Source organism: Diadema antillarum, unplaced genomic scaffold, assembly GCF_040938485.1.
Source record: "Diadema antillarum isolate AM-2024a unplaced genomic scaffold, OU_Dant_1.0 scf00000043, whole genome shotgun sequence".
In the NCBI taxonomy this organism is placed as follows: domain Eukaryota; kingdom Metazoa; phylum Echinodermata; class Echinoidea; order Diadematoida; family Diadematidae; genus Diadema; species Diadema antillarum.
In genome coordinates this window covers 858659-930747 of record NW_027270932.1, presented here as the reverse complement: position 1 = coordinate 930747, position 72089 = coordinate 858659, and the positions used below count along the sequence as shown (strand labels likewise).

The following is a 72089-nucleotide window of genomic DNA, read 5'->3' as shown; positions in this document are numbered from 1 at the left end:
GTACAGTACTGAACGGAGAAGTGTACACGTGCATGCCACATTCATGTTGGGATCAGAGTCAATATTTTCACTTTTTGTCACATGAATTTGCAAATAGCACCCACTTGAAAATTCATGAAACTAAAAACATTGCACAATATTCGGTGTATACATACAAATATTTGCCTCAACACACGTGGGCTTTCACGTAGTGTGAAAACCAATACATCTCGAGCATACATGTATCATCAACCAGAGCAACACCACAACACTAGCAATTCCATTTTATATTAACATGCAGCATTTTAGCTACATCAGTCATTCACTGATTTGGTCACTTTTGTCTTAGTCAGAGCTAGGTTAAGTTTAAGAATGACTCAAACACAGTAATCAATGACGGTGTGCTGTTTAAAGGTGGTCAGTCATATTACCTGAAGGAATCAGACGAACGTTGCAGTCCCCTTTGCAGCCTACTCCACGTGAGACCACGGGCTAGCCAACAGCAATCATGCATAGACCTGTGAAGATATAACAGATGGGAATCGAGAGACAGGATGTTATGACATGACTACCAAAAAAATAAAATCAAATAAAGGGGGGGGGGGGCGGTCGGGCAAAAGTGTGGGTCATGTGACCCTTGCTATTTGACGTATTTACTGTGCAAATAATCTTTTTTGACTTTGATTCATGTCCTTCATCTGTTTGGATATCATAAAAATGTCTTATTAAAGCATGTGGTTTGAAGGGCAAATCACACATGCATACTCTCAAAAAAAATCATCAAAAACAAAACCCTGAAAGTTTCCAGGGTCAACAAACTCAGATTTACATGAAGAGTGCATTTTTGCCTACGTCAATTTAATGAATATGTGCATGAAAACAAGAAACTTGTTTACAAACTGTGTGCTTGTCACAGCAAATGAGCCCTTCCTTTTACAAACAGGTCAGGTGGTATGAAGCCACACATCAACTTACTTACATGAAACAACTCTCACTGTAAAAAGGGGAAAAAAAGAATTGTAATGCGACAAACACTTTCCACATTGTCACCAGTAGCCAGAAGGGCTTCATATTTCTTTGATGATTTTTTTTTTTTTTTTTTTTTTTTTTTTTTTTTTTTTTTTTTTGTACAACACAGTGGAGTGTAGAGGGACACAGGTCTCCCAGCTCAGAGAGCTAACCAACCCTTTGGGTAAAAGTGATGCTGCATAATGAGAAATGTTTGTGTGCATTTTAATTTTGCAAATTTCGCAAGACCGAAGATTTGTGAAATTAAAACGCACGCAAAAGTTATCATCTACGCTACATGCATTGAATGGTAGTGGCAATTCGCGAAAAATTTCATGCTGCGAATACAGCTTGTTTTACCGTCTGTCCCAGGTAAAAGGGTACATTTCATGAATGTTGGATTGTTTTTTGTTTCCAATGTGCATTATCCCAAATACAATACAATCTTTGAGAACACTTTTAAAATGAGAGATCATACCTTTGCCACAAAACTACTTCAAAGCAGTAATATATCAAATTTTTGCCAAAATCATAATTTTGAGGGTGACGTATGTAACACTGGACAAAAATCTATGCACTAGAATATGAAGATCAAAAAATACATAAATATACATTGTATGTAATTGTGATGCCAGATTGTTTGTATCGTCATGATTATTGTACAATTGTAATGTCAATGGGAACAAAATTTCTATGTCCCATCATAGACCAATAAAGATGAATCTGAACCTGAATCTGAATACATGTTCATTTAACTCAATAGCCTAATAATGATTTGAAGAGATAAATTACCCCCCCCCAAAATTCTCATTTTAGCAAAAATTATAATCCCTTCTTTAAAGCAATGTTGGGGCAACATTATCTCTAAAGTGTGAAAACTTGACCAAAGAAAATGGGATTCCATCCCGATGACATCCCATTTGCTTTGCTCAATTTTCATTAATGAATTATATTCATTTCTGGTCAGTTTCCCTTTGTTTGAGTTTATCTCATTGAAGTGTTCTCAAAGATTGTATTGTGTTGGTGGGTAATGCATATTGGAAACAGAATATAACATGACATCCCTCAAACATACCATTTTCCTGTGGAAATGCTCAAGTGCATGTACATGTTCCCATTAAACTACATTTTTGTGTGTTGACTTTGGAATATAAAACCATTATATTATTAAATACCACAGTATGTTACGCTCAATGTTCTCATTGGCAAAACAAAACAATATATTACAAAAGATACTAGGGTATTTTAATTGGAGCCATTCTAATTCATAAAATACTGTGGTGTTTCCTCCATGTAGCCATGTGACTCACACTCAAAGGTCACATTGCATATTTCATGAGAAGTTTGATTACCATCCTAAATAACATTATTTTGTGATGTATTTTGCTGGATCTTTGCATTCAGGTTATGAAATACTTGTATTATATATGTACAGTAGAGCTCTTCATATTTCATCAACAATATGAACACACCTTATGTCTTTTAATAAAACAGTGTGGAATGTTTTATGACAACCCTCAAAATAGTTTAGGATGTCAGAACAACCGTTAATCAACAGGTAAATAGTTAAGGGATGGATATTGAGTGTTATCACTTCCAGCATCATTGTACAGCATGTGAGCCGACGATTAATAGTACAAAAGTTGTATGTCAGAGAAATGAACACAGGCAGCGAACACAGATTATCTCGGTAAAAGTAGGCTTTGTATATATGTTGTCAAAACGTGTCAAGAATATCTATACATCACAAATCATAGATGTCAGTATCACATAATCGACAATGGAACAAATGAAAATCACAATATGGGAAAAATGCACACACAACCACAAGGTACAGTATTACTTGCTATCGATGTGTATGGTCAGTGACATGTAATTACTGGCCAAGCAGACACATACCCTGGGAGGGTATACAGTGTAACAGCTACAAGTACAAATTTATTTAAGACTTTTTGAGTGGTGGCTAAACATATATGAGCATATGCATATTTTCTATGAATTTCTTTCTCTCCCCAGATCATGTGGAGCCCTCATTTCTTCATAATTTATGTCAGCATCATTTCTCTCATGCTTGCATCACAGCGAGGGCGATTTTTTTTTTTCCTTCGACGTGCGACTCATAATAATCTATTCTCGTTGGCATTGATCACCAATCAATGGCCCCATGTCACCGCTGACATCACTGCTGGAGTCATCCCTCCTCAATGGCTTCAGGGATGCGGTCGCCATGGCGACCGGTGAGGCTTGAATGGGCAGTGAGTCATCATTTGCGCACGGTGACAAAAGAGAGCACGCCGTAACAGACCGGCAATGTTGACAGCAAGGTCCATTGAGACAACGAGAGAATGAGAGGGAGATGGAGGATCACAAAAGAAGAGTGAGAGAGAGACAGACAGAACGAGAGAGGGAGAAAAAGAGAAAGGGAGAGAGGAACCCAAAGCATATTTCCTTGCACCTCATTCATGTCTCCTTTTCTTGTGCAGATGTACAATGTACATCACTTATGACGGCATCGCTACCACACGACAGCACGCACACTTTACGTAATACAAGGTTTCAGCAACATTCAGGTAGGATGCACTTTTGGTGCATATGTGCAATAGGGAAAAAAGAGACAAAACAGAAAACATATAAAAGCACCGGCGATTTTATTGCTCAAAACCGTAAGAACTGATGATCATGACGCACATCGACTTGAATATTGCGTTAATGCTGTGGAATACAAGCATGAGATTCACGTCTTAGCGCTGGCAAAAGACAGAATGTAGACCCCTGGGAGAGCATCATCTTGGACAACAAAATCATTTAATACGGTACAGTAATGATAGCAAATCTCTGACAGTGAGAGGAAAAAAATCTGAAATTCTTCCATCGAGATGCTTTCATTGCAACTGATTGACAAATTGCCCTACATCGACGTAAATAAGCACTGAATTGATCAGTGTTTTAGTAGTAGCCATGATAAAAAATCACGGGCGTACATACTCGAGCAGGATTCGAACCTACGACCTCCTGATCACCGGACAGGTGTCATCTCCACTAGACCACCGAGCATCCCATGATATGGAAACCACATCATGGGAAAAATTGTCGATGACACTTGGAGCAGAGGCTCAAACCTTGAATCCAACATGAACACGCAATCACATACGTGATGGGGCATCGCAGATTCTTACTTGCCCAAAAGGCCCCACGGGAAAGGATCACATACTATACGCCCCTTCACATCACTTGCCCTGACCGTAAGTTTCAGTTGGCCTGGGCGGGCTAATGGGTTTATAGCACCCTCCATGGAAGTATCAAGATTGCTCCTTTGAAGAGAAAGTTGAACTCTTTTAAGTTTTTGTTTGCCAATCCCTACTAGGTTATAATGATCTTGTGTGAACCATGATATTATACACTTTCACATACATGTACATGCATAAACTTTCACTTTTCTTTATCCCCTCCCCCCCCCCCCCTTTTTTTTTTTTTTTTTTTTTTGGTGGGGGAAGGGGATAGTAAAATGCAAATGAAAGACATATAGGCAGCTTGACAAGTTACTGTAAAACCTAAAATATTCGCGGCAATTTTTTTTTTTGCAAATTGGGACTAAAAACTGCCTTTTTTGGCCACAGCATATTTTTGCGAATTGCCACGGGCATTGAATGCATAATTCTTACGTTCTTGTACAACATGCACTTTTGCATGTGTTAATTTTGCGAATCATGGCTCTCACAAAATTTGAAAAATTAAAATGCATGTGAGAATGTCCAGTTTTACAGTATACCTACAGTATGTGCATATATGATGGGCACATGGAGGGTTATTCAGCCTCAATCAGTGACTTGGAAATATCATCATGGGCCAAATAAAAATACATAAATAAGTGAATAAGGAGAAGTATTTCATGATGTCTATGCCATATGACTCGGACCCTATTTTATCACCTGAACAAGACGAGATTTCTTGGCTTGCCCATGATCGTAATTTTGATATCATGTTCATTTTTGTCTTCTTTTCACTTCAGACAGTAACAGATTTCCAGCTTACAAATAATCCTCTATTGCAGTTTCATATCTAATGTAATTTGCAAAAACTCCCTAAAATGAAACCTGAACAAGTTGACTTCAATGAGTTATCTCAATTCAAATGTTGTATTAAAAGAAGAAAATGATAGTAATATTTGTCACGTGAGAGGTTCATATCGCAGCCACAATTCTTGCCCACAACTCACCAGATAAATCAACTTTATACAGCTAGCACTGACAGTAATTCCACTCCTAAAGAAAAAAAAACAACAACATTGGCCTCAATCAAGTCTAGCTATCACAGACAGAAAACAGCATGAATCTGACATGGACAAGGAGCCAAATGCGCTGTGCATTTCTATGTGAAAGCAATTTAATGTACACTGTTATCTTCCTGCCCTATCCCAGTCCACTGTCAAAACAACCACAACACAATCCTATATCCCCTGCCCAATCCCATCCTGTTCCACATCCCCTAGAAAATTCAAATGAAATAAAACAAAACAAAACAAATCAAAACAACAAAAGTGGGGATATGAACCTCGGACCATGTTTTGTATCCCGCCCGGACACACAGTGATACCATCTGCAATACAATTATGAACTTCATTACATTGGTCACCTTCTGACATACAATGATGTCTGGTATGTGTCCACCACCAACACATCAACAAGACAGGCTCAGGGAAAACTACAATGACCGCTGCACTATGTTTTGATGATGCAAACTGCATTGTGGGAAGTACCCCCAGCACACAGCGGACATGATTGACAGCCTGCTATTGATCTCTCACTCTCACATCCGACTATTTCCACTCCCCGCCATCTGGCATACATCCGACTCATCGTGGCTTCGTCGAATCCTTTACCATGTGACTCACGGCAGCCTGTTTGGCACAATGATTCAACATCAATCACTGTGTAAACATGGGGTAAATTTTTTTTGGAAGGGGGCACATTCACAGTTGAGGTGGACAGACGTAATTAGGTCTATGCAAGGTTGACCAGATTTCACCTTTCGAAAGTCAGTGATGTCTCGTCAGTTTTAAAAGCCGAGAGTTTCGATGGCAACAGCACCCACATTTCGACTAAATATGTATGTAGTAAAACGTTCCCTTCGATATGCATACCATGAGTCAAAATATTTGTTTTGTCTTCAAAGATTTTTGTTTTGTATTGTTGCATTCTATTGAAAATGTGACTTCAAGTGTTCTAGATCCCCTTTTAAGAAGTACATGTTTGTTCCATTTCACCAGTTGCCCATATCAGCATAATCATGACACCATGGACATGCATGTTAACCCATTGAGGACGAGTTCCGAGTATACTCGAGCAGGTGTCAATGGGAAATGCATGTTGTAGCAAAATCAGTCCGTCCTCAACAGGTTAAATGTAAGGGCGAATTATAAAATGGGCTTTAGAATCTCTGTAATCTGATAGGTCAATTGTCATGCATTGAATTTTACTGATCCACACTGCCATGCGTCCGGTAAAAACCTACTGCATGGCCATGCATCCGGTAAAATCCGAACGCATGGCTCAAGTCTTGCACAGTGTTGTAGGTGTACCGGATGCATGATGGGGAAAATGGTTGTATTTCATGAATTCATGGGGCCATTTTATAACACAAATGATGCACAGGCCTATTTTGTGGATCAATGAGAATTGGATGTTCTCGTTTAACTTTGGAACAGTCTAAAACTCACTCGCTAAGCTCGTGGGTTTAAACAGTTCGCGCATCCAATTCTCACCGATCCACTCTGTCCTGTGTATCCTTTGTATACTATCATAAACCCATACAGTACTTTGTCCCCCTATTAAAGCACAGACATCTGGAAACTAACTGTCAATGAAGAAAGATTACCTCATCCCCTTTATAAATCCCTATTGTGACACCATGGCCTTCCTACTGGACTGAGGAACACTAAGTCCATTCACACACAATGAGAAGAGCATGTCAAATTGTGTTTCAAATCATGCTTTTCTTTTGCCCTCTGGGTCACACGAGCAAGAAAAACTTGTGATCCAACTTGTGATCCAACTTGTGATCCAAATCCCACCGAAGGTAAATCACGACTCAAATCGCACCGGTTGCACCAAGGCCAAACTGCACATGCGCTAGTCTCGGGAGTTTGAATGGACTTTGTCCCAACTGTCCCATGCACCTTTTAATAATATACACTATGGAGTATCAACAAAATGGTATGATTTCGCACCATATACAATCGCGATTATTTACACACACAAAAAAAAAGCATGACTGTTTCAGAAAACAGCAAACTTTATTAAAGTTGTGTGTGGATAACGATTTGAATCTCGCTAATAGTCACGATTATTATGTCCACACATATAAAAAAACTGATTTTGTATCGTGATTGAAATCATGACTATTGGAGGCTGTGTGAATGGGCCTACTGTTACACCTGAGTGGGCCTGGTAACTTTTCATCTAGGTTATAATTCGGATCAATAAGCCAGTTCGTAGTTAGCTCATGTGTACGTTGGTACAAATGACCTTTCTATTTTCTTAGTTGGTTAGGCACTTCACTCATATTCAAATCAACATAATGCGTGCCGGTAAGTTTGCCCGGCATAACAATTTATGGAATTTTTGTTAAACAAAAAATGATCTTGCATAGCGAGACAAGGTGACCAGAATGGCCGTCAAACAACCCTTGGGGGAAGCATCCATTTCTTTGTTTTGTATTGAATGCATTAAAACATGTTTATATTCGTATTGCCAAATACCAGGTTTGCAGTCAGGTGGATGTAATGGCAAGTATCATGTACAAGGATTGCATAAATAATCACTATATGGCAGATGCTTATCTCCGTGAATTTAAAAACCATCATGCGTTTTGGTACCAATGACCTTTTTCTGCTCATGCGCAAAGTAGAACTACGAACTGGCTTATTGCTGTATGCTGATGAAAAATCTTGGCAAGTTATCCGAAGTGCCTGGGTCCAATAAGAGTTTAGTTCTACATGTTGTGCTCTGTGATCATACGGTAGCTTCATAGCTTTCAAAGGGTGGTAACTCTCCTGATACTGTAAACCTAAATCATATAGTAAAACTAAACCTGTTTTTTCCTCGCCCAATTTCCAAAAATGTATCGTATGTTCCACTACTCGTGCAAGTCATTAGATAATTGAAAATGTATTGTACTGTATGTTAAAAAAAAATGATTTAGCAGCACAAGAGAAGAATACAGCTGCTTATTTCTTATACTAATCTTATTGTAAACGTGGGCCTGATATCAAATGAAATTCAAATAAAGAATATCGTAAAATAAAAATTCATACTTAAAAGAGCCTTTAAAGTAAGAACTTCAAACGTGCAAAACTTCAGATAAAAATGGAAGTCAGTGTGGCTGAAGTGAATTACGCAATGAGTCTCAAAAAACCACCTTTTTGTGGTTTGTGCTAACATACCGGTATCTCTTAGTATAACTTGTATTTCTCTTTTAACTGCCCATTGTCAGTGTTTCACAAGGTGAGTGTCTTTCATTACAAAACCCTTACGTTTAATTGCTTTTTTTTTTCATATTGCAGGATTTCAAAAGCCCCCTTACTTCTCTTTTGTTAATGCAATTCTTAAATTGGCAACAAACTTTAAAGATTAAAGTTCCTCTTGCTCTCTCAAATTGAGTCAATTTTGTAAATTTGTTTCTGATTTTGGGCAGATTTAACTAATTAACCTCCTCTATTAGAGTGCCAGTAATTATAATGCAGTGAAATTCAGAGACTGCATGAACAGGGTGCTACATAACTTTTTTTTTTTTTAACCATTTGCCTGGTCGAGCAGGCAGATTTCTATATTGTTGCAGAATACTTGTCCAACTGCCCAAAAAGAAAGTCTAAAAATATCAGAAAATGATATAGAAAATCACTTGTAAGTCAAAAGCTTCATAACATTCAATCATTTGAATAAATAACACATGTTGATTCATACGCTTGAACAAACTGGATTAACAAACTGGTTAGATTGAGTGTAGGTGTTGCATTGCATTGGGGCTTCAGTGATGGAAAGTTGCTGAAATAAGATTTAAGTGTGTAGCATCACTAAACAGTCATTATCTTTGGGCTTCTGTATGGTTGACTTTGTGAGCTTGAAGGGGTTAAAAGTGAAGAAAAAGGGTGGCTTCAGAACTTTTTAGTTGCCCAATTCGGCCATGCATTTTTTTTTCTCATTGTTCCAAAACATTTGCTACACCTGTAGCACTTTGCATACATGTACATATACAAATTTACAGATGGCAAGATGATAATTTCTTCACCAAAATTTTCCCAGGGCTTGATGGGTTCAGAATTTAGTAAGTACATTGTATGTAAGGGTCACAAGGATTTAGCTGATTTTCTCTTGCTCAATTCTGCTGTTCAACTTCAAAGCCCATTAGGGTATATTGCTGGAGTCCAAACTGCTACACAATGATTGTTATCTTTGCCCTTTTGCAATGTGTGTCCAGTCTATGGGGACAATTGCTAAATCACAGTGATGTCAATATTGGCTGGCACTTAAGGCCCTGATAGCACACACTTGTCGCCTGGAATTGAATAAAATTAATGATTGGGTTAACACAATTGAGGGCTGTTTAACAGGACTCAAAGTAATCTAAATTGGTGGGCAGCTAAACCGCAGTGCACATTTATGCCCAGATTATCACAAGTAGACAAACACTACTCAATTTGGTGGTCACTGTTCTTATTTCGGCATTGGGGTCAAAGCAGAGATATCAAATAAAATGAGTGACAACAGTCAGGACACATTTATTTGCATAAATCTACTTTTTTTTTTTGTAAGACTCCACACCACTCTCATGCTCCTGAAAAAACTCCTGAAAAGTGTTTACAGAATTCACCACATAATCTAACAAGGTGAAGAGCTAATATGACTTTCTTTTTTCAATCAGACAAACATTATTTCATCTACTTATAACTAAGTGCTTTATCAGTTTTTTCCTTCTTTAGTGTGTATGCAAGGGTGCTATATAAGATATAGGGTACATGTATATCCCCCTATGTTCCCCACCAGAAGTAAATAATATCTCAGATTATAATGTGTATGAAGTACATAACTTTCCTCAAAACAGGATTTTTTAGCACCTGTTTATAAATTTTGAGGGCTTTTCTCAACTAAAATTCAAAAGGTCAGTAGAGGGCATAGATTTTTAACCAGTACCATGAAAGAGCGGACCGTACATACAGTGTATCTTTCTGAACATAAGATGCGAAGAGTCCAGCATCGTATTCTCACTTGGCTTGCATTAGATTAGGCCAGGACTTGAGATATGTCCATGACTGCTTTTCCCAGCTACACAAACCTGAATACAGTTTCATGAAGAAGATGATGGTAGCAGAGGACTACACACAAATACCTGAAGAGGATGGCAAGTTTTCTGTTTAGGTATTGTTATCTTTAAAATGGAGAGTGGCTGTATTAACCTATTAGTACTACTTAACATGAATCAATGCCATGAATCAGTATGTATGACCACATGGGCGTCACCAGGGGGGGTGCGTTGGGTGCGAACGCACCCCCCTTCAGATCCTTAAAAAAAAAAAAAAAAAAAAAAAAAAAAAAGTCTGCGAGCGACCTCAACGCCGGACGCTAAATAACTATTCTTTTCTATTTCTTTTTTTTTACATTTTGCACCAGGGACACACACACACACACACACACACACACACACACACACACACACACACACACACACACACACACACACACACACACACACACACACACAAAATCGTCGGCAAAAACAATTCGCACCCCTGGTTCTGGCAGCACTGATTTTATACATATCTATTAGTATCCTACAGTGTTTACTATTCATCGACCGTACTGTACATCCGTACGATACGGAGCATTTATACACGTTTGCATGTACGTGTGCTACTTACAAATAAATTTATGTAGAGACTATTTACGTTACTTCTGACCAATCCATATTGCCAGCCCAAGAGCGAGCCTTAGCCTCATTAAAAAAAGAAATGAAAAAAAGAAATGGAGGGGCAAGCATATCATTTTGCCCCCCCCCCCTCCATAATTCCAGAGACGAGAAGATTTTCTTATCTTTTTTTGACAGAAAAACAAAAAGTTACCCCCATAAAAATATTGGAGGGGCAAGCATATTTTAATTTTGCCCCCCCCCCCCATAACTAATAATTCCCGAAATGAGAAGATTTTCTTGGTTTTGAAAGAAAACAAAAATGTTGCCCCCATTAAAATATTGGAAGGCAAGCGCACCATTTACCCCACCCCACATAATCATAATTCCCGCGATGAAAAGATTTTCTTGCTTTTTTGGTAGAATTCAAGAAATCTGTCCAATCACTGGGGGGGGGGGGGGGGGGGGGGTGCGCCCCCCTCCCAATCCGCTGGTAACAAAAAGACTTACCGAAATAGTAGTTCAAGTGTTAGTAAACTGCTTTTGAATGAAAGAGTGATCAAGAAATAAGATATTTTTGTATGATTTCTTTTAACCATAATTAAATAGGTATATAGTGTGAAACATTGTTCAAAAAGCCCGGACCCGACAAAAGATTAAGATTCAGCGTGATTCCTGGTTGGCATTCTGCATATAAGCAAAATGTGCGCAGTGTACTCAGTAAATCCGAACGAAGAGTCGCTACAATGTTGCGCAATGTGATGTAGAATGTACACCTTTGTACCTTACGCTTCGTTATATCAAAGCTAGATCATTGATTTTGCAGTGTTGCTTTACATACTAGTCTATATAAAAATGTCTTGCATTGCCAATAAAAAGACTTGACCTGGGCTAATTCCTAACTTTTCCAAGTATATAATACACACACATAAACAAACACGCACAATTAGTTTAGGGGATGCTCTAAAGTGCAGATTTTGAACATCCTTTCCCCGCTTGGTCACTTCGACGCCACCTCGCTGGTCATACCTCCCCCAGTCATGAACATAAACCCACACTCTTGACTACCAGTGGCGGATCCAGGGGGAGGGGCGCACCGGGCGCCCCCCCCCCCTTCCTTAATTTCCAAAGCGAAAAAAAAAATGTAGCTTCAAACGGCAGTTTTTGGACAGTAAAATGTCAAAATTTTCAAGCTCGCTTGCTCCTCTCGCTCGCATTTAGTCGTAATGCCATTATCCTGAAGTTGCTGCCAGTAATTGCCGGCAGTTGCGCCTGGTGCGCCCCCCTTAATATCCAAAGCGAAAAAATATAGCTACAAACGGCAGTTAGGGGACTGTAAATTGTCAAAATTTTCAAGCTCGCTCGCTCCGTTCCCTTGCATTTAATCTTTATGCCATTCTTCTGATGTTGCTGCCAGTAATTGCCTGCAGTTGCGCCCGGTGCGCCCCCCTCCCTTAATTTCCAAAGCGAAAAAATATGGCTAAGAACGGCAGTTTTGGGAGTGTAAAATGTAAAATTTTCAAGCTCGCTCTCTTCGCTCGCTCGCATTTAATCGTTATGCAATTCACCTGATGTTGCTGCCAGTAATTGCCAGCAGTTGCGCCCGGTGCCCCTCCCCCCTTAATTTCCAAAGCGAAAAAATATGGCTGAGAACGGCAGTTTTTGGACTGTAAAATGTAAAATTTTCAAGCTCGCTCTCTTCGCTCGCTCGCATTTAATCGTTATGCAATTCACCTGATGTTGCTGCCAGTAATTGCCAGCAGTTGCGCCCGGTGCCCCTCCCCCTTAATTTCCAAAGCGAAAAAATATGGCTAAGAACGGCAGTTTTTGGACTGTAAAATGTAAAATTTTCAAGCTCGCTCGTTCCGCTCGCTCGAATGTAATCATTATGCTCTCCTGATATTGCCTGCCAGTATTTGCCCGCAGTTGCGCCCATGCGCCATCTTAAATTCTAAAGCGAAGAAACATAGCTACAAACGGCAGTTTGTTTTTTTACTGTAAAATGTCAATATTTTCAAGCTCGCTCGCTCGCTCGCTCGCTTTTAATTGTTACGCAATTCTCCTGATGTTGCTGCCAGTAATTGCTGGCAGTTGCGCCCAGTGAGCCCCCCCCCCCTCCTTTATTTCCAAAGCGACAAAATATGGCTCCAAATGGCAGTTTTTGGACTGTGAAATGTCAAAATTTTCAAGCTCGCTCTCTTCGCTCACTCGCATTTAATTGTTATGCCATTCACCTGATGTTGCTGCTAGTAATTGCCAGCAGTTGCGCCCGGTGCACCCCCCTTAATTTCCAAACAAAAAAAATATGGCTACAAACGGCAGTTTTTGGACTGTAAAATGTCAAAATTTTCAAGCTCGCTTGCTCGCTCGCTCGCATTTAATTGTTGTGCAATTCTCCTGATGTTGCTGCCAGTAATTACCGGCAGTTGCGCCCGTTGCACCCCCACCCCTCCTTTATTTCCAAAGCGAAAAAATATGGCTCCAAATGGCAGTTTTTGGACTGTAAAATGTCAAAATTTTCAAGCTCGCTCTCTTCGCTCGCTCGCATTTAATTGTTATGCCATTCACCTGATGTTGCTGCCAGTAATTGTCAGCAGTTGCGCTCAGTGCGCCCCCCTTAATTTCCAAAGCAAAAAAATATGGCTACAAACGGCAGTTTTTGGACTGTAAAATGTCAAAATTTTCAAGCTCGCTCGCTCGCTCGCATTTAATTGTTATGCAATTCTCCTGATGTTGCTGCCAGTAATTACCGGCAGTTGCACCCGTTGCACCCCCACCCCTCCTTTATTTCCAAAGCGAAAAAATATGGCTCCAAATGGCAGTTTTTGGACTGTAAAATGTCAAAATTTCCAAGCTCGCTCTCTTCGCTCGCTCGCATTTAATTATTATGCCATTCACCTGATGTTTCTGCCAGTAATTGCCAGCAGTTGCGCCCGGTGCGCCCCCCCCCTTAATTTACAAAGCAAAAAAATATGGCTACAAACGGCAGTTTTCGGACTGCAAAATGTCAACATTTTCAAGCTCGCTTGCTCCGCTCACTCGCATGTAGTCGTTATGCCATTCTCCTGATATCGCTGCCAGTAATTTGTCGTTTCACACCGTCATTCCATAATCCATTTATAGGGGGTACAACCCCCTCCGGCACTTCCGCACCCTTGCTCGCTCCCTCGCATACTAACCCCACCCCACCCCCACCCACCCTCAAGATGAAATCCTAGCTACGCCGGTGCCCTTTCCCCGCTTGGTTTCCCTCAAAAAACAGTAAAAGTCTAGGGATTGAGAGCTTCCTATATTCCAAATGTCTGTCCAAAAAATCTCGTAAACATTTAGTGTCAAAACGCACCCCCCTTGAAAAAAAGCTGGTGACGCCCCTGGACCATACAAGTATATCTATATTATTACAAGCACAAAATGGTTGAAGGTCAAAAAGAAGTATTTTTGATGATTTTTATAGAGCAGCAGCTCGAGGTTCTCAGATATACGAGTTCAAGAGTTCAAGTTTCCTCTTCCTTAGTTAGTTCCTTTTCAATGTTTTTCCTTGGTATCACTGCCAAAACTTGCTTCCGAAACTCCTTGAATTTGAAGAACTGTCTCACCGATTCCCACGCTGTGACAGAAATCTTTTTCATCTAAGGCCAAGTAAAAAAAGAAACCAGTTTCTCGTCCTCGCGCGCATCGATTTTGGCCGCCGCATCGATTTTTTTACTATTTACTATTTTCAAAATGGCGCTGAAAATACCAAGAAATTCATAATTCTCGTCCCAGCCCGCTCCCCGCCCGCATCGATTTTCAGTTGCCGCATCGACTTTTTTGATATTTACTATTTTTTCGGCCGCCGAAAAAAAAAAAAAGATCGACAATTCACCTACCAATCGTGACGTCTCATTTCTAATTTTTACGCCTTGCGTCCTCTACTTAGCTGTAGACTGTAGTACAGCTGTAGCTTCTGTGTGTAGTGCGTATGTAATAACGCATGCATTTCACACTGCGAGCTCGGCCGATCGGCAAGAAGGAATGACCCACAAAGCAGTCGAACTGCACTGTAGTTGGATGGGCGGCGCGGCGGACCGGCCTACTGGGCTGTGATGTACAGCGCACTCGGTACGTCGTGAACGCGATAGCGGCAACATTTTTGCGAACAATCGCTGTTATTCCACGCATATTTCGCGCGTTGTTCGTATTTTTCCCCGTTTCTGATATTTTAAGCGGATGAATTGTACTGTACAAATGCTTGTGAGGATTGTACGGTATCGAGTTTGTATACATTTTCATGTCATTGTGACTATGTGCATGTGTGTGCAGTGTCGGAAGGTACGGTGCCAGCAGGGAGGTCCACACCTCCCTGGTGCCAGTGCAGTGGCCGTGCCGCACCGTATATCGGCAAAGTGTGCGTGTTTTGTAGCTGTCCAGGGTCTCCATCCCCTGGTCTGTCACGGCGATACATTCTATTTTGCAGAGAAAATGAATGCGCTTTTCCAGCAAATGTAGAATTATTAAATGGGTGTATCTACAAAATAAATAACTTTTCCACGGATTCTGGTTTGTCTCGTATTTCTGCGGGATACTTTTCTTCACGATGTAAATTCACGGACACAGCCGTGAGTGGTATCATCTGTAGTGTGTACTGTTATACAATCATTCATCATCCAAATAATGAGTGATTATCAAATGTCTTTTTAGAACATGAAGAAACATCTTTAAACGTTTAATGCTAGAATGCCATATCAGTATCATTTTGACATCCATCTGCAATTGTACAAGCCAGTTTCCAGTTGAATGTGCTACAATTGTACTGTGAAGAACTGCAGATATGAGACCAGCTGTGTGGACACAAAAAGTCACAAACACCAATAAATAAAGCTAGTGTTTTGAATATCATGGAATTTATTTCAGTCGTACATTTGTTGAAAGACATGTTTTATACCTGTTTCAATTAATAGCACAATACATCAGAATTGCAAGTACACTGGTATCAGAAAAGCCATTACAACACTAAATACCAGTATTAAGATGGTCATTTTCCCTTGACATCTGTAGTGGAAAGAAAAAGCAAATGTATTTCTGCATGCATGAAGTTTCATTTCAAGTATGGCACATATATCTATTTGTTTGAAAATGCACAGAGTGCAGGCAAGACGTACACTTGGGACCTGGTCTCATAACACAGCTACCAGAGTGATGTTTCATTTCATAAATTGAATATAGGAAATTGTAAAGCCCTCTCTCGTTACCTTTCTCAGAATTACCGGACGAGAAACACATATTACTTTCATTTTGACGATCCTTGAAAAAATAGTAAGATATCAAATAGTAAGGACCTCCCTCATCGCCTTGCTCAAAAAACCCGGACGAGAAACTACTTTCTTTTTTTACTTGGCCTAATAATTTTTTTTTTTTTTTTTAATGGGAAAACAAAAGTACAATAGCTACGTGTAGAACCAAACATTTGAGAATTTTATACAGAATTTAAACAAACAAATATTATTATTACTAGACTTGCCGAGCGATCTATGATTCCAGTATGAAGGTACCGGTAACTATAAATATATATAGACAGAAAGATCCGTCTGTCCGGAGGAGTCTTTTATTTTTTTGACGTTATCTCTCTCCTACGGTCCGTGAAGCCAGACGCAGTCTCCGCAGAACATATACCCGACGACCAGATACAGACTGATCTTTTGGTCAACTAATGTTATAATTTACTGAATTAACAAACCAGCATAAATGATCATGAAAAAACAAGACAGGATCCAGCACTAATCAACAATGCACTAAAATGAAAATATACCATTAACAGGCAAAGTCTTTAATATTATAACAGTTCTAAACCATTATTGATGCATTGCCTTTGAAATGTACAATTGCACAGTCAAAAACAAACAAGGTAATGTCAAGTAGAATGTAGGCCTAAGATTATAACTAATATTTATTATAAATTGGCGATGCCACATTTTGGCATGAGCATGACCGTCACTAACAGTTACACTATTAACAGCCTCAGTGTAGCTGTATGGTGTGGTTGATGGTCAATCTATTATTGGCAAATTTCGCCTGTTATCAACAGTAAGAGTTACCAAATGAGAGTACAAAGTCTAGTATCTATCGTTCCATATTGCTACCCGTTGATCAGGCCATTGCTTTCGCCAGCGATATGGCAGCTAGGCACGCGTACATAATTTGTAGAGTTGCCGGTACGAGTATTTTGCCCGTACATGGGCCTGTCGCGTTCGAGCTAAAAACCCTTCAGCACAACGCTCCCTGGCCTTGGATCGTAACAAAGAACCCGGCGATATACTCACGAAATAATGGTACAAACAGATGAATTTTAGGCCAAGAATACCTTCAGGTCACGGCGCAGTTTGGTGATCGTTCTCTAAACACAATGGCCAGTTCATGCAGAGTTCAGAATATGGCTGCAGTGTAAAATACGGCATTTGATGACTCAAATCGGGACCGCAGGACCGAAAAAGGTGTAATATCAGGTCAGGGGTCACGCCTCGTTGGTTGGGGAGAGCTCGAGAACCACATTTTTGTGTTTCTTTGTTCTCGGGCGCCGATTGGTGCATATCTTATGCAAATCAGCCAGCTGGCAAACTTCTCGACACAGTGGGCCAATCACGATCGTCCAACAACGTCGACGTTCTTAAAAGTATTTAATATTAATGAGATATTGATTGCGGACCCGCTGGGTAGCCTTGCAGCGTTAATAATAGCGATAAAAACAAGCGCTTCGGTAAATAATTACGTTGACTCACATTTTCGTCTTTTTTTTTTCACTGCATACGACAAAGACTATTGAGTGTTTACACTTCTTCTTTCATATATGAAAACCTTCATAAAATTTAGAAAAAACATCATATTTTTGTCAGCTTGTTCCTTAATCAGTTTTTTTTTTTTTTTTTGCTGCATGCAAGCATAACATCTTCATAAGCACATTTACGATAAGATAAGCACATTATGCACATAATGCATAATATTAAGCATAGAAAAATAAAGAGGAAAAAATGTAGAATATAAAAAGATACTAGACATTCAGAAAAAAAAAAAATCCAGGAAATCACGATCCAAACCAATTAAGTGGGAGAATGATTATGATACAATTTAGGCGATTACATAGAAAACCCATCAGAATATTTTCAATATTATGGATTTATTCTTTGTCAATGAGTCATTCCAAGATTATCATTGTTGTTAGGCCTACCTTTAACAATCATTATCAATAATATCTTATCATCACTTCATCTGATTTCATTTACGTGATTTTGATGGTAGAAAGCACAAAAGTCATATAAATTGTGATACATCATTATGAAAGTCATATTATGTCGGGGAAACTGATTATTTGGGTTTTGACAGATATGAATTCACCAGTAATTACAAAGTACAAAAAAAAAAATGTTATGGTTACATCACCAAAGTCGGCTTGCTGTATGCCAGTTTTTCTTCCCTTTATGATTGTTGACTTTCTATGTAACATGATGACACCAATAACTACGATAAAGGAAGAGTTTGTTCACAAAGACCGATAAGTCCATATTTGCCAAATGGAGGTATTTGCGATTAAAGATCAAGAAAAATAAAGAGAATAATAAGAAAAATTGTGCTTCTTTTGACCATAACTTCAAAAATGTGCCTTTATATGTTGTGACTAATATATCATTTAAAAGGCATTATTTTGTACTTTATGACAGAGACCATACTTCAAAATCTTCAAAAATGGACTTATCGGTTTTTGCGAACAACCTCTTCAGATAAATGCCATTTTCCAAAAAACAAAGAATGAAGTAAAGTCATCATCAAACATAGGAAAATCTTTTCTTTTTAATCATACTGCACTTGGTACATAACAAGAAAATATTTTGAAGACATTTTAAAAATGAAGAGTTTGTTTGCAAAAACCGATAAGTCCATATTTGCCAAATGGAGATATTTGTGATTAAAGGTCAAGAAAAATGAGAATAATAAAGAGAAAAAAGAGAATAATAAGAAAATTTTTGCTTCTATTGACCATAACTTCAAAAATGTACGTTTATATGTAGTGACCAGTATATCATTTAAAAAGTATTATTTTGTACTTTATGACAGAGAACGTACTTCAAAATCTTCAAAAATGGACTTATTGGTTTTTGCAAACAAACTCTTCAAATCATCACAAAATATTTTATTCATTTTCTCTTTTTTTTCAGCAACTTCAATCTCAAACATCTAAAGTTGATAAGATTCACATATTTTCCTGTTCATTTGATTTTTTTTTCACTCGCTTTTATTCCCACTATTAGTGTAAAGCACCAAACTATAACAATATTTTATTCATTAAAAAAAGGAAACTAACTTTCACAGCTCTAGGATCATGAAGCAACTGCTTCACAATGTCTGTATAGCTGAAAAAAAGATTTCCTATTCCCATTCTATGCCAAATGTTATTCCACATGAACTATTGTCAAAAATATACAATTTCAATCTAGTTTCATCATTTATCTCTTACATCTATTCTTAGTATTGTTTAGGTAGCTCGAAGTCTCTTTGATTGCGGGGGGGGGGGGTTAAATAGTCTGTCGACTCTTGACAGCGTAAATTATCGCATCCAAATTTTTGTAACCCAATGAGGACTTTGAAGATTATGTATATAGCGCCCTCACATGACAAATACATTATAATCTCCACCTAATAAATTGTGCATGTCAATCAACGAAGAAACCGTTCCCTATGGGGATTTCAGAATTGAGTATGGAGTGGGTTAAAGGACAAGTTTAGTTCACCTTCATAGACATGTGGGTTGAGTGAATGCAGCAATATTGAACACATCAATGAGAGTTTGAGGAAAATTGGACAATCGGTTCAAAAGTTGTGAATTTTTTAACTTTCTGCTCAGTTCTGCTGGATGAGAAGACTATATTGACTATAGCTTTTGATGTCACATGTGTACAACAACATAATGAAAGAATAAAGAAAATTCAACATATTTTAACTTTTCTTGCATAACAAAAGAACACTAGACTTCTCTCTTTCAGAAGGCAGGGGGAATGATATTACCCTTAATATACGTAAGTAACAAGTCAAAAAAATGTGCAGTTTATTCAAAAAGTAAAGTTTTGTGAAATTCTCTTTTAATTTTCCTTATATCGTTGTGCGCATGTGACATCATACACTGTAGTAGTCTTCTCATCCAGGAGGGACTGCGCAGAAACTTTAAAAATTCATAACTTTGGAACGGATTGTGGGATTTTCCCCAAACTCTCACTGATGTGTTCCACTAATATTGCTGCATTCACTCAATCCACATGTATATGAAGAGTTTGTTTGCAAAAACCGATAAGTCCATATTTGGCAAATGGAGATATTTGCGATTAAAGGTCAAGAAAAATAAAGAGAATAATATAAGAAAATTTTTGCTTCTTTTGACCATAACTTCAAAAATATGCCTTTATATGTAGTGACCAATAAAAGGTATTATTTTGTCAAAAATGGACTTATCGGTTTTTGCGAACAAACTCTTCAAATGAAGGTGTACTTGTTTGTGTCACAACTTATCTGAATGATGTCAGGCCTAGTTAGACAAATGGATCCCTGCTATGAAAAGACATGTCAAGACAGCTATCTCAAGAAAATCTATTTCCCTCTTGGAGAAGAGATTAATAACAAACCATCATTCTAACTTGTTTATAGTCTACACCACTGCAGTGGCGGATCCAGAGGGGGGCGCAACCGGCGCACGCCCCCCCATATTTTTCGTAAAAAAACAAAAGAAATAAAAAGAAAAACAATGAAATGAAACCCGGAAGTGGCACCAGAAATATTAGTCACGCCCCCCCCCCCCTTTACAGAATTCCTGGATCCGCCCCTGCCACTGGGCAGCAAATAATGCACCTTTCACTGTTAGAAATGAAAACCAATTCACTGTACAAGTGTGTTATGTTTTGATGTTCTCATCCGCTGCATAGGGATTTGATCTGCATAGGGATATTATTTTGATCAATTTACTCAGTACTTGCTGGAGTAATTCCATCACGTATTCTTGAAGAGTTTGTTTGCAAAAACCGAAAAACCGATCATCTTGATGTCAGTTGACATCGGTTCGTTTATTGTGTTTTATATTGATGTTTTGTGTATTTTCTGAGGGTCCCATATCGTACAAGCTTTGCTTCTTAGTGGGACCCTCCACTTCCATCCTCATCCTTAGTTGACTTGTATTATACGCTTTATGTATTTAACAAAGATGTAATCGCATCTACTTCTCATTTTCATAATTTTCTTATGTACCTTTTCAAATTTTGTTCTGTATCACAAATATCCCGTGCATATGCAATGTACATAATTTCTTTGTTTATTTTGATGGAGGTGAAAATAAAGTTGAATTGAATTGAAAAGTCCATTTTTGAAGATTTTGAAGTACGGTCTCTGTCATAAAGTACAAAATGATACCTTTTAAATGATATATTGGTCACTACATATAAAGGTACATATTTGAAGTTATGGTCAAAAAAAGCAAAATTTTTCTTATTATTCTCTTTATTTTTCTTGACTTTTAATCGCAAATATCTCCATTTGGCCAATATGGACTTATTGGTTTTTGCAAACAAACTCTTCACTTTCTTTGTAGAACTAATTTTCTTTTAAACTGCGAGAAAAGAAATCCCATCTTCCTCCCCCTCCCCACCTCTCCTTGCTCTGTAAAAACGAAATCATTCTCATCCAAGTGAGTTCGTTGTTTACATGGCAACAGGTGTCAATATACCTAAAGGAGTCCCTTTTATTCTTTTTCTTGTTGTCTTTATTTCGATCTTACTTTGAACAATGGCGACCACACATTTGGTCCTTGAGATGTCTTCTCTTTTTGATGTCGAAAGTATCCCCAGCCTACCACCGCCTGTGAGTCACTCCTTACTAGTTTTATAAAAATTGTGTGGTCATCCTGAGCCGTTACTACTGTTTATTTGACTGTGATGTGTCCTTCGGCTGAAAATGGCTTGGTGTAGGCGTTTATCAGTGACAAGTCATGTCACAACTATGCGACTTTCTGGTGGTTTACAAACAAAACATGTCAATTATCCCAATGAATCAAATTTAGCCAAGTTCAGAGCGGGTTGCACCCGCTCTGGCCAAGTTCAGAGCGGGTTGATAGATAGAGTTGCGACACTGGGGTACAAAGGTCACGTCAAATAGTTCCCCCTGGTCGTCGATGTCGACGAATTATTTCTACAGGGTTTTCACATAGGCGCGCAGTACCCGGACCCAGCGGCAGTGTGAGATACCGTTGTTGCTTGCGACGGGAGTGTGACTTGTTGAGAAAAATGTCGTGTTTTTACGGCAATCATGTAAACTTAATGAAGTAGAGAAAGGAGTACTTGCCTGTCGAAGTCAAGGAAACGGTTGGAAACAACCAGTAAGGATGAAATATTTTCAAAGTGGTTTTAACGCTCCTGGATGATGTTGATGGGCGAACGTCAAAATGTAAGGACGGAAATATCATGTAGTCCCACTCCTTTACAATTGTTGTTGTAATTCAAAATCCCGGGTTGTGGGTCTTTATTGTTGTTATGACGACGAGGGGAAGCTATTTTGAACTCTCGCGCAAAACCCATGCGCGGAGCGCGTAACTCTACTTTGCGCGAGCCACGGAGCAAAATAACAATGAATGCATTGTTTGCGTCATAATAGGGTACGCGGTTTTCTAAGGTCTTATCGACATCATACGACCAGGGGGAACTATTTTGAGGGATTGACCAATCAGCGCGAACTTCCGGTGTCGCAACTCTATCTATCAACACGCTCTGGCCAAGTTCAGAGCGAGTTGATAGATAGAGTTGCGACACCGGAAGTTCGCGCTGATTGGTCAGTCCCTCAAAATAGTTCCCCCTGGTCGTATGATGTCGATAAGACCTTGGAAAACCGCGTACCCTATTATGACGCAAACAATGCATTCATTGTTATTTTGCTCCGTGGTTCGCGCAAAGTAGAGTTACGCGCTCCGCGCATGGGTTTTGCGCGAGAGTGCAAAATAGCTTCTCCTCGTCGTCATAACAACAATAAAGACCCACAACCCGGGATTTTGAATTACAACAACAATTGTAAAGGAATGGGACTACATGATATTTCCGTCCTTACATTTTGACGTTCGCCCATCAACATCATCCAGGAGCGTTAAAACAACTCTGAAAATATTTCATCCCTTCCGGTTGTTTCCATCCGTTTCCTTGACTTCAACAGTAAGTACTCCTTTCTCTACTTCATTAAGTTTATATGATTGCCGTAAAAACAGGACATTTTTTCTCAATAAGTCACACTCCCGTCGCAAGCAACAATAGTATCTCACACTGCCGCTGGGTCCGGGTACTGCGCGCCTATGTGAAAACCCTGTAGAAATAATTCGTCGACGTCGACGACCAGGGGGAACTATTTGACATGACCTTTGTACCCAAGTGTCGCAACTCTATCTATCAACCCGCTCTGGCCAAGTTACTCTAACGCCATCTAGCGGCAAAAACATGGACAAGAGCACCGTCCTTTCACGACACGCCAGGGATTGAAACCATTGCGGTGCGGCTGTAGCGTTCTTTGAATGGTATTGGATGTGTGTGCGATACACTTCACTACCCCGATTTTGCCGTGTGTATCACGTCGTGTACCGTGCCGTGTGTACGGTGTGTGGAGTCAAATTAGTTTACGTTTGGTGATGATGTAGGATAGGAGGATCGGAGGGAATGGCAATATCATACTGTGGATGCTGAGAGTCTGAGCTTCTTTTTCTCGTGAACATGGCGGCACCAAATGCAGAAATCGTCGAAACCAGCAACCCAGGTGTTAAAGAAGGTACGAATTATGTAATTTGTAGGATGAGAGAGAATGAACTAGCCCGAGTGAGCCGTAAAACGGTCAACATGGTCAATGTAGAAGATCGGTAGGGCGTTGTTATGACGAGCGAACGCCAGAACTAATTTGGTCCAACAGCTGAGGGGATGGGTATGGGATGGGATAGGAGAAAAGCGGCGACGCACAGCTCTGCTTTTCCTTCAAATAGGCCCTCCACCAGTATCGTAGTGTCGTACAAAACAAGAATAGCAATATGTCTACGTATTTTCTTGTTAAGTTCGCAAGCGGCAATCATATAGGAGTGGGCTAAATCGTGATATCGGTCCCCTTTTGTTCTGCGTGTGCGCCTGAAGTTCAATATGTGCAAAGCGGGAGGTTGAAAGCAGCCACCAAGAGTACAGACTATCCCTCTTTTACAAAGCTCTACATCAGGAAGCTGCTGTCACCATACCCCCATATGTGAAACATGCATCCAGACCCTTGAGAGAGGACACTGAACGCTTCATTCCGCTGCAATGCAGAACAAAAGCATACCTATACAGCTTCCTTCCAAACACTATTAATAAAGGACTGGAATCATTTAACCCTGGAATTAAAAATGCAAACTCCTCATCGGTTTTTTAAATCCAAACTGAAAAGTATTTGATACTCGAATAAAACAATACGCTGCGCAGCAGCCGCAACCAACTCTGGACGTGTCGTTAGTGCTGTCATCGGCGATGTCCGGATTCCGATTCAGAGATTCAGAAAAGTTGCAAGACCGGCTATGATGAAATGAATGGCGGTGAATGGAGTGGCTGGACTATTTCACGATATATAATGCCAGAGACTCCAACTCTCCCGTTTTCGACGGGAGATCTCCCGCCGAAAACCCATTTTTGCAAAATCTCCCGTTCTCCCGCTGGAGATTTGGTTTCTCCCGCCCTGGCTCTGTGTCTCCCGGTTGAAAGGATTTCTTACTTATTGCTATCGTAATGCAGCTGTCATTTGTATGACGCACCTCTTGACCCCCGGGAAAGGTGCGTCATGGTCGCGTCAAGTACCACCAATTTGATGACGCGTGGTACCGTCATGGGAGCAAAATGTCCGTCACAATACTGACCCAATATGTGCGTCATAGTCGGTCATTTAACCAGAGTGTGTCAAAAGGTTCGTTAATGGGACCGTCATGTAATTTTGCGAGGCTTCTTGCATGGTATCCCTCCGTAACAGAATAAAACAAACTCGCGATCGCGAGCCGGCCGAATTCAGCGGCTCCTGAAAACGCGAAAATGACACAATTTTCATTCAGTTTTATTATAACATACTGATACTCACTTCATTCTCGTATGTCTTCTTTTTCTATCTGATGTCAGACTAAAGGTCTTTTCAGAAGGTTTGAGCACAAATTTGCTCAAAAAACCACACTACCAAACACGATTTGTGATTAAAATCATCACATACAGCCCGCGGCATCGCGAAGCTCGCTATGATACGAAGAAATCATTACGTCTTTCACTTGAGGAAAAACATACAAAACAAACAAACAAAAAACACGTACGAACGAATGTTGATAGCCAAAACTTTGATAAGTAATAAGCAGTTATGATGAGCGTGAACTGAAATTAATTGTCATGATTTTGCTGTCTAACCAGGTGATGACTGCATCTCATTGAACCTACTCGTAGTGAATTTCTCTGGGCATACGAGACCTTTTTATTTCTGTGATTGCATTTTTAATTGACTGATTAATCGATCCTTTTTGTTTTTAGTGTTCAGGGAACATAAGATATTCGATCAAGTACACTATATTCGACTGTTTGATGTTTCCTACTATGCGCCAAAAGAAAGGCTATAGAATCATGATATCTTTGCAATGATTCCTTTAATTCTACTAATGAGCTGGTTCTTCGATGGATATTTCCAGGATATTTACACGCTGTTTATTCCAGTGCGCGCATTCTTTCGTCTGGCACGCACCTGGGTGTGGCACCTGCTTTTGTGGAAATTTCCTCAAGGGGAGAGAGGTGGGGTGTCAAGTTTCTTCGAGACGAAGAGACTGCATGTAACACAATCTCTTCGCTCTGATTTATTGTCATTCGTGCTTTCCCCTTATTCTTTGCTGATGTTGAACATTTAGATTTAACTTTACGAAGGTTGGTAGCACGTGGTTCTTTTTTGTAGTGAGGTGTATGTAATTTCTTTTTTTTTATCATTCTTGGGAGGGAAAAGAAGAGTAAGGGGGAAAGAAGAATAAGAGGGAAAGTGAAATAAAACAAACGGCACACCGTACGCTCAGCATTCACAGTAAGCCGTCTTTTTCCACCAGCATAGTTATCATCATCACCATCAGACATCACTCACACAATTTTAGCCTTTTCCTATCAACATTAAGAAACACGCATACAATGTAGTCCCTCGAGACAAACACCTAGGAAAATAAATAACAAATACAAAGTATCAACACCTCCCAACAACACAAATACCGGTACATGTATTTAGAAAGACAACTCACAGCACACTGAAGCGGCTGGTATCAAACTTCGTCGCTTCGGTTCGAAAAAGTGATTGCAGCAAGCGGAAAAATCGCCGTTACGAAACTAGCAGTGCGAGACACTTGAAAGAATTACGTAAAATACTTCAAAGTACAAAGGGAACGGATAAAGTGATATAAAATGGAAGAAATCGTACCAAACAAGGTGTGAGAAACGACAGTGGAGAACGGTAATTTTAGTGTAGTAAATTTAATTAGGCCCTAGCAAAAGTTGGCAGCACCGAAAGCTACGCGAAAATAAATACAGCTGTATAGACATTGGAAACTCGGTATTGCGACGAGATCCTTAGGATCAAGTCAATAAACGATACAAAACAAAGGAAATCAATTCATTTTGACCGGAAAATAGTTTGTTATAAGTATTCTGTTATATGAGATCTCTTTTGATAGGCCTAGAAATAGGCCTATGATTTGCTACATCGAATTTCCACGATACTCGGCCTCGGGAAAGAAAGTTCGAACGCTTTTCATCTGCACATACTGCAGTGCACATCGCAATACACGAACAGAAACTCACCTCTTCCTTGCAGAAAAATGATGCTATAACGTTACAAAAAACACACACAACACTCTAAAAATCATTTCGTTCTTGAGAGGAAAGGGACAAGCGGATGGAGAAGAAGAGAAATACAAGCAGACATTGCACAACGGAACGCTTCTACCCCGACTCAAAACGAAATAGGGGACTGTAGTGTAGTGGCAGCTGGCTACAGTGTGTGCAGCTAAGCTACTATGGCTGCGTTCATGCGAAACTAGAATTGCGTTTCTAAACACGTTTAGTCGCTAAACGTGTTTAGTTGCGTTGCGTTCATGCGATTTTTCCATTTAAACGCGTTTCAAAACGCCGATCTGAAACGCGGAAAAAGGGGCGTTTTGAATCATGATTCTGCCAGAATCACGATCGCAGAAACCGCATGAACGCAACCGTGATTTCAATCATGATTCTATGACGTCATTGTGCGTTGTGCGCATGCGTGTCTCGAGTGGTATCCCACAGCTTCTTGCTCTGTTCGCGCGCTTGTGTACGTCTTATGAATCGTGTGTTTCGGTACCATACTTGCACTTATTTGTTTACATCAACGCCATACACCGATTCTATGCTAGTATCTAACGTTAGCTGTGTAAAATAATACATGTAATTACTCTCCGATTGAGTTGATAAAAGTAATGGCTGCAGCGCTGTGTCTACCTAAGGAAACAATTGGAGAGACGAAGAATTAGGATTATTCCCTTCTGTGGGAAGAGCCAAAATGTTACACCTTAGTACTGGAAAGTATTCACCGAAATTAAAACGTAAAGGCCTATAATAAACTGACTGATCAGTTGGCATTTAGGAGGTCTGGCTCGAGTTGCAGAAACTGCGCAGTGCGCTGCGCAATGGCAAAGGATGAGCAGAGCCAGAATCAGCGTTGCGAAAGCCCGCATGAACGCTCTTCCGCTGAGACCGTGATTTGAAACGCCGTTTTGAATCATGATTCATGTTTGTGATTCTGGCTACGAAATTCGCATGAACGCGGCCTATACTCACGCTCCCCAGCCGCCGCCCACACATTGGGGATACCACGGAGATCCATGTAAACATCCGAGGGTCCGTAGGCGACAGGGATTCACGCGCGCGAATTTCCGTTCGGTGCACACAGTTCGCAGGCGGCGAATTGCGTGAGCGCACACTTTTCCAGTCTGGTACGTACCGCGAATAACATGTGCGTCAAGGGTCAGTCATTTTCACGAAGAGGTGCGTCACCATTTTTCATGGTTAATGCGTCAATGTCTCATGAAGGTGTGTCACTTTTTGTGACGGAGGGTACGTCATGGTACCTAAAAGGTATGACGCACATTGGTACTTTGACGCACCTATCCCGGGGGTCAAGAGGTGCGTCATACAAATGACAGCTGCATAATGTTGAAAAAATAAGTCTTAGATAGCACCAGAGAACATCTAGAACCCTGGGAACTTCGCGCTTCGCACACATCAACTTGGAGTCTCCCGTTTGCTAGGGGTTTCGGGCGGGAGAATCTCCAGATCAGAAGGTGCTTGGGGTTGGAGTCTCTGTAATGCCATGCCTAGGATTGCAGTTATAGCGATTGCAAACATCCTTACATTAGATCTAGATCTATAGGGGATCTACCACCCATCTTGCGTGATGTCATAACTTGATTTAGGCCAGTGTTGTTGGAGTGCATCACCTTTTGACGATGTGGCAAAGTACAGCGGTAGATCTACTTCACTGTGTAGGCTGCTGTGATTAGTAGTACCAAAGACAAAGTATAGAAATTCTTGACTGAGAGGGAGCAAAACTCTGACTCTTTGTCATGACAAGTCTATGAAATACTACTTCGTAGATCTATTTCACTTGTTAGCAAACCATTTGACCGAAAGATACTGTAGGTCCGTATCTTGTCATCGTGGATATATGTTCATCTGTGGAGACCACGTCTGGCTTCATAGTAGGGTGTCTGGAGCATTTTTGTAACTTTTGAAATTCTGTGAGAAACGAATTGTGAATTATTTCATATGAAAGAGAATGACATCATTAAGATATATTTCAAATTTCATGGCGAAATGATGTTTCTATCTTGAGAAATTTAACTTTGAAATCACAGCAATATCACCCCCTTTTTTTACGAGCACGCATGAAAATGTGACCCAAATCATGTTTGCAAACAACGCCGAAAAGCTGCATTCGCGTGTGGATCTCCAGCGATCAGATAATGAGCGTACAGCGGTTAGAAAATACGCGTTACAAGCGCAGAAGCCACTCCCCCTATGTGTCGTCATACCCTGTGTGCGCTGTGTGAGCTGTCCATTGGAAGTAATCAGACCATGGATTGATCCCCTACCTTTTAATTGGGTCTACAGTTCAACTCCATTTAAGCTGGCTGTGGTAGAGCTCTTTGACAAGGAACTTTATCCTCGCAGGGGTGCTGCTATAGTCGATAGACAGAAGTTATAAGACCAAAACTTTGCTTATAAATAGAGCAGAGTCATGGGATAGTACACATACTTTGTATACAGTGTGTACAATGTTATTGATGCCTTTTGCACTGCAGTATTTCTGCTTTGTCTGGTATCATTGTGTGACACAAATTTGTTACTTTTTCAATGAACATTTGTTAGATTGTCACTCTGCAAATTGACAATATATAGTTCGGTTTTCATGTAGTGCTGCTCGTGTAGTGCCCACTCCATTGCCATTAGGGCCTATACAGTCCACTTTTCCTGTGTAGGGTTAACCAGGCATCGATATCCATTGAGCTACAGTGTATTAGATACACAGTAGTTCAGCACGTGAAATTGTATCCATAAAACAGGACAGCACAGTCAAAATTTGATGTAGCTCTGATACTGTTAAATTTGGATGACATTGTACCTGATTGTTTGGTGTGGCACAATGAGTATGTGCTTTCTTGAACTTCATGGTCAATAACTAATTCAAACTTTCTTGCCAGTCAAACAGTTTACATGGCTCAGAGTGTAATTAGCTTTGCTCTGAACTAAACATGGACACATTTCATTTACAGCACTGCATTTATACATTGTATTAGTGTTTATTTGTGCATTATTCCTGAAAGCATGCAACAGTTTTGGGAATATGTTTCACTTTACCATTGTACATGATGCTTGTGTGTGTGCTGCAACTGTATATATTGAAGAATAGATAATAAAGACATTTTATTTTATCAGAGAATCTACGTCACAAGCTGAAACTGAACACAATCCAGCAACTTGTACTACAGGAATACAGGTACTGTAGTTGTTCTGGTTTTTTGAAAGAGAACTGGGATAGTTATGATGGTTTTCCTTCTTAAAGAAAATGTGCCCTTAGTGTACTTGCTACAGCTGTACACCAATATTGTAAAACTTTGGCCTGCTGACCAGTGGTACATACAGTACATACTGTACATACGGTACATACTGTACATGTATACCCACATACGTGTAAAACACTGATTATTTTGGTGCGTACAACGTGTATATACTAGATGTCTACAGGGCAATTTGTCAGTCAGTTGCAATACAGTGTACAGCTCTGTACATGTACATCATAATGTCACTTATTCAAACATACAACATGTACATTGTACCTTGTGGTCTGAGAGGCATCTATCATGGGAGGCAGAACCTAGTGTAAGATGGACTCAATATGGCACTAAGTCTCAAACAAACAGCCATCAATAAGTAAAAAATAGTTTTTCATTCTACAATGTAGCTCCTTTTATGTGTTACAGATGATGAGGAAAATCATCTGTTTCTGTGACTTCCAGTGTTATCACACTTTGTGTATTGATTTGAAATAATTGCTATGTCTATGAGGTGTTTTGACAGGGGTATACCCAGAGTGCTTTGAACTCATGATGCCAACTTGCCTGGAGTAAACTGATGCTCACTGTTGGGCAAGTAAAAGTCAATCGGACCCTTGCCATTGATACTAAGGAATCTTCATCCTACCGTGTGGGAGATAATATCTTTTCACAGACCCTGTGTTGCCACCAGTAGATCAATACAACAGGTTTTGTGCACAGTACACATAAATTCTTTAAAAAAAAAATGGAAGGGCTAGAGTCTACACATTATAGGGCTCGACACTAACTTTTTTTGTTGCTATTGACGCGTTTGAGCCAATAGAATGTTTGTATTGATCTAAAATTTGGTGGCCCCCATGTATAAAAAGGAAAGTTTGCAATACATTCTGAATCTTAGTTGCCTGATTAGGCCACCAAAAGATAACCTGTATAACAAGTTTGGTGGCACAACATCAATTTTTAGTGGCCCCAGGGCCACCACAAATGTCAAGCCATGCATTATGCCAATTGCATCTTACAGGGTAGTACCTGTTCATTTTGATACTGGCCCAGCAGTCAGATTCCATTGCCATGGCAAGTAGGCACATACATTGTACTCGTAGTATGGTACAATTTTTAAAAGGTCTGCTGCACTCTGCCTGTTAATTTGTGATGTCCATTTAACCCTACCTTTAAGACATAGAATTCAGCTTTATGAACTGGAAAATCACAAACTCTTGTATAGGGGATCATCTTAAGAAAAAAAAAAACAAATTGTACTGCATGGAAGTACATGTATTTCACTGAGGCATTAGATTCTTGTGGGGGAAAAAAAAAGTAAAGTAAAAATGAGTGAATATATACAGCTGTACAACTGTGGATAGTAGGCGAAGCCATTTTGTTGCTGACTTCATGCTGTGGGAAGTCATGCTTGATCGCTTCCACCATTGTCGCCACCTGGGTGTACATGTACACAGAACAGCTCACCTGCTTGCTGGTATATGCCACAGTAATAGTTCTCAAAGAGTCCCCATGAGTTTAGCCGTGTACATCAAGTGCCAGTTAACAACTTGCATTACCTGTACTCGCATAGTTCAGTGGGTTTGAGTGCATTCAGGGCATTAATGCCTTTGAGGCTTTACAGAGCTTTTAGCAACTTGCACTTTTGTCCTGCATCACTTTGACAGAATTGTCTAAAATCCTTGGCAGCTGTAACTTCCTTCTACAGTACTTCTACAACAGCCTCAGAATTGTGGAAATTTACTATCTATAGAAGTGTCTCTTGTTTTAACTGAATAATGATATCCCAACTGTAATATATCTATGATAGAAGTGAGATTTTAGTGATGATCATCACAACTTTTATTTTGGTTAGAACACAAGAATAATAAATAGTGGTTTTGCTTGATAAAATAGCAAGCTACAACTTGGACAATGCATTTTATAACCCCTCCCACCCCCCCCCCCCCCCAAAAAAAAGAGTTGTCACTACTGGGTTGGCAACATGACAACAATATTTTGATACAAACTGCACAACCTCCTCTTCTTGATTTCATATTCAAGAAAGGAACCGTAGGGAAAATGTGTGTTCTCAACAATGGACAACTTGTGTGAGACCATGATATCATTACAAATGTCATGGCTCGACACTAACTTTTTTTGTTTGGTGGCCCGACGGGGCCACCAAAATCCTAAATTTCAAATTTTTGGTGGCCCGAGAGAAAAATTTGGTGTCCCGAAAAAAAACAATAAAAAACATTAAAAGTCCTTTTTTTTTAATGAGTCAGATATTTAAGATTTATGATAGTAAGAATTAGAAGTTGGACATATCTACTCATAAATAAACTTCAACAAACTTGCAACACTCACTCTCAGGCATTCATTCAGTCCTTTTCATCCATCCTTTGAACAGATTTATCTGCTAATTTCCGGCGCAAAAAGTTACGAATTTATTGACATACTTTTCAAAATATTTTGGTGGCCCCGGGCCACCGGGCCACCGTTAGTGTCGAGCCCTGCAAATGTAATAGCCCATTTGTACAAGTACCATACATTTTCCTATGCAACATAAAACACATATAGCGAGTTTAGTGAATCGGGGCTTTACTAATTTATAGATCTATCTTCAGTTTTATGGACATAAATGTACATTGTAATACACACATCCCTCTCTTTTGTAAGAAAAATAGCATAAACAATACATTGTAAAATTACTCAATGTACGCAGCAATAGCGAAATATTAATGCTAAAAAACGAAACATTGTAATGAATAATCGAAGTGAAGTGAACAACATACACTTGTACATGTAATGTACAGTTGTACACAAATACTTTCAATGAGACTGTTTAAATACAAGTGTACACTGCACTTGATTAAGTGTTTGCATATGATCCAGAGGTTATGTGCTGACCCAAATAATATCACACTATATTGCTGATATATACCATTTGCTATGATGAATTGAGTTGTGTACCCTGGAATGCGCTGCGGAAACACTTGACAGCACAGATAATGAACAACTTCCTGTCTGTATCAGGTCTGTGCGCTGAATTGGAGATTAACATAACACGAGCACAGCTGTTAATTTCAGTTCCGATACTTGTGTGCTTATACCGTAAGTCTGAAAGAAGCGATCGCAAGTCGTGAACTTCACTCCACAGTATACAAATTTTGTTTAATTTTTTTTTCTCTATTGTAGCATCAGCATTCATACCATACAGTATTGCCTTGATTCTGTAAGGAGTAAAAAGTATTAACATTATTTATTAAACAGGATAAAAATGAAAAGCAGTTTAATATAAAGTACATTTGTAGTATAAAATCAAACAGTTACAGTGGTAGTGATCTTCATCTGTCAGGTTTTGTGTGAAAATTTCGGATGTATGATAAACATATGAAATATTTGCAAGATATGCATGCTTAATATGAATGTTAAACTGTTTGACTCATCTTTCTTCTTTTCTTTTTTTGGTATTCACTGTGCTTTGACATTCCAGCTGATTGGCATTTAATTATTTTATGTCATTATTATTATTATTATTGTTATAATTATTATTATTATTATCATTGAATTGTTTGTGTTTTGTTTTGTTTTTGTTACTGGGTCCAATAAATCCAGACCTGATCGCATGAAACTCTGATAGGGCAGGCTCTTGAAAAGAATACACAGCATCCTGTACATATACAGTTGTAGATATTGCAGACATCTGAACCATACACTGCAATCAAGGTTGAGATACAATGTATGCAATTCACTCTGAAGTCATTATGGAATAATGATTCAAAGCATATTTGCAGATTATGATGTGGTGCCTATTATGATGAACACTGCTGGATGTGTTAATACGTGTAGCATTGTACAGTGTGGTGACGTCATGACGTGATGATTGCTCATAAATTAAAATGCAATTTTTATCCAATTAAAGCCAGGGTTGATTTCGTAGCCTTCAATGCCAGGATATGTACAGGTTGTACTCTGCAATGCTGTCATAAAAGGAGGGGGGGGGGGGGGTCTAAATTGTCACTTGGATCCAGTATAAGGGGAGTTTTTAATACCCTGGATAGACGGTGACTCATTCTGTGTGTCATACCAACCATGGCTGACTAATATTTCAGCCACTTCATTTGCAGAGAATTTGTGGGACGACTGTAAAATGTTCATTAAAGCCTCATGCTAACATTTGCAAAAATAGTTCTAAAATGTGAGTTAGGGATAAAAATAACCAACATGAAAATGTTAATCAGTGTAATCAATGTTAACTAATCTTATATGAAATGTAAACAATAGTCTCAATAAAGACTGTTTCGACAATAAGTCGTCTACAGTTGTATGGTTTATTGAGGAAATTAGGGCTATCCGTATATTTGCGACTTTTGCAAAATTGTTGTATTGTAGGGTGTTTTGTGATACAATTGAAATATCTACACAATTATGTACAAGGTAAATATGTATAGAATGTGATAATTCGAACATTTTTTTTTAAATCACTGTTCCCAGTGTTAATCGTTGCTGTACGTTGCTGTAGATGCATTCTGCCATCATTCTATGGGAGGGAAGTGTTGACATAATATGAAAATAATACATTATGTCTTTTTCCATTGGCTGTGATGTCTTACCCTGTTATGCTATTGAAGGGGCATCATCCATTCGTCGTACATGTATTAATTGAACATGGGAGCTGCAGTGTTCTCGTGATGAGCGTGCCATATCCCAGTTGACTTCGAATATCATCAAAGTTGATGAAATTAGATTCAACGGAATGGCAGAGGTCTCGTCAATTAATACTGGATACAAGAAAGTTATCTTTTGTGAGTGTTCTATTTGTGTTTTCACTGAAAGACTATAGCACTTGATATTTGTTCAAGCATGTACAATGCACAATTGTACATGTATTATATTTACATTTTTTTATTTCTAAATGCCAGGACATATCTTAACGAATTATCCATCGCTTTTTCCATTGTTCTTTCTTATTTTCCCCTGCAGTGGCGAAGCAGTGGAGCGTCTACGAAGATGGCGCCCTCGCATACCAGCTTCAGTCCGAAGAAAGTAAGTGGTGACTTTTTCCTCAGACTGTCTCCTGAAAGAGGCACCAAATATACTGTATACACCGAATATTTTGCGAGTAATTTCGCGAGTCGGATGCTATTCGTGAAATTAAAGACACGCGAAAATATTGACTCTGATCCCGATGTGAATGTGAGGTACGCATGTACATTTCTCCGTTCAGTACAGGACTCCACGATCGCGAATTCAACCGCTCGCGAAATCGTCGGGATTTCCCGATTCGCGAAAATTTAGACTCGCGAAATATATGGTGTATACAGTAACCCATGCCAATTCATAATGTTCTCATTCTTGAAGGAAAACTGTGATGCCTTGCCTGGATCTAAGGAATATTGAATCATGACATGACTATTTCACAAGCAAAGCATGCTGCAAATCTGGACCTGAAACATTGTTATTGACTAGTTGAGTTTAATCAGATGAGAACCACAGTGACAAAATAAGAGATTTACATTGTATCTCTATCCAAGGAGCAAGTTCAGTGATTTTCAGTATCGCATTTTTGTTACTTAAGAGGAAATACTTACGCATTATTTATTCACGTATTTAATATTGAATTTAATGAATGCCAGGGCAATTTGCAATACTAAAACCACAGGAAATTGTGGTGTCTGATACAGTAGATCAGTTGTATTTGATTTGAGACATTTGTTGCAGTTCATATTATGAGGTCACAACAAGAATTTTTATTCCGTTTTTGTGTCATAATTAGGCTTTTTTTTTTAAAACTATGGAACATATACAGTCAATTCTGCCTGAATTTACAAAAGTGCATTAAGCTATTAAAATGCTGAAGTTCTTTTCTTGAGACCAAAATGATTCTAGAAAGTGTGCGTTTACTTGAAAAGTAAAATGTTGTTGAAGTTCAGGCTTTTACATGAATGTCAATAGATAAAACTTATACTGAGTTGACTGTGTTCCAATCAAGCTGTAAAATTACAGTAAAGTGATTAAAAGGATGTCTGCATCAAACCCAAGTTGGAAAACATTCTACATGTCAAAACACAGTACATTCCATTAACATTGTGTACAAAGGTATATTACTGACATAATAATGGTGTATTAAAGTACTCTGCGAAATTTCGTGATACAATCTGTGTATTTGAAGTCATACCCTGGGACTCCAACGTGTGTTATGTGTACACTGTATGTGTACCCAGCCCCAGGATTGCCACAGAACGACACTTCAGTGTATTGACAGAGTGCTTTTGATGAATCATAACATATTTGGGATTTCAATCGGGAACTTGTTCTTCTCACGCTTTCAGTGAAATGCTCCCTATCTTTTTTTTTTTTTTTTTTTATACCCCCGCCAAACGAAGTTTGAAGGGGGTATATAGGAATCAGCGGACGGTCGGTCGGGCGGTCGGTCGGGCGGTCAGGCGGTCGGGCGGTCGGGCGGTCGGTCGGGCGGTCGGTCCGTTGCAAATCTTGCGTCGCGAACTACTTCCTCAGTTTTCAACCGATTCCCATTAAACTTGGCACAGATGTGTGCCTTGGGTTGTAGATGTGCAAGACGTATTTTTTGACAGTACCCAAAAGTACGTTGCCATGGTAACGGCATATTATGGGCAAAAATGGGTACAAATCTTGCGTCGCGAACTACTTCCTCAGTTTTCAACCGATTCCCATAAAACTTGGCACAGATGTGTGCCTTGGGTTGTAGATGTGCAAGACGTATTTTTTGACAGTACCCAAAAGTACGTTGCCATGGTAACGGCATATTATGGGCAAAAATGGGTACAAATCTTGCGTCGCAAACTCCTCCCACAGTTTTTGATCAATTTTTATGAAATTAGGTACAGATGTTCATCTGAATATGTTAATGTGCAAGACACATATTTCTGCAGTGGCAAAAAGTGTGTTGCCATGGTAACGGCATGTTATTGGTAAAATATAGGGCAAAATGCTTCATGGCAAAACTGCTTCATCAGTGTTCTTCCAATTCTCATGGAATTCATATTGAATGTTTGTCTTAGGATATAGGTCAGCATGACACATTTCTTGACAGTGACAAAAAGTATGTTGCCATGGTAACAGCTCACATATTATGAGCCAAAATGATGGAAAATTTTGTGTTGCAAACTACTTCCTCAGTTTTTGCCCAATTTCCATGAAACTTGGTACAGACGTGTGCCTTTGGTTGTAGATGTGCAAGACGCATTTTTCGACAGTACCCGAAAGTACGTTGCCATGGTAACGGCATATTAATGGCAGAAGATCAAGGAAAGATCTTGCGGATTTAACTACTTCCTCAGTTTTTTGACCAAAGCTTATCAAATGTTGTTTTGACCAAAGCTTATGAAATGTTGTTTGACGGGGGTATAACCAGTCGCTGTAGCGACATTTCTAGTTTCTTCACTTTTTTTTTCCACTCCAACTGGCAGGGTTTTTTAGGCGAGGAGTGCAGATTCTCAGTGTAGCTTTTTGTAGGGTGTATGAAGTCACCAGACAGGTGCTCAATGTGTCTGAAAGTAGCAGTTACATGTAACCATCATGCTTGTGCTAGCCCTAATGGCCATGTTTTTTGTTTTTTGTTTTTTGTTTTTTTTGGGGGGGAAGGGAAGGGGACACTGGTGACAGCTTTGTTAGCAATCACATTTTGAAGAAAAAAATACAAACAAACCTTCAGAGATTTTGCAGAACATTCATAGTCTTTTCATTCAAAATGTTTTTGCTGAGTTGTAAGAAGTTTTCTGTCATTTTCTGGCAAAAACTTGGAATGTGAGAAAGACACAAATTTTCTAAGTCATCACAGTCTCAGTCATTGTGTAGGCCTATTTGAATGAAACACAACCCTCACCCCCCCCCCCCCCCCACCCAAGCTCAGCCCATTTACATTGTATTTATATGCACTCACAGAATTGATTACGTTTTGAAAATGTATTTTTAAATTTATTATTGTTATTATTTTTTTCCACTGAGATGCAAAAATGAGTCCATCTTTTCTGACTATGAGAAAAAAATAGTATATTACATACAAATATACGATTACAATGTATATTGTGTAGACAAAACTTTCGAGTGCATTTTACTCTTGCGAACTTGGCTCCTTGTGAAATTCTTGAAAGTTTCATGCAAGCAAAATTTCTGGTTTTATTGTAGCAGGTGTGGGCACAGTAAAAGATCATTTAAGTCTTAGGTTTGTTACACTGTTGTACATAGATGCTGTGTGCTCCTTTGACAGCCGTATTTAAAGGACAAGTTCACCTTCATAAACATAAGGATTGAGAGAATGTAGCAATATTAGTAGAACACATCATTGAAAGTTTGAGGAAAATCAGACAATCCGTTCAAAAGTTATGAATTTTTGAAGTTTTTGTGCAGTACCCGCTGGATGAGAAGACTGCTGCTGTGTATGAATAACTTAGATGTCACATGCGTACAACAATATAAGGAAAATATAAAGAGAATTTCACAAAATTCCATCTTTTGAAAAAAGCACACATTCCCCTGACTCCTTACCGACACATGTTATGGGTAATATTATTCCCCCTGCCTTTAGAAAGAGGCAAGTCAAGTGCTCTTTTATTATGCGAAAAAAGTGAAAATATGTTGAATTTTCTTTTACATTTTCTTTATACTGTTGTACGCATATGACTCACAAGCTGTCGTAGTCTCCTCATCCAGCGGTTCCAACACAAAAATTTAAAAAATTCATAACTTTTGCATCGATTGTCCAATTTTCCTCAAACTTTCACTGATGTGTTCTACTAATATTGTTGCATTTTCTCAATCCTTATCTTTATGAAGGTGAACTTGTCCTTTAACAGTCATCTGTATAGTGAGTAAATATAGTGAATTTCATGGAGCTTTCACTCTGAGAAAAAACAAATAACATGACCTTAAGTTGTCAATCAGGAGCTAGTTTCTAGCAGAATTAATAACTCATGGATGATGGGGCGCTGCCATACACCACTTTGTGATCCCAATTCACATTCCAAAAACAATGAAATGATCTCAAGCAGAATTGCTTGTGGCAAAACCCCCATTGAAGCAACCCAGTGTACACGTTTCTTTCAAACTGATTTTCCTTCCCCAAACTCGACTCCCACTTTACACTGTACTTCTTAAAGGACAAGTTCACCTTCATACATTGTAGACATGTGGGTTGAGTGACTGCAGCAATCTAGTAGAACACATCAGTGAGAGTTTGAGGGAAATCGGACAATCCATTCAAAAGTTATGAATTTTGTATCTTTCTGCTCAGTCACGGCTGGATGAAAAGACTACTCTAGCTTGTGATATCACATATAAAGTACAACAATATAATGAAAGAATAAAGAAAATTCAACATATTTTCACTTTTCTCGCGTAACCAAAGAACACTTGACTTCTCTCTTTCAAAGGCAGGGGGAATAATATTACCCTTAACGTATGTCAGGTACAAGTCTAAGAAATGTGCACTTTATTCAAAAAGTAAAGTTTTGTGAAATTCTCTTTTTATTTCCTTATATCGTTGTACGCATGTGACATCATACACTGTAGTAGTCTTCTCATCCAGTAGGGACTGCGCAGAAACTTTAAAAATTCATAACTTTGGAACGGATTGTCTGATTTTCCTCAAACTCTCACTGATGTGTTCCACTAATATTGCTGCATTCACTCAATCCACATGTATATGAAAGTGGACTTGTCCTTTAATATCAACTGCAGTGTCACAAGAAGACTATAGGAAAATGCAGTATGTAATGATTAGAAGACAGATTAGATGAACCTGTAGTGCTTTGATGGTCACGCTTATTTTTTTAATGTGAATGGAGCCCTCGCAGACAGATTCGTACTGTTGTCTCTCTGCTGTGGACTCTTGCCAATAAAACATGCCCTTGGATGGTTCTGTGATGTGTGTCAATACACGTTTGACCGCATTAGTAGGCAAAACAAAGTCTGTAAAGAATTTGGTGTGCAGGCCTACCACTGTCACGGTCACTGAGAAATACATTTTTTATCTTGTAGTCTACAAATCCAGACCCACAAATATCACAAGATAATCTAGACCCTCCTCAAAACACAACACCACACAAAGCAAAACAAAAGTAAGACAATGTTTAATACCGTGACACATGAAAAACTTCTTCTGCAATTCATAATTGGAGCAAGATTGATCTTCTTACAGATTAGAATTATTGATATTTCTCCCCACAGAATGAACCACCATGGTAGACTGTTCTTGGAAGTGATTTGATATGTTTACTTTACAGCTTTCTAATTTAATTTCAAAAAGAGCTACAATGTATCACTGTACAGATACAAAGGTGTATTGTATCTATTTGAAGCCGAGTATGTAGAGAAGCATTCTCACAGAATTAGTCTTAAAAGCAGAAAAGACAAAAAAGGGCTGCTATTGCTAGAATTGAAATTGAATTACCGTCTGCAGTATGACTTATGCAGGGTGGTCCACGAGGGGTTTTAGCATGTCGCTGCAACATGCTAAAATTCTTGTGCAACATCCTAAAAAGCCAGCAACATGCTATGCAACATCCTTAAGAATTTGCAACAAGCTCAAAGTAAAAGTATTAAAAAATGTGCAAAACATGTGCATAACATAAGAAACATCAAACTACCAGGTACTTTAGATATTTGTGTGCAAAACACGAGAGAGAACATTGAATGTAAGCAGCACAAAGAGAGATAAGCAGCAAAATATTGCGTACTACGTACTCATCGTGTGCGCTCCGCGCATATTTAATTTCTGCAATATTCTCAGATTCTGAGCTTGCAACATGCTAAAATTTCAAGTTGTGGACCACCCTGTTATGTAGTGAATATGTTTGGAATTGTATATGGGAAATATAAAGACAATTATGTCTGAATGATAGACTAACAAGAACACGTCTTTGGTTTAGGACCAAACCAGAACAGTTCTCTCTCTCCCTTTCCCTCTCTGTCTCTCTCCCTCTCTCTCTTTCTGTGAATATATTTCTTTCTCTGTCTTTCTATCCACAGTGGTGACACAAAATAAGTTCATTGTACAATGTAGGAACGATTGAATCTGTTACTGTCAGAATTTTGTGAATCGAGAATGCATATCGCTGTGTGTAACTTTACGTGATGTGGGAATCTTGATACAGAGACCGGTGTTGTAGAATGTAAAGTGCGAAAGTGACACCTCTGTTCCAGCAGTTCAAGGACTGTTGTTATGCTCACAGTGATACAGATTTGATTATTTGCAGATCAAATTTGTATCTGTAATAGATTTGATTGCAATTGTAAACAGACGGATTTTTGACTGTGGAAAATGCATTGTTTACTTGTTGTTAAAAAACAAGCATACATTGTAATTGCTGGTTGCATAATGTGCCATTCCGTATAACCTCTGTACAAATTTATGTAAAGAGAAAATAAAACAGAAACAAATGTGAATTCATCGTGGGGCTTTGGATATCATTAAAGTAGAAGTACTTTGCTTCTGATGCATATTATGGATCACAGCTGATATTGATGTTTAATACATCAAATTGCTAATGATCTTTGCATAGTAGTTATTCAAAGACATTTATGGCAGCTGAAGTGCATTTTAGGGCTGTGTTTTAGTACTCATTGGCTGTAAAACTAAAGTGATCTGCATTTTATTTTTGTAGTTAATGTTTACAATTATATGGAAGAAGTTATAAAGATTTATTATCATTCATAAATTTCATACAAAGTTGGAAGGAGACATTGCACTTTACACAGAACATTTATTATGATATACTGGGTGTGGTATATCAAGTTTCCAACACACACTGTACAGCTGTACAATATAAAGAAAAGAAATTATGCAAGAAGATTGTGTCCGTGCCTGAGCTTGGGAGGTGATCAAATGGTAAATGTGTACATATAGGGGCAATGATTTGCGCATCTTTTGAATCCATACACATGATACATGACAACTTCAGGTTGTGGCAAGTTAGAATATCAGCGACCAATCAACCGTTTAATCCAATCGCATTCATCACAGCACGTCTGGAAAACCCACATCTGTATTTCTGCTTCCTGTTAAAGTTCTTTTGTGTGGTGGTTGTTGTGTGGGTGTGTGGGTATTTTGTTGTTGTGGATGGATATCAATGTTTTGTCTTTTAAACACAGGACAGTTTGTAATGTTTATAAATTGCATGTGGTATTAAATGATCTACAGTGTACCACACAGCTGTACATGTGTAGACAGTGGAATATGTACACTGTATACATTGTATGATCCTACAGTATCCTCTGTACAAAATTTTAATACATGTACACATAAATTACATGGCACATGTGCATTGTATCCTAAAGAGTTTAGTGACATAGCACGTGGTAGATAATTTAGTTTTATGATGCTGTAATTTTGCAAATTTTTTTCTTTTCTAACAGTCAGCATAGCAGTTCAGGCACGAATATTGGCCCAGCATTTCCATGTACAAAATTATACGACATATGTCCAACAGATGTCTGGAGATCAGTTTCTGTGCGCTCAAGTTGGCCAGCTAAAAATACAAAGCAAATGCACAAGGTCGAACCGGAAATGTGCAGTATGGATCTTGTGAATATGATGTAATAAAAGTTTATAGGGCATCTTTTATGACCTCTCCCCCCTCCCTCCAGTCCAAAGTATAAACATGCACTCACACACAGACACAGACAAATGCATGCATTGCACAAACACACAAACATATAATGCACATGATAAAGTGTTACTTCAGATGAAAACTCTGCAAACTGCAGGTCAATACAATAGATTTATTCTCTTTTAAGGCCATGATGTCATCACGTGGTAAGATAAAGATAATTCTGTAGTTATTCCTCTTCCGTGAGAGCATGAAAGGTATTAAAAAATTGATTGACTTCTGTGAGTTCTAATAACTTTCTACAACTTCCACAGTTCAAGCTAATGTGACAAAGTACAGCAGTAAAAGTGTTTGAAGTCACGTTGCAATACCGTTGTCACTTATCAAGCTCTTCTTTGTTCCTTTTTTTTTCTCTGTTTCCTCCCTCTCAGATACGAATCATTTTTCGGGAAACATCTCTAGGAGAAGAACAGTGAGGACCGACAGGGAGGTCGCAAAGGTCGTTGCCAAGGAGTCGGCGCTGGAGGCCTTCAGGGAGGAGCATGAGATCGCCGAGAGAAACAGACAAATGTGAGCACACACATTGAGTGTTTACCCAGGGCTCGACACTAGCGGTGGCCCGGTGGCCCAGGGCCACCAAAAACGCACGTCGGGCCACCAAAATTTCAGAAATGAAGAAGTTGGTGGCCTGATCGGGCCACCAAAAAAGGTCGGAAGTTTGCCTTTGGGCCACCAAAAATAAAAGTTAGTGTGGAGCCCTGGTTTACCACTTAATGTAAAAGTGAATATTTTCGCAGGAGTAATTTTTCGCACTCGACCAAGCAAGATGAATTTCACGTTTCTAATTTCTTGGAATCAAGGCAGTGATTAGTGGAAAATGTAACAAGCATAAAATTTTCATACATGTGCTTTAATTTGCTGTAGTTTCTGGTCACGCGAAATGTGTGAAAATTTCCATTTTTACAGTAATCCTTTTGATAGTGATTATGATGATAATACAATTAATATGGTCTTCTTTATCCAGGGGAGCCTCGACAGTGTTGCTGCTACTCCACCAAATGGCTCCGCTATTATTGTTATTACCCTAACATTGCCAGGTACCGATACACCTGGGTCGTGAGGGACGTGGCAGGTAAAAACGACTTATCCAAGGATGTAGGTGCTCGCCGGGATTTGAACTTAGGACTTCCGATTGAAAGTCAGGAGCCTTATCCACTATGCCAAAGTGTCCTCATATTTTGACTATGAGATGTGGCAATTTACTGTGGAATTGTATGTAAAAGGGCATGTGTGGTTCCCATGCACACCGAGTCTTCATTGTTGTTGATATCTATTAGACATTTTTTTGGGATATAGATGGAAGTAAAATGTAGGTTACATAGTGGTATGATGTTCACATTGGTTGTGTCATCATCAAACACCAACAGACAGATGAGAACAGCATCCCGTACTGATGAGATCGCCATGGCGACAGAGATGGAGGAGCTGTGCTGCGGTTGGTGCAGAGTTTCAAAGCTGTTGCACGGTATACATGTGTATGTACACACATTGTAGTCTTTATTCCATGCTGGAGCTTCTTCATATTATCTTTGCCATCCTGACATCATGTAAATTATCATTTCCTTTTTTATCATTTTGACACAAAGAAGTTACAGTCTTATCAGGCTGCAAGTTTGTTTTTTTGTTTGTTTGCTTTTTTCAATGTGTTTATACATATACTTTTCATGTTACTTTATCTCGTCTTTGGTATATTCTACTGAAATTGAATTAAATGACATATGGCTATCCATACATTTCTGCTTTTCAATGGATATGTCTCCAATAGTCATTATACACTGTACACTCTACACTGTATGTTTAAAGCTTGTGGTTTCCTTCTCCTTCCATGTATTTGTAGTGGCTCACATTTTATTTACTTTCACATGCAGTGTACTATGTGCATGTGTGTCGCCTTTTCCTACAGGTTTATTAAACCTGTTTAGGACGGGCTGATTTTGGTACAACACGCATTTCCCATAGACACTTGCCCGAGTATACTCGGGACTGGTCCTCAACAGGTTGATAGGCATGTGTGTGTGTGTTTATGTTTGTATGGATACACACTTCCCCTCTCTCTCTGTCAGTATTATAATCTTTATATGTTTACTGCATCTGTTCTATTCAGGTTTATGTCTTAATCAGAGTCCTGCATGGGCAGTGCAAGGCTTCAAGTTTTACGTACACCGTAAACGTACTTTAATTTTGCAATAACTTTACTTCATGCATACCGTGACTTCACCAAATTGCAAAAGGGTTGTAGTTGACGCACACAAATGCTCGAAATGAGATTTGATTGTTCCAGTCTGGGAATTATAGACTACTATTCGTGTAATCTACAAGAAACAAGAAGGGGGGGGGGGAAATAAAAGTAAGCCACACTATATTGCTGGAGCTCTGTGCTGTATGATTACCATGCCCTAGAAAGGAAGGGTGACAAGAAAGAAACATTGTAATGAGTAGAACAGACCATCTGAAGTTAATTGTTTAATCATATGTATCTAATACACCATACTTGTACATTCCTCGGGTGAGATAGAAAAAACACATTTGCTATTTTTTAAAGCCTACATTATGTGCTGCGGTGACTTCCAGTGTTTCAGAGCAATGATTAATAATTTTTGTTTTCCTGTATTTAATTTATTTTTTGTGAATTGAATCCTGTAAAGGAATAGATTACACAGTGCTGAGAAATGTCAACAAGCTTCCAAAGATATGGTGATAATATTTAAGATAGAGCACAGTTGATTTGGATATGATATTTTTTTGTGTTCCCTGTAGTTTCAGTAGTTTTGTTATGATTTTTTTAATGGAATTCACGAAGCGTGAAGTACTGAAACCGGTATTGTCAGCATTTGCATTCTGTGCACTCAGTCATGTGATCCTGTAAAGCATAAACATTCCATGAGTGTTTAATAATAGACAAATGAACATGAGTTATGAATTAAAGAAAAAAGTCAGAACCTTTTCTATAGGGCATTGTGTGTATATGTATATCAATGTATACACATGACAATGTGTATAAAAGGCTCTTTCAGAATGAGGGGAATAGTATACAATTCATTTTCCCCTTCTTAATCATGACACGTCTGCTTTAGCTTGTAAAACACCGTTAGTTCATCTTAGGCGTGTACACTTGTATGATGTTGTGTGCTATATAATTAAGTTGACTGGGCAAAATATTGATCATGTCTGCTCTCAACAGCAGTGAATTGATACAAGAATCTGTGTGTGCTTGAAAATGTTCTCAGACGGGCAGGATAGTGGTAAGATTCAGCTTCAATAAATCATAAAAGGTAAGTTTATTCAGCTTTGATCTACTTGTACAGCTAGATCAAGGCTGTGACTGTTGAACGATTCTCTGCATTTTGCAGATAATTCTTCCTCCTCTTAGCTCCGTCAGAAACTTGTCCAGGAGGACAGTGATGGATACAGTGACGTCCGATACTTTAGATATTAGCAGGAAAAGACAGATAAAATGGAGAAGAGGGGGAAATGAGAACTGAAGGAGAGGAGGAGGAGATGGAAGAAGAAGAAGAAGAAGAAGAAGAAGAAGAAGAGGAGGAGGGGAAGAGAAGAAGAAGAAAAAGAAGAGAAGGACAGGAAGTAGAAGATTAAGGCTTTCGTCATAAGTTTCCAAAAGTCACATTCAAAATTTGTACATATTTAGACTCGGGCTCCATGCTTTTTGGTAAGCAAACAAAATTATATGTGTCTTTTCATATATTTGTATGTATCACTTGCCCAAAAGCAAGTTTTGTTGGCCCAGCTGGGTGATTAGGTTTGCAGTATAACATACATGATATATCTTGCTTCTTGTGCCAAATCTTACCATTATGTTAGCCACAATCCAGATGAAGGAAACATGCTATTGAAATCCTGCAGTGTTCTTCAGGCATCAGCTAACCACGCCTTTGACTGAGCAGATGCTTACTTCCTTTCTCATGTTAGAGGAGTAGTTCTAATGTCATAGATCAGATGACATTTAGAGTGATAAACTGATTGTTCAAGTGACTATCGACTATCAACATACAGTTTGAGGTCCTCTTTCATCCTCGGTATCTTGGGAACCTAGTGTAGAGAATATAGATTAGTATTAGTGGTCATATTATTATTATCTTCATTACATTGTTATCATTATTATCGTCAGTATCACGTTTTTCATTATTATTATGATCATCATTTGCATTGAGAGCAAACATTGAAAACAAACATTTTCAATTCAACAAAGCGTTGATTGTGTACAGTGTTAGAACATAAAATGTATGGTTTAACATGACAAAATAATGGAATGGAATGCGATGATAATGTCGTCATGTTTGCATAACACTGAAGTACAGCGATGATATACAAGACTATTAAAATAAATCAGATAGTCAACAGAGATCAAGTGTAAAATGATCCAAGGTTAGAAAATATACAAGTGGAAAGTTGCTATGTGATACAAAGATGTAAGCAGTACAAACTCTCAGTGGCGGGTTACATGATATGGATTTCATCTGTCCTGATGGCTGTAAGTGAGAAGGCTCTGCGATGTACCAAGTCCTGGCCAAATATCTAATGACTGTGTAGATGTTGGATACGACGAAGAAGATCTTTCCTGTTTTCAACCTGGGGGGCGTTTCATCAACGAGTTCGTCGGGGGTTTTCACCGACGAATTTGCTATCAGCCAATCAGAGGCAAGGATTTACACTGACAACTGTTAAAAGCTAATGAAGTCCTTGCGTCTGATTGACTGTTTAGCTGAACTGTTTTTATACTTTGTGATATTTCTTTTTCTAAATTTGTATCTTTCTCTAAATTTGTTACCTTCTCTCACCTTTGTTTGGTAATGAGAAGAAGGAGGAGGAGGAGGAGGAGAGAGAGAGAGAGAGAGGGAGACAGACATTTATCTTCCTCTCTTTGACATGTCAAGGTGAACTGTTTTATATAGCCATATGTAATATATTTTATCTCTTACACACATATTTTGTCTCTTTCTCTCCTTTACTATCTGTTTGACTGTGAAAAGGAGGATTGCAGGAGAGCCAGGGAGATATAGAATTCATCTTCCTCTCTTCAACTGTTGTGGTAAACTGTTTTATATGCTGTGTTATATATTTCATCTCTTTTTGATACTTTGTCTCTTTCTCTTCAATCTGTGTTTGACAGTGAGGAGGAGGATTTGGAGAGAGCCAGGGAGATCATATAATTTCATCTTCCTTTCTTCAACTATTGTGATGAACTGTGTCATGTGCTGTGTAATATATTTCATCTCTTTTTTGATACTTTCTGTTTCTTTCCCTCAATCTCTGTTTGACAGTGAAGAGGAGGATTTGGAGAGAGCTAGGGAGATGGAAATTCATCTTCCTTCTCTTCAACTGTTGAGGTAAACTATTTTATATGCTGTGTAATATATATATATGATCTCTTTTATATGTTTTGTCTCTTTCTCTTTCTACAATCTCTGTTCGACAGCGAGGAGGAGGATCGGGAGAGGGCCAGGGTGCTGCAGCTCCAGATCTTGCGAGAAGAGCAGGAGAAAGCCTTGCAAGAACGGGAGACAGATGAAGTGAGAGAAAAAAGAAACTTTAATAATTTATCATAATTTATTCAATTTATCCTGCATATCTATGTGTGTATATATATCTCTTCACCGAGGTGACAAGGCTTTGTACCCCAAGTTTTGGTGAAAATCACTTTTGTGATTAATTGCTAGATGTCAGGTAAGGGATTTTCTGTCAAAATCCCAGCTGTCTAACCCCCAAAATGAAGCCACCATGGCGTGTTTAAAGGAAAGGCGATCCCCGTAATAGATAAAGAGCTTTGACATCCATTTTTGTTTTGTTTTTTTATTTTGCTCTCTTAAACATTCAAAAATTGTTGAGATATGAGGTGCTTTTGCCCCAACGGTGGTATATTTATTTGTTTCTGTGTTATCTATTTCTTTATGCATGTATCACTTTATTCTTTTACTTATCTCCCAATCTATTCATTTATTTCTGTATTCTTTCATTCTCTATTGGTTATCTTGTTATTTGTCTATTTATATGTTGTTTATGTTCTGTGCATGTTCTTCCTTGAAGCTTTTTTTTATTCATTCATTAATTTTTATTTTTCCCTTGATTGACTTTGTGGTATTTTGTATTTTTTTGTTTGGTCTTTTTTTTTTTTTGAAGTGTAAAGAGTAATCTTGAATGGTGCCCATGTAGTTTAATTATTAATTGCTTAATTTATATAATTATTTGCTTTTCATATATTCTGTTTTCTTTTTAATAGTATCTGTTTAAGTCTTCAGTACAAATATTGATTTTTTTATTCTTTTTCAGTGGGCGATGGGGAATTCTTTATTAGAAGTGTACATTATAACATTGAAAATGGCTGTCCCTACCCATCCTGCTGCAGTTGAAAGAGAGCACATTCCATATAGTGATGTGATGTTTACATGTTATGCCTCGTTCATTGTCTCATTTAATTGTTTCTTGTTGTTGTTTTGCTCTTGAAGATTTGTGTGGGTGTGGTGGGGGCGGGCCTTGCCTGTTTCATAATTTTTGTAAAGTTGTCTTTGAATACCAAAGTATGCTTTCAACTTTGTAGCGCGATCATTCAACTTGTGTACACACATGAAGGGACCTCTCTTTGCATTTAATGATATAGGACATGCACTATCAGATGGTGCCACACTCAGGTATGGCAAGGGCATGCCAAATGAGACACAACCCTGTTGTATGGAGGAGCAATTTTTGAGATGTTAAAGGACAAGTCCACCTTCATATACATAAAGATTGAGAGAATGCAGCAATATCAGTTGAACACATCAGTGAAAGTTTGAGGGAGATTGGGCAATCCGTTCAAAAGTTACGAATTTTTGAAGTTTCAGTGCAGCAATCGCTGGATGAGGAGACTACTACAGCTTCTAATGTCATGTGCGTAAAGTAAGGAGAGTATAAAGAAAATTCAACATATTTTAACTTTTGACGTGTCTCTTTCAGAAGGCAGGGGGAATATTAGCCTTTTTTCATCAAATGAAATTTTGTAGAATTCTCTGTATATTTTCCTTATATTGTTCTATGCATGTGATGTCATACACTGTGGTAGTCTTCTCATCCAGCAGTGACTGTGCAGAAATAAAAAAAAAAAATCATAACTTTTGAACGGAGTATCCAAATTTCTTCAAACTTTCCATGATGTGTTCTTCTTATATTGCTGCATTCTCTCAATCCTTATGTATATATATGAGGGTGGACTTCTCCTTTAAACATGAGAAGTGTACTGACTCGGGTTTCTGTTCGGAATCCGCCATTTTCCATCCTGTTGTATGTGCGAGCATCATTCCATGGAAGTTGTCGTAAGCTTGCGCTCGGCAATTAACGTGCAAGGTCGACTGGGCGTGAGGCAGATCACTGGCAGAGAGTAATCTAGCTCTGCAGAAGTGTTAGGGAAAAAGAAAATAGTATTTGTATTCAATATTGTCAGTGATCATCCTTTCCTTCTTCTTGTAGGCATAGTGGTGCAAGAGAGAATTCAACATTGATTTGACAGTTTGCATTTCATCGCTGCAGTGCATGTTAGGGTGCGTTCGAGCGCTCTCCTAAAGCGAACTGTACCGTACCGTACCCGCGCCAGAGGAGCGTTCGAACGCTCCTAAAGTGTACTATACCGTACTGTACCGAGCCAAAAGTGGACCACTTCCCGATGTGCTCCAAAAGCGTACCAAAGCGTATCAAAGTTCGTTGTAAAGCATGTGCGTATCATGCGCATACGTCACAATGCAAAGACATCATTCTCTTTGTTCAGGACAGGTGTAAGTAGTTCAAGCGCCAGGTGGATGACATTCTTGTTACAAACAAGTTTGACCTTTTCTAAAAATAACTTGTGAGTACGTTTTCTCCACAGAGCGCTCGAACGCTCCAAAACTGGCACATTTCGGTATGGTACGCTTTGGTTCAGTTCGCTTTGGTTCTCTTTAGAGCGCTCTCGAGAACGCACCCTTAGACCCACTTTACAATCTTACAGTTGTGGCACCCAAATTTTATCACATATCTATCTAATTCTATGAACAAAATTTGTAATTTCCAGGAAACTTTGATTAAAACAAGAAGTACTGTCTGTTTTGATATGGAACCCCATATTCACCTCTTTTTGTCTGCTTCCTTATCTTCTTAAATTAAGCCACACATGTATGTAATGTTTATGGAAAGACCAACACGAGATTGACGCAGTTGTGGCTGATTCTGTGATTTTGTCACAGAGAAATGCTAAATGTGTTCTTGTGCAGCTAGATCTCCTGGAATGATGTGTGTGTTTATGCTTAAATGTGTGATGATCACCAGCTACAATGTGTACTGTAGCTGTTGGTGTAACCAAGCGTTGCCCATGTGAAGCATTTAAGCCTCTATGGAGGTCAGACAAGCAGAATGCTCAACTGATTAGTGCGTTGCTATGACACGCTATTAAAGAACTGTCATTGATCCTCTTGAGGTTCTCGGATTTCTTATGCCAAAACAACATGCACCCAGACTCTTTAACAGAGGCAAACAACTTTAATTTAGACAAAATAAAAATGGAAAAGAAAATATTGTACATAATTGCATAATATAATATGAAATGTTTAATGCAATTTGAACCCCCCCCCCCAAAAAAAAAAACAACAACAACAACAACAACAACAAAACAACTGTCATTTTAGTTGGAGGAACTTACTGAAAATCTTATATGTTTGTACAGGATAGGTCCCTTGGGGCAGAGAGAGAAACATTTACATAAAACAAGTAGAACATAGAAGCATGATTATAACTGCATGCATATGTACGTACTGTACAAAGTGTAAGTTTACATGCATGCCTTTCCGTTCAACAATCTGAATCAATTCTATGTTGATTGGATTATCTCCTCATCAACTACACTTTCCTTGCTCCCTGATTATGCCATTTCTGACCCCTTTTCTAATTGGAACAGTCACTTGTTCATGCCCTAAAGTCTCTGAAGTCAGCCCAGTGGAGTAGTGGTGACTGTATATCCCCAAAGATCCAAAAATATAATTGAAAAAACAGCAATAAGCAAACAACAATTACAGAGCTAACATGTCCATGATGTGTTCCTTTTGTTTTTGTTGATGGTTGTTGTTTTGTTTTTTCCACATCAGTACTCATTGTGAGGCATATCAATGCAGTTTTCATGAGGTCACAAGGCAACTCGTGACTTGAACTGGGAGAAAAGGAGCAGGGTGTTTTCATTGTGTCAGTTTGCATGTTTTTTGCCTATAGATCATGGATTTTCACAATCCTTTGGGAGGAATTTTGTTCAGAGAGAAACAGCCATTCAGATACTGTGGGTGTCCTGATTTGGACGCCTCCCAGATCTATTCCTTTTCAATGATATGTTTTGCGTCGTGGGATCTCATGTTGACACTCGCTAGTTTGCCCAGCTCACTGGGGCTTGAAACTTTGCAGCACACACTCATGGTAGCAATGATCTTGATCTTTATTCCTTTCTTTCGTAGCTCTCTGCTGTTGTTGTTGTTTTGTCTTTCTTTCTCCTTTAGTTTCTCTTTGTCTGTTTCTGCGTCACGTCTGTCGGTCCATCTCTCTCTTTTTTTTTTCTACTTTTTTTCCTCAGGACATTCTTTTTTTATTCATGCACCAAATGCCCCACCCCTTCACATGGAAATGGAATTGCATTTATATCTCTCCTTTTCAAGATATTTTTTCAAACATTTTTCTGTAAGGAATCAAAACACATTTTACGCTTTGAGTTCTATAGAGCGACACAAGCTTGATTTGGTTCCCGCCCAGTACAGCATAAACAAAATCTGTCTGTATCCACGGTGAAATCGGATCACATGTCCCCTCTACTGCATTTTAGTTGTAGCCTCTTGAGTATGTGAAGTTTATTTTGGGCATTCATACAATTTTGTAGAGTGGGAAGTTGGTGGATTAGACATTGAATCACTGGAGGCAAGCTATCGGTCTATTTAAACGACAAAGAGTGTGGTGTTTGGGGATTCCCCTTCCACTTGAACATAAAGTTACTTTTAATAGTCTTTCCATACTAAATTCTGAAATCCCCATAGAATTAATACAAAAGCCACCAGGTTCCTGTATGGAACGGGTTAAATAGTTGACATGGTGTATTAAAGCAGGATGTGGGTATAGGGCTCATTCTCACAACAGATCGGATTGTTTCGAACAATGTCAGATTCAGGCAGAGTTCGTGCCATGATGATGAGGTCATCTGTAGAATTCTTGTATTTTCCTTGACTGTCTGTTCGTGTGTTTGTTGGTGGGTGTGTAAGCGGTTGTGAGGCTAGCATAACGAGGATCAAAATGCTACACAGGCTAATGATGCATGCAGTGATTTTTTTTTTTTGAATCTGAGGTATTGTCTGTAAGATTTCATGCATGATTTTGGGAGACATAATTCTTCAACTGTGCAAAATTTTGTGATGTTTGCAAAAGGGGTATAAAAATACAACGTTTAACCAATTACTGACCAATGAAATTGTGGCATACCTCATTTCTTATGTTAGGGATTTCAAGATTAGAATGGAACAGGTTTAGTTCATTCCTTCATTTCAAGGGCCAGGTATAGCGTTAGCAAGGTTAAGGCCTTTCCTGATTCTGCAATCGAAATGTGACCGAGAAAATTGAAGGAATTTTACTCCACTTTATGAAATCAAAGCAATACCAGGTAATAAATAACACAAGCTACATTTGTAGTTAAAAGATACAGTACGAAACTACCGAAATGTGTATTTTGTTTTGTTTTGTTTTGTTTTTTTTTTTGGGGGGGGGTTTGACTTGTGTATCCAAAAATCATTCTTCATGCCATATCAAATGCTGTCACGATGTTGTGAAAAAAATGATTCTCTATGCAATTTCGTGTATACCCTGTATGCACATCAATCATTCTGCTAAGTCTGTAAAGACATCAGTAACTGGCATAGACTTTGCATCCAGGGGGGATGGGTCATGGAATAAATTAAAATCTTCCAAACTTCAGAACTCTAGTCTTGAAGATATCATCTGCTTTTCCTCAAATTTTTCCACCAAGAGTTTCACTTTCAAACACTTGTGTGCATTCGCTGAATCTAACTATGTGTGTGTTTGGGGAAACTTTCCCTTCTTCAAGGATATAATGCATTATGAGTGTAACTTGAAGGCACATTGGTATTACCAAAGTTGAACATGAGTCAGTAGAATCACCTGTAGCTCTGCGTCCACTGACTAATTATATGAAAGTCTTGAAATAATTTATCCACTGTGAGTTGTGGTATCATTTTGAGACACTTTTTTTTCCAGGTAAGATACTGAGACGAGAGCGAGAATTTGCAGGCTGTAGGTCGAAAAAAAAAAAAGATGGAATATCCCCACCTCTCCCGGAAGAAAAAAATAGTTAAAAGAAACTAGGAAAAACCCATAAAAAGCAGAATATTGAGATTGTGATTGAGATTATAATATCTGAACAGGTGCAACTTATTAAGAAGGAATATAATAAAAATGTTGATAATTTCATGTTACAAAAACAAATTCTTATGGTACCTAGAAAAAAGTAGGAGATTGAGAGTGAAAAAAGGAAACTCTGTCAAAATAATCCCCCTTAAAAAAGAAAAAAAAAATGAGAGAGTACAAGTTTGTAAATTATACAACATTGTCATTGCCATGAGGAAGGGAAGCTTAGCATAGCTAAAGGTATCAATTGAAAAAAAAAAATCTAACTGAAACATGGTTCTAGAATTTGATATTGTGATTGAAAACATTGCCCTTCCTGCAATAGAAGTGCATGTAAGGAAGCCCACCTCTGCCATCTGAAAGCAGCACTTTCAAATATTGTCGTGTCAGTACTTTATGGGAGAGAAAACATAATACTTGTCTCAGAAACAGGCATAAACCATTGTGAATTCTTGTTTCATTTTTTTCTCAATTCAGGGTTGCTTTATAGTTTTTCCCAAAATCTTAATTTTTGAAAGCTAAGAACAGGGATTGCAGAGATTAATTTTTCTTTCTCTTTTATGCTGATGTTAAGTTCCTGATGTATCAGATTAAGCAAGAAATGGAATGAAAATAGGGCTTTACAGCATTGTGCTACTTACATTGCACTTCAGTCTTCTGTAATAAAGTAAACATTATGTTGGTAAAGTATAAAAAAACAAAACAAACAAAAACAAGATTCAAACACACTGATTTATTTTTTCTAAATTCATATTATAGCCTAAATTGATGTTCATTGGCAAAATATTGTGATTGGAACAAGGCAACTGTAGATACAGCAATATTCATGGATTTTACACTTCTTTTTTGCCGGTGTGAATCCTAAAGCCCGCAAAAATACACATTGTATATTAATGATAATTTTATTCACATTTTGAACAGGTTAAAGCATTATCTTCATCAGCTGATGAATACTATTACAGTAGTAGTACCTGTGTGTGTACATGTCACAGTATTCATTTCAGCATGTGTGTATAACAATAACTTTCTGTGCAGGCTGTGCATTCAAATGGATTGCTTGTGTGTATATTGCATAATGAAACATGTGTACTTGTGTAGTGCGTGATTGTGTAAGATTCATGATACGGGAACATCGGTATGGATGCTCCGCATTTTACAAGTCTAGTAAGTAGTGTTGATTTTCATGCATGGAAATGTGGAATCAATTTCTGTTGTTGCATTTTTGCAAATTGGATGAAAAAATACGAGTAAGCAAATTGCGCAGCTTGAATTTGTTGAGCTGAAAAAATAAAGGTGATTTACAAAAAATGGCTCTGAGAGCTATAACTTTTTCGTCTTTACGAACACATTCAAAACCATTGTTCCACTGATTCAAACTTCTAGATGTTGTTAGGTTACATAAGTTCTCAGTTCTTACATTTATGTACGATCTCTGCAATGGAACTATTCCGCACCCTCTGTATGACTATTGCCAAATTGTGCATCATACTTACAGGACAAGAACAAATGAAAAAAGAATGTTGTACTTACCAAAATTTAGAACCACTCAGGGACAATTTTCGATTTCTTACTTAGGACCAAAACTTTGGAACACATTGCCACGAGAAATGCGTGAACAAAGCAAAAGATCTACATTTCGTAAATGCCTTGCAGATTTCCTACTCTAATAGATATTATACTGTATCAAGTATTATTAGTTTTCTATGTTAGAAAATGAATGATGTACATTGTATAAATATTCACAGTCATTTCAACTAACCATATAATAATTTTTCTTTTGTATTTAGCTTTTAGTATGAAGATCAAGGTGACCAATCTCGACTAGCACTTGTGCTAACTTTTGGTTTCCTTGTTTTTAACAACAACAACTTTGTAGAATCATGCTACATGTATCATATTCAACTCTCAAATATCATCATTTAATCATGTTATTGTAAAGGAGTAACAGATAAGTATATTTTTTCACATATGTATGTAGATACAATTGTGTTATGATTCTTATATGTACAGCTGTACATGTTCAAAATGTTGTTGCTAATAAAACTTCAAACTTCAAACTTCAGTATTCACTTTGCTAGATGGCCATTTTTTAATACCAATTTTGTTTTGCTTCTTTGTTCCCCAAACCATCCTAGATGCTTGCCAGGAGGTTACAGATTGAGGAAAAGCAGCGAATGGAGGCAGAGCGGCGGCGGAGAATGGAGGAGCGTCAGATGGAACAGGATGAGCGGCTAGCGAGGCGGTTGTCACAGCAACAGAATGGTCACCGGCACCACCCCCACTCGGGCAAGCACAAGACGAAGACAGGTAGTTTATCATCCAACAAAATATGTCTACATACTTAAAAAGTATAGGATATATACCGTATGCCAAAATAGAATTGCAGTGGGACTTTCCACAATGATAAGTTTAGAAATAGTGAATCAATCCAAATGCAATTTCAGGGTTTGAAACTATAAATTATTACCCACGTCTTGCAGATAACCCCATCTGATTTGCTTCAGTGGTCAAAGAGAAATGGGGATCTTTGTACATGTAGAACATGTCGGGATTTCCTTCCCTCCAAGTTCTGTCCATTGTGTTCACACATCAATGTGCAGTTCCAAGAGCATGAAACTTGGAAGAAACAGACCCATTACATGCTTTACATTGATCCACATTTCTCTACGACTGCTTATCCAAATTAAGTAGGGTTTTCTGCAAAATGTAGATAAGATGTTATATTTTAAGACACTGAAATTCAAACTGTATAATCATACCGAAAGTTATCAATGTGGAAAAACAGTTGTAAATAAGAAATAAGGTGCAATTTCAAGGCTGCTAGATTGTGATTTGAGTCAAACATCACTGATATTATCTGCACTTTTGCAGGACAAAAGAAAACAGGTAGACTCCTACTAGCTGAAGTTACGGTCGTAAGATAAAATGGTGAAATTGAATGCAAAACTGTTAAGCAGGTACAGCAGTTCAAGAATGTTATTTTCCTTCTAAATTTCTAAAGTATCATACATTCATAAGTCCAATTGTAAGATTGGTAATCTACATAATAACTTTTTTTTAAAAACTAAATTTAAATTCTAGGATAAATTATAACACAGGTTTTTCATATTTTAAATTCCAAATACTGTTGTACTTACCATACCAGGGGACACCCTCCTTCCTTGCCCTCTCCTTGCTCAGTGGCTTTATTGCCTAGCTAAGTCACTCTTTTCTTTTTCTTTTTCATTTCTCTATCTCATGCCTGTGACTGTTGTAGTGTGTTCCTTTTTCGAGGTAATGAAGTATTAATATATTTATACATTTGTTTATATATCTACTTATCTATTTAATTGCCGTTTTTGGCAGGGGAGGGGAGCTCCTTTAATAGTTATGACAATGCTGTTAGACTTTGTGACAAAGAAGTGTAATCACAACAAAAGATACTTTAGCAAACGAGAGTGCAGTAAACACTAGACAATAGAAGTTCAGCATCATGGCCTAATGGAAAACTGAGAAGTTTTGTTTACATGTATCCATGCCAGTTATTTTCTTGGTCATTTTCTCACCTTCCTACTGAAGACTACGTGGAGGACGCCATGGGAGAAATGAGAATAGCAGACTCGAGGCCGAGCCGAGGAAGCCACAACCGATCGAGCTCGTCGCCGGCGGTCGCGGCCGCCGGGGGAATCGAACAGCCGATGACCGTCGCCATGGACAACAAGGACAGCGACGAGGAGTCGGACGCGCTCGCCAAGCTGAATTACGACGAGGTACGAAACTCGCTGGGGGTCTGTCAAAGGTGGAAATGTCGTGGTCGAGCAGTCAAGTGCCGGTATTCTTTTGATCGTAGGGTGTTTGGTTCAAGACTCGGCCAAGTTAACTGTAGCCGGCTTTGATACAGTGAAGGTGTTGTGGTCTCATGTGCAGCACCATTAGGTTGATCAGTGGGCTCTGGGTTTTTGCAACTTGCACTGCGGAAGTACTAATAAAGGAGGTGGAAAATCACTGACTTTTTTTTTTTTTTTTATTCTTACAAGGAATACTTCTTATTTTTCACTCCATCAATGGTCCTCAATGTTGAATTCAGCCACCTGCAAAATTGTCTCCCAAATTTCAATTCACAAAATATTATAGATATATACAAAATATATGGCGTGTACAGGGGGTGCCATATCTGTTTTTCCCAGTGAATCGATACCCACGTAAGAACCTCACATGAACATGAATGTACATGTACAACACAGCACTAATATTTTAAACAAAGCTTGGGATAGTAGAGACAATTGTCCTTGATTCATGAAGAAGTTTATGAACGAAATGTCTTGTTGGACTTTGCAAATCTTGTGTAGTCAACAAATTGTCACCATTGAAATGAAGAGGAAGAGGGATACCACAAGTTTCTTGAAATTTCATCTCGATTCTGAATGTAATGGTGTTAAATATGTAGCAGACTTGCCAGTGAAATGTGTTCATATATGCTTAAACTTAGATGCAGGAGACATTTCTTTTTTCCATTAACGAATGAAAGATAGAGGAAAATGCGTTGAATTCTCATTAAATCTAATCTTCATTTTAGCCCTTTTAGATATGACTTGGTGATCAATTAATTTCCCAAGGATTTGAAGCTACAAATGAGCATTGTTTTGTTGTCATCTTATGATTTTTTTCCCAGAATATCGCGAGACGTATGCAGAAGGAGGAGGAAGAAAGATCAAGGTTATCAGAGCAGCACCATAAACAGCTTCTACATGATGAGGTAAAGCATCAAAACTGTAAGGCATCAAAAATGACAAGATAGAAATATGGTTCCATGACATTTGTCCTGCAACAATTGCTCCCATAAAATGTCTCTACACTATAAAGTGAGACACAAATTCTACCCTCATACATAACCCTAAACCTAATCCTAATCCTCACATGAAACTATTAAAACCTGAAACCTTATCACAACCCTAACACTTACCCTAAGTCGTTGCAAAAAATAAGAGAGCAATTGTCGCAGGAGCAAATGTTTTGTCACCAGAAAAACAACGGACCAAAGGAAACTGTAAAAGTGCAGATTCTTGTGCAATGAACTTTGCTCACTAGCCAAATTTCATTAAACTTCACTTGATAATATCCCAGATGAGTGTATTTCTGTACATACTTCAATACCTTCCAGAAAATATTCACGCAGTCTCATTTTCACGCTAGTTCAGTTGAGGGCGAATTACATTACAGATAGATAGATAGATTATAGAGAGAGAGAGAGAAAGAGATATGGAGAGAGAAAGTGAAAGGAGAGATGTATGGTGGATATAAAGACAGCATAATATGTCGTTGCAAATATTGCAGCAAAGTTTCTCTGTGTAGGAGGAGTATTGAAGCAGCCTTTGTCTTCGTGTTTAATCCGCTGTGCGTGCCACCAGTCCAACATAGGATCTGGAAAATTCATGTTCTTTGTTCGTCCTTCATTAACTTCTGCCATGGTGTTTCCTTTCGGCTGTGATAAATAGCAATGTGAGAATGAAAGTAAAGAGATTTTCACAGTTTTGAAACCATTTGATTTAACTTTCATGAAAGGGAATTCTCACGAGATTGTAGAGGGGCTGCTTCTAATGTTCAAGTCGTTGAGTTCCAGATTCAATTTCTCGCAGCTCTTTCTTTGGCTATGGAGAGCTTTTGACAGTGATTTGTGAAGCTGATAAAAATCAAATGAGGAAATAGTGTGTGTGTGTCAATAAAATTTGCACCCAACTTTCCAGATGAAACGTGCATTGATTCTATTTTGAGGATATGTTGGAATACTGACCGGCGCAGCCCTTCCTGTGGCTCTAAGGGGTCAAAGTATAGAATATTCTCTGGAACATTAAAGGGACAGTATAGTATTGGTTGAGATGAGAATTGAGCTGCTAACTTTTTGCGCGATATTAAGAAACCAGGTTTGTATGAAATGTAACAGAGCATGCCATTCTAAGAGGAATTTAACGTTAATCTGAGGAAAGTTATGTTGAAAATGGCTTAAATATCCAGAAAAACAAAATAAAACACAAAGTGATCATAATAAAAGATGGATCCCTCCAAATTTATTAGGATCCCTCCGTTTTGATAATCGATAATAGTAATGGTAAAGATAATGATATTAATGATGATATATGATGATATCATGATATATGCTATGTTTATGATCATTGTGAGTGAAGTAATTCATGTGAATTTATTGAAATGTCAAGTCCTTACCAGTGCATGAAAAAGAACTGGAAGGGACACCATTGTTTGACAGGTTAGCCAGTACTTTGTGATATCTTTTATGGGGACACATGCAGCAGTTTTGTTTTGTTTTTTTCTATGTCTTTGCCAACAAATTATTTATTTCTTTTTCACCCAGAAAATTGCCAGAAAAATGCAGCACGAGGAGGTGATGTTGGCAAAGAAGAAAACGCGCAATAAGTACATGAACAGGGTCAGCGCAGAGGTGGCAGATCCCGCAGTAAGTATTCTCCGTCCAACCTCACTTCCGTAGAGTGACTTACTCATGTAACCCTTCATCACAAAACCCATAGAAGTTGGAGGGATCAATTTGTTTGTTTGTTTGTTTGTTCGTATGTAAGTATGTATGTTTTTTTTTTTTTTTGGGGGGGGGGGGGAGGGGGTTGTTATACACAGAGGGTGGTTAAGGTCGAATTCTGAAAGAGAAGAATTTCATCTTGATCCGGATAATACCCATCAATATTGGACTTACATACCATACCATAACATACATAACATACCAAAATTAAAAATGGAAAATCAAACGTGTTGGAAAACTACTTCTTAGGGGGGAAAAAACAAAAACAAAAAGGGGATAGAAATCTCAGTGACAGCCATTTTGAAGGGATTATAGAATGAACGCAAATTTTGAACCTTTCTTGAAATCATTCTACTTCTGTTTATGTCAAAGTATTCACAAGGTTGTGCCTTTTTTGCTGCTTTTGAAGAGCTAAGCTGCAAGGAAATGCAAAAGATGCATGTTTATAACAACTGAAAGGTCAAAGGTCAATGAACTTTGCAAGGTGACTGCACTCTCCATAATCTCCCACCTTCCTGAAGTAGCCGCGGCCCCGTTTTATCAAAAGATAAAATCAATTTTTAATTTCCTTACCACATACAACCATTGTAGGCTGCCATAGACTTACAGTTGAAATCAACTATATAATCAATTTTAACTCTTCATAAAACAGGGCCCAGATCTAATCAGATTTCAGATCTGGTAGAATTTTAGACCGACGTTCGCTTGTAACAGTTTCACCCGCCTAGTTTTAAGTTAGTCTGTGATCAAAGTGTACTTGTCAAGACCACAAATGTGTTGGTAAAATCTATAGCTTTAAGAAACCTACTGCAGTATCTGCGCCTCAGTGGTGACCTTTGACCCGTGAGGTACAAAGATGAGTTCCACGGCACAATTTCAAAGTTTCCAAAGTTGCTGCTGAACTTCGTAAACTTGATGAATCAAAATTGCATAACGATCTAAATAATGACTGTTTTTTTGTTCTCTCACTCTGCAGCCAATGGTCCACGTCAGCAAAGAGAAGAAAGTCCCAGTCTTAGCGGATGCCAAAGAAGGCAACGGTGTGACACTCACAGACATCAGCAGACCTGTGAGTTATAGGGCTGTCTTAGATTTGCTGTTATTTTTTTTAGTCTCCAATCATGTACAAAAAGAAAATCAGCATAAAAAAAAAATGAATAGATAAACAAATAAGTGAATATATACAGGTAGATATTATAAATATTATCTTTTTATTTACACTTTCAAATTTTAATTCTTTTTTATGTATACTTTCCTTTTTCTCAACTGCCAAGTAAAAGGCAGGTAAAGGTTTAAAATGCAGGGGAATTTGGTACTGGTATAACAAGATCTGCTTGTTACAAGATACTGCCTGTTACATAGACAGTGATTTCCACCTTGTGAAATATTCCACGGTCAGAATATTCATGACTCATGGAGAAAAACACAAAAGTGAACAAGGGAAAAAGCTCAGTGGTGAGCAATACAATCATACCTTATTACTACTGTAAAATGACAGATGTGCATGTAGTCCCACATATATATATTTGTGTTTCTTTTACTGGTATATGAACTATCACCACAAGATATCTAGCATGGTGAGGAACTGGGTTGTTTGTAGCCTTCTTATCATGTCAAGTTTCCCCCCGTGTTGGCAAAATGACACTGACATTGCTCTCCATTCAGAGGGTTTTCAAATCAAGTTTTCCTCCCATCTTTGCTGGGTCTGCTGAGCATCTGATTGTGTGCAGGTTGTTGAACATGTGAAGCGCATTGCGCTCCCAGAGCAGAGATGTGTGTAAATGTGGCTAGGAATACATAGATTTCAGAATGATTAGTGAGCTCATAAACTCTTCCATTGGTTCTCCCAAATGCACTTGTGCTTGGTCCTTGGAAAAGGACACTCCTCTTACAAATGTAGATAACAATATGTACTGTTGCTGCATGCACAAACACCTCTCGAGCTACATTCACATGCAAAACTCAATCTCAACCTTAGTTGATCCCCAGAACTAAAAAATATGTTATATTTACCTCCGCCAAGGGAGGAGGTTATGTTTTCATTACCGTTGTTTGTTTGTTTGTTGTCCGTGTGCAAAATAACTCAAAAAGTAGTTAACGGATTTGGATGAAACTTGCAGGAAAGGTTGAGAATGACACAAGTAACAGATGATTAAATCTTGATAGTGATTCGTGAATTCTTAGGGAATTTATGAAGGATTTTTGATATTTTGGCAGGGTAGGGTTAATGAACTTGGGAGTTTAGGCTGCGCGTATCTGAGGTTTGCATGCGCTCACTAAAGTGCGTGCTCTAGTTTCTTCTAAGGCGAGGCACGCCGCGCAGCTGGAAGTTTATGACGTAACAAATGGCTTCTATATTGGGAAATTGGGCGACTTTCAGCACGCGTACGTATGGGTGGAAATCACAGATCTCTATGGAAGAACAAGATCAGTGGTGGAAATGAGCTGCATGCTTGTTGGAGGTCTGCGCTCTCAGAGTGCTTCTCTAGTTTGAGTATCAATCTGTCTGTCTGTCATATCTGTCTGTCTCTCTGTCTGTCTCTGCGTCCGTGTACAGGGAGAGGGGCAAGACTCGCTGCAGCGGAGCGAAAGGTCAGGCGAGAGTCAGGGCAAGTCAAGCGGCAACATCCTGACGGCTATCGACCCGACCTACCAGCCCCAGCCGGGCAGTGGCGGCAATGTGGTCCTGACCAAGAAGACGCCCATTGGAGACTTCGCACCACCACAAGGTAGGTGCTTTGCCTCAAAGTGCAGTTTTTGGTTTTATTTTTGTTTTACCTCTGCCAAGGGGATTACGTCATTGCCAAGGATGGTTTGTCTGTCTGTTTGTCTGTTCACAAAATAACTCAAAAAGTTGCAAAGGGATTAATAATGTTGATAAAGTTGATAATAACACAAGGAACAGATTACCAACTTTTGGTAGTGATCCAGATCACTGTCTGGATTCAGAATTTTTTTTTCTAGCTTTTTGAAGAATTCTCTCTTATTAGCATAAAAAACCCCAACAAATTAGGGAATTCAATCTGTGCGTATTTGAGGTGCCTGTACATTATATGTGCACTTAGCGCATGCTCTATGCGCAGCAAGAAGCTAAAGTAGAGACACTGGAAGGGATTCTACATCGTTTGGAAATAGGGCTTTTTTCAGCGCATGTATACACAGGTGGAAATGGGCTGCTTGGTGGAGGTCTGTGCTCTCAGAGTGCTCTTCAAAATGTTTATGAATTTTTCTTTTTTTTCCTTTGGGTCAAGGGCAATATGTGCTGGGTTGTTTTTAGTACATGAACTTCAATTCACTTCAACAAAAAGGTGAAACTTGGTAGTTTAGCACTCTGTGCAGTGCAGATTGATAGTTTTCCGTGTTGTTCTTTTTGTAAATGGCAAGGTCACATACAAGCAATACATATATGTGTTATTGTTGATACTAAAAACTTTCATCGGCTGCGGATGATGATAAATTTAAATGTTTGAGCTTCAACCAACCTTTAATTGTAGAGGGCAAGACAACACTTAACTGCATAAGGCTTGAGAAAGTCCTCAGGAGTAGGACGAAAGCTTGCCCACTACAATTAAAGGTTGGTTGAAGCTCAAACATTTAAATTTGTTTTATTGTTCTTTGTCTTTTGGTGGACACATGGAGACAGAAAAAATGTTTTATGGAGATATTTAGGGATTTTAAAAAAATGTGAAATATTATGATGTGGGGTATTGTTTATGTTTGCATATACAGTAATTTTCTCTGTTTTTAATACAAATGTAGTTGTAATTTCTATAGATGAGGAAACTTTGTCCTGGGGTTAATTTGACATTATGGACTAGTGTAAGTAAATATCCCTTTGTAATCTAGTAGACAGAAGTATTTCTGTACGTATGCTGTGAAACCAGAAATGTTCATGGCTTGAATTTTTTCGCAAACTGAAGGCAGCATGAAATTTTCTTGAGCTGCTACTGGCATTCAATGCATATAGTGTAGACAAGAACTTTCATGTGCATTTTAATTTTGCAAATCTTGGCTCTCGTTTTTCTTGTAAAAGCAGAGTGGTTCATGGAACTACAGGTATATTTCTCTCATCCACAGACTCACATCCCCCGCCCGCCAACGGAACTAGCGAGGAGAATTTTGGTCCCATCCAGGGCACGAAGCGTTCCAGTACCAAAGAAAAGAAGAGGGGGTCCATCTTCTCCAAACTGAAGAAGAAGTGAGATGGGAGAGGGGCGAGGTCTCGCCCCTGTGCCCCTTCTGGCGAGCGGAACACGCCCACTTCGAGAAAACGGCAGCCAAGGTTTTTATCTTCAAAGAGTCAGAGACCCACACCGCCATGACTATTAGATTGATCCATGTTTGAGGAGGATGACTGGTTTGATTCCAGTGGTTGTGTGGTGGATATATTCACTTGTATGCTGGTGTATATATGTACAAAGATAGAGATTTCTGTTAAACTAAGTGAAAATTATACCTGTTTATGAACTCCTTGTTGCTTCCCCGAGTCAGTTATTCGATATGTTCTTTCAGTTCTCGTGTTATTCAGGTGAGGGATATTGGCAGATATTTAAATCTTATTTTGATTTGTGGTAGAATGATATTTTCCTTCACGTGAAATAGCAATCTTTAGTTTCAGAGATGATGCAAGTCAAAATTGGGCATGTTTTTATTCTGTTATATGATTTTTCAGTGTGAAAGCACCAGTGCTTTCAGCTATCAGGTTGCAGTAGTTACTTCACATGTGAATCTTATCGATGTCAAAAAGATGAATTTAACTGAACTACAACGTGACTACAACTGCAGCCTCGTTATAAAAGAATGAAAGTGTAGCATCAAAAGAAGGCTGAATATGTGATCATTGAAATATCTATGTGGATATGCACTTTGTGGTTATGACCCGGAGATTTGGTCTCGTGTTTCTCTTTATTTATTAGTTTTTCATCTGTGTCTTTCGTAACGGTATGAATTTCTCGGCTGTTTAATAGATATGAAGGGAATGGAAGAAGTGACTTCTTTCTTTCTTTTGTAAAATGAAATATTAACATAAATGCCCTGACATTACACATCCCCTGTTGGCATCTTGTTACCAATTTGTTCAAAACTCTTTCCCCCAAAGCTTAAAGGGGAAGGCTAGTAACTGATCAGTGGGAATCAGTGGAAATGCTGGGAGATGATTGTTCCAATCCTTATGGGATTCATTCAAGAGTTCATTGTATATCTATTGTTGTGTGAAAATGATTTGCTTCAGAACGGTCTCACATTCAAGTAATGTGCAGATTAATGCTCCGTCACTGACCAGGGACGCTAACCTGGAAGCATTAAACTGCACATTACTTGAATATGAGACCGTTCTGAAGCAAATCATTTTCACACAACAATAGATATACAATGAACTCTTGAATGAATCCCACGAGGATTGGAACAATCATCTCCCAGCATTTCCACTGATTCCCACTGATCAGTTACTAGCCTTCCCTTTAAGTTTGTGAGGGAGGGGGTTTTAGCATTTTGAACAAATAAACCAGCAAAGTTGTTCACTCGCCACAGCATTTTTTTTTTTCTTTCTTTGAATGCAGATTGATACTCTGGCTCCAGTTTACATTGTGGTGGCCTGAAATTAAGTTCATATTGTTGTTGTTTTTCTGTATGTGTTCAAGGGGAATTCAAGATCTTAAACCGTTTCAAGGCCAGTTGTGCACATGTTGACAATGTTTGATTTGATAAAATAATTGTGTGTTTCATATTCTACTCATCACTACAATGTACCTGTGTAGTGATACAGAGAGAAATGCCATGTCATTCGATATCTCAACAATATTCATTGTTCACCTAATGTCGTTGTAAACTATTTTTAAGAGGGTATTCAAAAGATAAAGAATTTCACATTGTGGCTGGTCTGGAGAAAAAAAGAAGAAAATATCTCCCCGCAATATAAACACAAAAAGCAGACACAAGGAAGCCAAGTATTTATAATCAACCATCAAGTTTTGGTTTCCAATCACGGTATTAAAGAACATTGTACACACAATTCTTGTGCATCTGCAATGACATATAGGGTGAAAATGAGATTCTTGCATGATCTGCTGCACTTTTTTTCCTACGTCTTCCCAGTCTCTGCTTGAAGAGCTTGCCAAACCTTTTGCTTATCACAGATCTTTTTAGTGGCAGAGCCCTGCGGACTGCCGACACTTTTTCCCTCCGCCAAGGGAGGGGGTTATGTTTTCTTCGGCGTTTGTTTGTTGTGTCCGTGTGCAAAATAACTCAAAAAGTTGTGAACAGATTCGGATAAAACTTGCAGGAAAGGTTGATGGTGGCACAAGGAAGATATTAAATTTTGGTATTGATTCGAGAATTTTTAATGAATTTTTGAAGGATTTTTTAATCTTTTGGCAGATAAGGTCAATGGATTTTGGAGTTCAAGCTGTGCAAGTTTGAGGTTTGCATGCACGCACTCAAGCGCATGTCTGCTTGGGTGAGGCACTGCGGAGCAGCTGAAAAGCTCATGACATGAACGAAAGGCTTTTATATTGGAAAAAATTTGTCCATTTTCAGCGTGAATTTATGGGTAGAAATGAGCAACCTGGTGGAGGTCTGTGCTCTCCCAGTACTTTTCTTGTTCAACTTGATTCCGCAGTGCTTTACAAAGAGGAAGTGGCGGGAAAGTCAATGAAATAAATCTGTCTCTGCATATATCAAAATGTTGCCACTGAGGGCGCTGTAGGGATATTTGATAGAAGCTGTTTCCAGAGACGAGGTGCATGAGATTAGTGAAGCGTCATGTCCTGCTCCTGCCGATGTTCTTGGTACGTAGAAAACGGTATCAGCCTGTTGACGAACAAAGACCAGGTCATTCACAGAAATGCAACTGTAAGGCTTCATTGCAGCTACTCCTACCATTTATTAACCCATTCCATACTACTGAATTCTGACATCCCCATATGGTTAATACATAGATCACCAGGTGCCTGTGTGAAACAGGTTAATAATGTTGAGTTCTCTCTTATTCTCTGCACTGTCCCCTTTTTCTGTCCTCACTCGAAGTGCCTTATTACAGTGAAGCCATATTTTTTTCTGTTTTTATCCATTTTATCCTTTATTCAGCTTGATTTCTTTTTTGCTTCTGGTACCAGATAGACTACGGCTTCTCTTAATGAATTGGACTTTAGCATAATTGCCATATTTTGCAGCTGGTTTTGCAAGGTTCTAATGGGAGTTTGTAGCAATTTTTGTCCACTTTGACTACGCACTGCCAAAACTTTGGGGTTGATTTTGGTTTTGCTTGCTGTTGTTTTCTGATAGGAAAAAAATGTAAGATCAGAGAGTGGAATTGAGTTTGAAGGAGTCTTGTAAAGTACAGTAAATTGAGGGGTTGACTGATTCAGAGGCTCGTGGGCATTAAAAAGAAATTCATTCCATAGAATAGTGTAAGGCGATGAGAGGGAGTGTGAACATGCCAACATTCAGTTTCATTGTGTGTGTGAACGTGCCCTTTATCTTTAGGATACCTACTTATTGGATTTATTGAAAACATATTTCAATTAGTTTGGTTCATCTGTTTGGTGCAAGACATTGTGATTTTACGTGTGTAGAATGTTTAGATGTCAAAAAAAGTGAGAATCCACTTGACGTCTTTTCATGAAATGAAATGACTCTGGCAGAATTGAAAATTACTGAAAAGTTTGATAATCCGTATGCAGACAACTAATGTAGTAAACTGTCACACTTAGATAATACATTGTGTATATGCAAAGGAAAACTCTTGCAATTAAGTAAACAGGGTCACTGATACTTTTTTAAAATGAAATTCTGGAAATTTACACAGGGAGACTTGTCAACAGACACATTAAATGTCTTTACTGTGGTATTACAGAATCTCAAATCAGGATTTTTTTTTTGTCCTTGTGAGCAGTACCATAGTGGTACCAGTTTAAAGAAAAGTCTTGATCAAAGGGAACATCATGCAGGACCCCATTGCATGAAACTATGGTAAGTTTACAAGTAATGGTTACACCTGCAATCAGTGGTAACCGTCAGTGATTTCTTGGCTGTGATTGGCTATGGGATAGTGTTGCTATGGTAATTGCCACTGATCGCAGAGTTACCATTAATTGTAAAGTTGCCACAGTTTTATGCAACGGTGCCTAGGTTACCGGATTCTTATTTTCAAAAAGCTCTGTCATGCATGTTGATGTGATATGCAAAGAAGGTTTAAGCCTTTTACACAGGGTAACTGTGAGACTCCCATTTTGTTCTGTTCACTGTGAGGGGATCACCTTAGACCAGAGTTTGAGAAACTGCATTGAATCTGAGTGTTTGTTGTATGCTTAAAAAAAAAAAAAAAAAAAATGATGTACAAGCAGAGGAAAACAGTAAATTTAGCTATGGATAGTACTTCAGAGGCGTTGATAGCATTCAAGGTGGGTGTAATATGGTGGGGGTAGGGTAGGGTCTGGATGGGGCAAGACATTGAACTCTCCTATTAGAACAAATTAGCAATGGCTGTTTTACTTGACATTCACATGAACCTGTGTTAGACCCTGTATTTGATTATCTGTCTGTTAGTGCACACAGCTTACCCAGTCAAATGCCGTATCAGCATTTAGGTCACATTTTGTTTTGCCGGCCAAGATTTTTAGGCCAGTCATCAGCTGCAATCAAAATTTACAGAGTGGCTGATTTTGTGTCTCGATTGTCCGGTTTCTGTTCATTTGGCACTTCTTGCGCAACCTGTGGCACAAATTGTAGATGATTCCAAAAGCGCACAACGATATAACTTGATCTCAACAAGGCCATGGCTGATGACACAGATGAAGAGAAATCCTTTAGGAATGCAACTCAAAAAAGAATATTCCGTTTATCCGCTTTGTGGCAGACAGACAGTTTGATCTGAAATCAAGAATTTTATCGGATTACTGCCTTGATGTTAACCACCCGCTGAAATTCTATGACCCCCTAGGTGGTATACACGGGTGGCCACCTTGTGTATTTTTACAATGTACATAACCAGCATGCTAAACAGTTTTCAGGTGTTAGAGGCAATAGCACATCCTTCATGAATTTTGGTAAGACCACTTATTTACTATTTATTATCCACTATATAAAAAAGAAAAACATGTACAAGATATCTTTGCATATGATATACATTATTAAGTTTTTGATTAAATTATTGATATATGTGGATATTCCTGAATATATTTTTTTTTGATCGGATTTGAAGATTAGAAGTGACAAAATGGTGATGATGGAAGCGTATTCACTGCTATTCATTTTATGCAATAGGTGTTTTCTTTTTCTTAGCTGTAATATTATAAATGATATTTCAAACTAAGTGGGCAACTTCTGATTGAGGAAATTATGTTTGAGTTTGTGATCACATAGCATTTTATGTAGTGATGTATGATTGTACTGAGATGTGGTATTCTGTATCAATTTGATTATGATACCCCCCCCCCCCCCACCATGCATGCCCTTATAGTGATGTTGCTGCAATATTTTTTTCGTCTTGCTCTGTAGCTCATGTATTCCATTAGCTGTCAGTTTTATTCACTCCATCAAAGTCATATTCTTGAGAGTTTTTCACAAGTAGTGCCGCGTGTCGTGTCAATGAAATCGTTTAAATGTACCGGTTGTCTAGTTACTCATTTCTGAGGGGCTACAGAGACTGTACAGTACAGTTTATGTGCTTTAACTCTTTCAGGTTGGACACCAAAAAATGGTCATTGACTTCATGTAAATGCCAACAGGTTAGCAGTGGCAGTAGAAGAAGTAGTGTATTGCCGCGACCAAGGAATGCAATGTCTTGAAAGTGAGCGGGAAAAAGTTAACCGACTGCATACCCCTTGCTTGCATGCAGACCTTCCAACCATTCTGATTTTGGAAGAAAGATTCTGAATTTTGACCATTCCCAGCGCTTGTTTCATGAGGAGTTTACTGTGTACGTCATAAAGTTTGCGAGTCAACCGACATTCAGGTGATGAAGGACTCGCAAAAATATTCCCTGAATGACAGAAAATGTAACCTTTATTGGCATCAAGGTGGGAAGTAGTTCTGTTTTCTTGTGAAACTGGTAATACTACTTCCACATTCTGTCACTGCGGTTCTTTGATTGCGAATCCGACCACTCATGAAAATGTCATGCGAGTCGCAATTTGCGGAATGTTACGCTCGCGAAAATTATGAGGTGTACACAGTATTATCGTCCTGATATGTTAGCTTTCTTGTTTATATTTACTCTTTCATATTTTACTGTCGTATTCTTCGTGCTTCAGCGCATTTACAACATTCTTACCATATAATGGCTATGTACTCTAATCTCTGTCTTTTCAGTAGTATTCAAATATACTGTGTTAGTTGAAATATGCTCATCTCTATTCTATGTTGCTATTTACCTTTGTTTTACGTGTATTCTGTAACTTGGAACTCATCTTATGACAGCTAAGAAGCATAGTATTGACTGTGTAACTGCAGCTGGGCGTATGTTTTGCTTTAAACTCATTATAATACATTGTATGTAGACCTATATCATGCATTATATCCTGCCTTCTGTTCAAACTGGGATGGGACGGAGCATGTATGTCTTGCATTCTCCAAGGCAGATGTGTGTGGAATTCCTTGTTCGTATTGAGAAAAATGAATCCAAGAATTAGGGAAAGAGAAAAAAAAAATCATAAAGAATGCCTGTATTAGTGTGATTTTATTTGTTGATTTATTTTTTTTTTTACCAATACAAAAATGCAACGTGTGGATTTTGCAATAGGATGAGAATAACGAGTTACAATCATATATCTTCACTTGTATTTGATATTGAAAAGTTTGTGAAGTAGAATGTAGTATTTATTGATGGGACTTGGTTGGAGTGATGCAGATTTGTCGACACAGATTATCCAGCGACCAGCCTTTCATTGAAAAACCTGAACTGTCTGCATTTTGGTGACGATGATAGGTTGAGCTGTGATAATAGCCAAGGGTAAGATGTTTCGTGTTAAACAGAGATTCAAGACGTTTCACACTTGCAGAATGTATGTAGGATGGTGTATGTAGGAATGTATTTCATGGCAATCATTTTTTTTTTTTTTTTTTGCCAGTCTGAATCTAAACTTGAATCACAGAAAGAAAGAAAGGAAAAAAAAAAAACTCATGCAAATAATAATGTTGACTAAATTACTAACTTCTTTCAATGTAGGCCTATTTAAGTCACGTTCTGGCAGAGGCAGTAGTAGTAGTGAAACTAGTAGTAGGACTGCTAAATAATATTGAAGTTGGACAGAGTCACAATGGAAGGGGCAGGGTCACAATGGAATGGGCGGGGTCACAATGGAAGGGGCGGGGTCACAATGGAAGGGGCGGGGTCACAGTGGAAGGGGTGGGGTCACAATGGGAGAGATGACCTCGTTATGACCTGTCCCAGTCGTGCATTATCAAACCATGAGAAAGGAGTTGTAGAGCGCCCTTGTGTGGTTAAAATCTCTAAATTCATTTTGTGTTCTCTCAGACAGCATCTAAGCAT

The 72089-nt window shown here is 38.6% G+C and overlaps 1 protein-coding gene and 1 non-coding gene across 2 annotated transcripts; one reads left to right on the top strand and one right to left on the bottom strand.

The window, feature by feature from the left end:
- Positions 1-3968: 3968 nt before the first annotated feature.
- On the bottom strand, positions 3969-4041 carry Trnat-ggu (transfer RNA threonine (anticodon GGU)). The gene has a single exon. It is a non-coding gene; the product is annotated as a tRNA-Thr (tRNA).
- A 19523-nt stretch (positions 4042-23564) lies between these two features.
- LOC139713195 (uncharacterized) lies at positions 23565-65376 on the top strand. Its single transcript, XM_071624947.1, has 11 exons — positions 23565-23697; positions 35003-35065; positions 43041-43179; positions 48104-48197; positions 56211-56382; positions 57634-57824; positions 58727-58810; positions 60422-60523; positions 61578-61670; positions 63159-63330; positions 64679-65376. The coding sequence occupies exons 1-11, from the start codon at positions 23643-23645 to the stop codon at positions 64801-64803; spliced, it is 1290 nt and encodes a 429-aa protein (XP_071481048.1). The 5' UTR covers positions 23565-23642; the 3' UTR covers positions 64804-65376.
- Positions 65377-72089: the final 6713 nt, after the last annotated feature.

Coding starts and splice junctions, on each gene's coding strand:
- LOC139713195 (XM_071624947.1), top strand. CDS start 23,643: ATGGCGGCACCAAATGCAGAAATCGTCGAAACCAGCAACCCAGGTGTT. Junction 48,198..56,210: donor AAGAACGGGAGACAGATGAA/GTGAGAGAAAAA, acceptor AAACCATCCTAG/ATGCTTGCCAGGAGGTTACA. Junction 63,331..64,678: donor AGACTTCGCACCACCACAAG/GTAGGTGCTTTG, acceptor TCTCATCCACAG/ACTCACATCCCCCGCCCGCC.